Genomic DNA, 61,435 nt, shown 5'->3' on the forward strand with positions numbered 1-61,435 from the left:
ATCTGGGACGCAGGCCCAGCTCAAAATGCGAACTCCCTGTCACATTGGGTCTAAACCTTGGCATTATTTATAAGCAGAGGTGCAGGGTTTGCTTTGTCTCCTTGAGAATTTTCCTCTTCATGCATTTTGTCAGCAAAACTGGAGCAGCATAGTCAGCCACAGAGGTGCAAGGGATGGCACGGTGCCACGGCTGCCTCACCCCTGCATCCAGGTCTCCACGTGCTGAGGTGTGGGAGCAGCTTTCCCAGCGTGAGCAGCCCCCCCAAACCCCACAGGCACAGATGATCTCATGCATTGCTATCTGCAGGGCCCAGCTCTCCATCTGGCACTATTTGATGCTACCCTGGCACGCGTAGCATGGACTCAGTGTCCTTTTTTCTGTCAGTATCTTCTAACTTGCACTTAGAAACAGGCCAGTGAGTGTTTGTGGTTATAGTTCCAACTGCTTCCAAGGCAGCCAGGCCTATTTTAAGACAAGGACACAGACACACAGGGATCAGATTTTTAAAGCACTGAAGCACCTGAAAGTGCAGAGAGACACCTAGCTGTTTCCCATTGCTCTTAGTGCAAAATTACCAGTCGCAGCCTGATGAATTTAATCCCAGCACCTCCGTACTTGAAAAATAGGAAGATCAAACTTGTCAGCTACAGAAAGGATACGGTGCCTTTCGTTTCACTATTGTGCCGACAGCTTATAGGCCTCAAACCAGCCACAAAAAGCATGGTAAGCATGTACTGAGCTGTCATCTCACACATCTCTTACAGAAAGAAGCAAAGAGGTTGTGGGGGTAGCAGGTCCTTTCCATCCCCAGCACACCCACCCAGCTGGTGAAGAAACACGTGAGGAAATGTGCCCACATAGAATATGCTGTGATTACTCACACTCAGAAGGGTGAAATGCCGACACGTTCAGGCCCTAGATCCGTCAGTGTTTATTTTTATGGCGTAACCAATCATTTTGTATAATTTTGGTTAAGAAAATTGTCACTTTCTGGTGAAGAATACATAAACCAAGACTCACATGAGGGCAAATTTTTGCAGACAACCAGTAAATGCTTGAAAATTACACAGGCAATGGGACTGCAGCCGTCATGGCAATTAGATGCTATCAGATATGAGCAAGACAAACCAGCAGATCATTTTATTAGCCTGGGAGAGATGGTCAAGCTCCTAAGGCTTTCATTACCATTTCCTTTGGTGATTATGATGATAATTTTACTATTAGATTCAAATTCCTCCCGATGTTTTTATCTCAAGAGTCCAACTGGCTTTACAATGAGATAGCTTTTTAAGTCCTCTCTCCAGGAGTGAGTTGTACACAAAGCTGTTGCTGCACAGAGTCATTTTTACTTTCAGATCCATCTGTCCATTGCTATTTGGATGTACTTGTCCTGATAGAGGCTCCAGTCACATCAGTACTTGCTGGGTCTCTTACAAAGGGAACTAAGGAACAAGCCTCAGCTTCACCAAAATCAACACTCTGAGGGCCACAGGTATAAGCCCACTCTTAGGAGATGGACACAGTGCTGTGGAAATCCTCAGAGCATCCCACTCAGCTCATAAGTCTCTGGATACCCTTCCACAAAGAAAGCACGGAGTCAGAGCTGCCACTCAGCATGCAGGATCTGTGAAGCCCTGTCCAAAGCAGAGCTGCTTCCCTTGAAGATTTGGCAGAGTTATCTTCAATAGCCTGGTACAGGAGGCCACACACCCAGGAAGGACGCAGAGCAGCATCCCTGCAATGCCAGATATTGGGGTGCACACCCCCCTAGGTTCCCTAGCCAAAGAGGATCACAGGATGAAGCACTGTGAGTCTACACATGCAGCCAGAAAATAAGTTCTCTCATCCCTCTCTCTCCAGTACTGCAAGTGTCCCTAAAAGGGGAGCAGCATTTCTCTGCAGGTGTTCACTGGAAACAGCACATAAATATTTCAAATGCTGATGCATAGGCATCACTCCAAAGCCATAAGCAAAGTGGAAGGCAGAGAGCTTCAGTTCAAGCCTTCGGACACCAGGTATTCTCCTCCCCCCCCCTGTATGATTTTACAGGCTGAGGAGCAATGCTGGCTGAAATCGCTGCTGACAGCTTTTAACTCAAACAGTTCAGGATGAAGTCAGTCTCGGAAGTGCCAGTGATGCTGTCTGGAGGAGACCTCTTGGATTTCCAGGCAGTAATTAATACTTAACTTTCTGCTCCAACACGGCAGCTGTGCCATGGGGTCAGCAGGAATCACTGTGTTGGTAAAAAATAATTGCACTGCATGTTCAGCCCCGAGCTGAGCACCCTGCAATAACAGGGGAAGATTTCCTGGCCTCCTGCAAAGGCCCTCAGGTGAGGGAGGCCTTGCCAGGGACATGGAAGAGCCCTATCCCCACTACAGCACCAAGAGAAAGACAAGAGGAGATGGGCAGTGAGAAAGACATCCAGCCCGACATTGCCATACCTGCTGAGAGCAGTGGGGCTGGAAGCTTCCCTGCAGCAGCTCTGCCGAAATACAGCTGCCCTCCGCGGCTTAATCAAACGGTTAATCGCCTGCATGAGCCTTATCTCGCATTTGAATGTGTCTGGCTCCAGTTTTGGGGAAGGTCCCTTCTGTGCTGGGGTTTTCTCCCCGGGGAGGCATTGTCATGCGGGGCTGTGCTGCCTACCCCGCGGGGCTGGAGCGGAGTCACCACCAGACACAGGTAAACACCCCGGCTCAATCTGAATGGCAGGGCTGTCAAAGTGGCCTCCAAAAACAAAACCAAAACAAAATAAGAAAAAGAAAACAACGAGGAAAAAAAAAAGAAAAGAAAAGGAAAAAAGGCTCAAAAGCTCTGTCGTGTTTGTTTTAGTCCCCCCTTTGCTCTCCCCCGTTGCCCAGGACAGAACGGGAGCAGCGTTCCCTGTCCCCAGCCCTGGCTCCAGCCAGAGTCCGGCTCTGGCCCCTAAGCTGATAATTGCAGCCCCTCCACTGGCACAGGGCGGCTCTCATGCCATTTTGACCCAAACTATGTCTTCTTTCTGTATATTTTTAATTAGCCTCAAGAATGCAGCAAAGCCAGCGTGAGATCCTTTCATTCCCCTTTGTTTAATATCTGTTATTATGACATTAAGTGTGGGTTTTTGTTGTGGTGGAGAGTTAAACATCCCCCTCGGTCCCGCCGCTGTAGCCATGGGTTTGCAACGGTTTTGTGTACATTAAAGTGGTCATTTTCGGATTAGCTCTTTCTTTCCCTTTGATGCATATGAAACGCTTCGCCAGTTACTCGGAGAATGCATTTTGCCTCTTTTGTTGCCCTCCTCACAACCAATGGCAGCAAGAGGACGAAAGCCCCCTGGCTCTCTCTTTAAATCATAAAGGAATTTCCAAATGGTTTAAAGCTTTACTTGCCACTTCTGTCTGGAGTTTCCTGACCAAAAATAGACCGCGGTTGTTTTCAAGGGGGCGGGCAGGGCAACCCGCGCCTGGGTCTGGGGCAGCGGCACCTCTCGCCGCTTCTCCCTGGGATGCTCCTGCTGCACGGGTGGGAGCCAGTGTTTTGAGATATCAAAGAAATCGGAGATGCTGGTTTTGTTGTTGTTCTTTTTTTTTTTTTTTCTCCCACCTCCTCTTCCTTTTTTTTTTTTAATATTTTATTATTATTATTCTTTTTGGTCTTTCTTTCCCCTTTTTGTTTTATCACTTCACGGGACGAAGGTCTGACCAAACTGCCACATCGCACGTACCCCTCCCTCACAGCACGCAACGCCCGGTGATCCCTCTCCATCCGTGCTCTGATTCCGTGGGACGCCCGCTGCTGCCCTCAGAGCTCCCTCCAGCCCTCCCCATCGCGACCGTTCGTATCACTACAACCAATCCTAAAGGCCCCCGATTAAAAGAAATCGAGCCCGACGGAAAATAAATAAACCCACCCGCACCGTTCCCCTCTCATCCTGGGAAGCATCCTAAATACTGATGGGGGCCAAAGAAGGGGGTTCTGGCGTCAGCACCGCCCCGTGATGGCACAGTGTGCCCTAACGGGGGGGTCGAAGCCCCTCCGGTGACAGTGCTGCAGATCCAGGGCGTAGGGAACAGGGCACGGGCATATCTCGCCCGTATTTCTCACCCACTGGGATTGTTTCACCTAAGGAAGCGCTTTCTTTCTTTCTTTCTTTCTTCCTTTCCTTCTTTCTTTCCTCTTTAATTAATTAATTAATATTATTATTCCGGCTCTGACACGTGCCTCCATCAGCGAGAGACGCCCTAATTGAACAGCCAACAGCCTGCAGCCGAACGGCGCTACGGAAACCCGATGTGAGGATCATTCGGAGGTTCCGAAGCGCTGAGTCAGCGGCGGAGCCCATCTCTGCTGCTCGGATGCGTTTGTAACTCCCGCTGCTGAATTTCGCTTACTGTTATACCGATTGGATCGTGTAATTATTGTTTGTTTTCCAAAAATGTAATTACTTCTTTTTTTCCCCCTCTTTGTTTCCTTCGCGGCGTTCAATCTGCCGCACGCCTGAATAAAGCAGCAGTTTGGAGGGAGGGTGGAGGGGAAAATGGGGGGGGAAAAGAACCACCTAACGGAAAGAGAGGAGGTTTCAGTCTTTGGCCAAAGATGTTGTCTCTCGGGCACCCCTCGCACCGATGGTTTAATACAGATACCGGAACAAAGCCTTGGGAGCAAGACCTAACTAGGGGCTACTGGGCAGCCTCAGGTTTGGGGGGGATGCTTCTCCTCTCCCTGCAGACACGAAAGCGAATTAATAATTATAACAATATCAATGATTACGCCGCTGAAGGTGAAGGGAAGGCGGCCCCCAGGACCCCTACGAAGCCGCACTGCCCGCGGCCCCCAGACGCGACGCGGTGGAGACGGGCGGATCCTTCCCAGACCCCCGGGGGCTGCGTGTCCGCACCCACCGCCGCCGCTCGGCCGCTGCCAGGGAGCTGGGGGGACGAGAGGGGGGGAGGGATGATGCCGCCCTCCCTTACGAGAGCCCCGTTTACCTCTCGGCTAACGAAGGGTCCTGAAAGGGTGACGAGCAGTTCCCCCCAGCCCCCCTCCTTATAAATTACACCTGCTTGAGGCAGAGAGGGTAAGCACAGCTCTCACCGGCCCGGCAGCAGCGGAGGGGATGCTATGCAAAGGAGGGATCCCGCCCCTGGCCCTGAGGGGGTCCCGACCCGGCCCCAGCCCCGGTGCGTGGCAAACAATGCTCTGCAGCCAGCGCGTGTGCGAGAGGAGTAATTGTGCTCCGGCGCTTAAATAAATCATTGATGGGTGAAATTACACATGCTCACTTAAAACGTAATGTGATTAAGAGATTAGGGGATCGCGGTTAATGCGGTGCCTCGCAGCTTCTGGACCCGCTTCCCCACACCGGGAATCCCGCGGCCCCATCGGGCTTCGTACGCCGGGACGGCCCCTCGGGGCCGGACGAAGAGAACCCCCCTCTTCCTCCCCCCGGTCCACCGTCTGTGGGAGGATGAGCTTTGGAATAAGTAACTTCGAGGCTGTTTTGTTCGGGGGAAATACAAAAACAGAAAGTTAAATGGAGCTGGGGGCAACAGGGGTGCTGCGCCCGCTGATTGCCCCTGCTCCGATAGCGGCCCCATATCCTCGCACATGGGTAAGTCCTTTATCGAGAGGCGGCATGAGCGCTGCCGGGGGCGATGGGTAGCCCCGAGGAAGGAGCCGGGATGGCGAGCGGGACCCTATCGCCGGGCTGCATAATAACCCCGGGCGCGCACAGCTGCGCCGTGACCCTTTTGTGATGGAGTCGATAGCGCTCTCGTGAAATAATGTCCTCCTTTTGGGTGTGAAATTACCATGTTTATTAATTGAGCCAGACAGGAGGTTTACCTTTTTCTTTCCGAGCCGTGGAAATCTGTGATTCAGGGCGAATGGTTCCCTCTCCCCATCTCCCCTCAAGCTGCGATGCCCGGGGGCTGAGCGCAGGACCAGCTGCGGGTTCTGGAGGGGCTGGCGGCGAGTTTAGGGAAGTTCACACTCTCCTTCCCCCCCCCCCCCCTCCACACACACACATACACACTTTTTTTTTTTTTTTTTGGTGTTGCAATTAGGCTTGTCACGAGCTTGGCGCAGCATGTGTTTCTGGGCCAATAATACTTGTATTTAACCTAATTAAAGCCGACCTTTTAGAAGATCTGAAATATAAACACGCCTCCCCCCCCCCCCCCCCCAACACCTCCCTTTCCTACTCCGTTGTAGCAGTTTAACATCTGAATCTCTGGGCTGGAACACACAACCTTTCACCGAAGCGCGAAGGGAGGGAGGCGGGGGGGAAGAAGCGAAGTCGCAAAAAAACCTGCGGACGAAGCGGAGGGGACCGGCTTTGCCCGAGCACCCGCGACAAGCGGTCAGGTAGGCAGCACCCGCACCCCCTTCCTCAACCTCCTCCTTCTTCCCCGGAGGTGGGCAGGATCGGCCCTGCTCCCGAGGGACGGCGTGGATCCCTGCGCGCTGTGTTGCGCCGCGATTTTCAGCGCGACTCCGCCGGGCGCAGCCTCCCGTGGGCGGGTTTGGGACCGCCTCTGAACGCCGGGCGCAGCCGGACGGGCCCGGAGAGTGCCTCCTCCGCTTCCCAGCCCGGGGGGGTGGGCCGGGGCCAAGCCCCTCGAGTGAATCCTCAACGTGTGTACGTGGTACGGCGTTTTACGCCCATCAAGTGCGACCTGAGCAAGCTTATTTTCAGCGAAAACCCACCATCGCAAAATTGTAGAGTTTTATTTTTTCCCTTTCGATTATTGGCCAATTTATACACTTCTCTTTTCTTTTTATTTCAGAGCAAAGCTGAATATACTATTTTTTTTTTAAACTGGGTAATCAAAATTGTCCTGGGATTTTTTTTTTTTTCCCGCTGAATGACATTACAAAGAATTTTGTTAAAGAAAGCCAGACTAATTGCTGCCAGAAGAGTCTTTTCATAGAAAAGTCTGGTTTTCATAAGGCAGTTTCTGTGGGTGTTGCGGTTAAATCTAAACCTAGTGGAGAGAGGTTTTGTTGTTTTTTTTTTTTTCTTTTAATTCTTTTTAAGGCGATTTTTCTCAGCAGCGAGTAAGACTCAAGCTGTAGCAAAACCACTCCGAGACGCACGGGGCAGCCCCAGCCGCCGGCGGGCATCTCCCCGCGGAGGTCCTCTTGGACTGCTCACCTGCGCTGCTCCGCGGAGCGGACGTTTCGCTGGTGGGGCCGGGCCAGCACCCCCGAGCATCCCGCCCGCGTTAGGGAAAACCATACCGACCCCATAACACATCACAGGCAGCTGCGCGAAAGCAAGAGGCGGAACACGAGCTGGATGGTCCCACAAAGATTTAAAAACCGCGCGGATTTTTCTCTCGTTTTTGTTTTTCTGTTTTATTTATTTACATATTTATGTAGTTGTTTTGGGTTTTTCTTCTTCAGTTTTTTTTTTATTATCTTCTTTTATTTTTTTTTTCTTTCACTCAAGGCTCCAAGGAGGAATTTTCAATCCCCTTCTCAACACCCACGGCCCCATCGCCTGAAGGCGAAGGCATGAAAATAAAGAAATAAACGACCGGGCTGGTGCCACTAAAGCCCAGGGGATGTTGCCGTTGCCCCGGTCTCCCCCTACCCCTGGAAGGCCAGAGCCGGCTGGGGAGGTCTCGGCCATCCCTCCCTTCTCTCCGTCCCGTCTGGTCTGGGCTCTCTCTGCCGGGGAAAAGGGGAAAGCCCAGGTGAAGGGAACGCGACATGCCACGAAGGTGGCAGAAACTAATCACCAGCAGCGCGGAGACCCCGGGGGCGGGGGGTGGAGAGGGGAGGGGAGGGTAGGAGAGGAGAGAAGAAGAGAGGAATCACACACAGCTCCTGGCTGCAGGGGGACTCCCTGAACGGCACCAGGGGGGAAAGATTAACCAGACTGTCCATTTTTTAAATACATTTCTCTCTTTTTCTTTTTCTCCTCTATTTTTTTATCTCTTCTTCTTTTCCCTTTTCTCTTTATTTTTTATCCCCCTCTTTCGTTTTTCCTTTTTCTTTTCTTTCTTCCTTTTTATTTCTCCCTTTATTTTCTTCTTCTTTTTCCTTTTCCTTCATTTTTCCCTTTCCAGCACAAGGAAATCCCCCATCCCGCTGCCCACACGCCGAGGACGAGCCCCTTCCCGGGGGGGTTGGGGCAGCTCGGCAGGGCCCGACCCTCTTCTCCTCTCGGCGGAGCGGGGATATGATAAAAGGAGACAGGGCTCTGAAAGGATTTGATTGAGATGGCGTGTGCCAAGCTGATGGGAGCCAGCGAGGGACAAAGCGCCGAGGAGCCATGGACACTCGAGCAATTATTCCTCCACGCTGAAGGTGGATTAGTGCAATGGAAAGAAGCATATGTTCGGCCTGGGGCGACACTCCCCCTGGCTGGGTTTAGAGAATGAGAGCGGAGAAAGAGGCTGAACCTGGAATATCAACTATCCGGGAGACAGCCCACCCCCCCCCCCTCTCCTCCCCGGATCCCAGCCTCTCCAGAAGTCCCGGGGTTGGATGGCGAGATAAATATGCACGGCTCCAGAGATCAGCAAGCACCCATACATACACGCATGGGCACACAGAAAGGTGGGAAACCCCCACGGGTGTGACAAAGGGAGCACAAACAGGACCATCTACAAGGGGTCCTACTGGACCCGCTCTGCTGGAAGTCCATTCCCCTCACTGGAAACTTTCTGAAGGTGGCTGTGGTGAGGGATGGAATTGTCCCTGTCCCCTTGCACCAGGCCCAGCCTGGGAGATGAATGGCAAACACCTCAGCTCCCCTTTTCTTCCTGATCCTACACTGCATCCAGTGGGCACCCAGCAAGGTGAGGAAGATACACCGTGGGTTGCTGGGAGAGAGGGAGGGAGAAAGAAAAAGGCCGCTCTCCCCATCCTCCTGGGAGCTCCTAAATAATGCCCCAAGTATTTCACTTCCACTTCTTTATCCACAGGCAGAGCTAACACAGGGGCTGGCAGCATGAGGGCAGAAGGCTCTGCAGGATGGACAAGCTGGTAGGGACATAACCAAAACCATTGCGTGGAAGACATACACATCCCTGAGAGTGCAATGGCACAGAGTGCAACGGCTCCCGCCAGAAAGAAAAAAAACAGCTCCACTCAGAGCCCCTGCATCTGCTTTCAATAGTCAGTTACAAAAGGAATTAACCACACCACAGGCAACAACAGCAGTGGGGCTCAAGAGTATCTCTGGATGGGAAAGATCTCCATGCTGTCCGTGTCCTATGGAAGCTGGGATTTCAATGCAAGCACTTCACACTCAGCTGCCCTTCACCTTCCTGCTCCTCAAACGAGGCTATTCCTTTCGATTCAGGATGTGCTTCCCCAGTTTATCTTCATTCACCTGCACCAATGAGCTGTGTGGCTACAAACAGACCAGGGAGCTTGCTGGAACCTTGGAGCCCTGGTTCTGAGAGGGTACCCACGTGCTTGCCATACAGGGCAGTGATGATTTTGGTGCTGGTCCCTGCCCTGTAGGAACTAGGATGTGAAGGAAAGCCAAACTGGAGACCAGTGTGTCCTTCCCACTCCACCAGAAAGCTCTTGGTTGCTTCAGCCTGATTCAGCCACCTTGTTTTGCTCAGTGAATGTGCTCCAACCATTCTACCTGAGAGATGAGAAACGTTGACCCTTTAGTTTGAGCCACCAAAGATGACCTCTGCATCATGGAGACATGACTGCACAGATGGTAACAGGGAATAAAGGCCACTGATCTGTCACCTTCATACCTATAGCACCAGGCACCAAAACGGAGGATTAACAGTGCGAGGACACTAATCTTTCCTTCTGCTACAAACTGTACTACGGTTCACCCTTCCCAAAGCATTGCTTTCTTAGCCTGCTCAAGAAAGTCTAGAAACTTCAATCAGAAAAAGAGAAATAAGACTGATTTAGTCGTCTCTACTAGTAAACAGTCATGAAAGACTTTCAACATTTTCCTGTTTCCTATTGCTTGTTTTAAATTAACAGTTTTAGAGAGTTTGGGGTTATTCAGCTAAATGCTGTGAACGGAAAGGTTGCACCCTGTGCAGAATAAATGACCTAAGAACCAGGCTTGGTTGTTTCCTTTTTTTCTCCATCCCAGAGATAAAAAAAAAAAAAAAAAAAAAAAAAGGAACACGTTTTAGTAATCCCCGCTCATTTTCACGGCCATTCGTGCACCTGTAACTCAAATAATGAAGCCATTTGTTATTTATATTGCACTTTCCCCTCCATTCTAGATTTCTAATGATCTGACCCTGTTTTATGGCCCCGACAAAGCCTGAAACTGGTGCGGACTTCCAATAATTGAACAAAATAGGGAAAAATCTTTAATTGGAATGAAGCAGATGTTAGCTTCATGCAGTCCTCTAACTTGATTATTCTTTGGACATGTTAGACAAGCATTAGTGATTGATAATGAGGCTAATTAACCCCTTTCCTTTCCAAAACAGCAAACCAACGCCAGCGGGATTCTGCAAACAACACACCCAATGTACTGCATATATCACTATCTGTTTAGAGTGGATTAGAGTCACAACCACACCACCCAAAATCTTCTCCTGCTGACACCGAGCAGGCTCCAAATACTCCCTAAGAGTTCCCAGCACTGGCAGGGCAGCAGCATAGCCACCTAGGAAAGGCACATGGGACAGAACCAGACGCACAGTGCATTTTGCAAACTCCCAACCTTTCATGCTCAGCTCTGGAGTTGTTTCCATCCCATTGCCTTCGCTGGCTGGGATGGGCTCGATGCTGCTCCCAGTCAGAGCGACGTTTGTTATTTCAGCTACACTCCTGGAACGTGAGGGCTGGCACTCTGGGAACCCAGGCTGGGCTGAGGCACGCACGTGGTGAGGAGGGAAAGGGAAGCGCACACACCGGGATTTAAATGCCAGGCAGGAGATGAGCCAACAAACAAGGAGCTGATCTGATTACGCAGTCAAATTTATCAAGGACAATAAAGAAATCGCTTTCAAATGTAAGGGTTTGGATAAATGAATACTCCTAGCAAGTGAATAAAATGTATTCAATTAACTAAAAACCTTGTGCACTTCTGAACTGAAGTGGAATCGACTGTAATTGATTTATTTGAAACCAGAGGTTAAGGACTGAATTAGCTAAGTACAACTGGGTATTTCAAGCCACTGACTTCTCAAATGTCAAATCCCTTCTATTTTAAATATTATTTCAGCTGCGGGGCATTGCTGTCCTGATGGCTGTTCCACCAGTTAAATCTCAAATTATATTAATATTCGATTTTTGGAAGGTGGGGTAAATTACGGTACAAAGAGGAGGGCTGTCCTTGTTCACGGCGAACGAGCGCCGAGCTGCCGTTAGGTTCACGTGCAGAAATCAGCACAGCGTGGCAGCCCCGGTCTAACGTTCAGCCACTCACCCTCATTTCAGCCAATCTGGAGGAGAAAACAACAGCAGATTTCTGTTGGTGTCTAAAAGCCTGCTCTAGAGTTTGAGTGCTGTGTGTTGAGCACAGCGAACGCATCTGAAGAACGGTGAAGAAACTAGCACGTTTTAGCAACCGTGCCTCGGTCACGGCAGAAGAGGCTGAGTCTGATTTCCACCCTCGCCTGCAAAGTCCTTCCTCAGAAATAATAGCCAGAAAGAAATCTATGCAAGGTCATTTCATTTCTGTTTTCTGGTGGCTTGCAAATGCAGCAGAAGGAAGCTTGAAATGCGCTCTTCTAGCATAAAGTAGCTAATTATATCTTTAAAACATTATTTATTATGACCTTATAATGTTCTAGCATAAGACCGCTTTATACATCGCCCAGTATAAAACGATTATATTGGGTACAGGTTTCAAAAAGTAACAAGCATCTGTAAATCCAGATATGAATGAATGGTATATAATAAGATTGTTTTCGTTTAAAAATGAGTATTTATGTGTTGCCGTGGAAAGAGCAGCAATGTATTGCTGTTTATGAATGCTATTGTGCCTGAGGTTAGGATCCCACACACAATCTGAGATGCAGCCAAGAAAAACAGCCCTGATAGACAATGCTTCACTTCACCTGCTACAATACTGTGCATTTCATTTATGTCAAGAATATGTACAGTTAGGGTTCATTCACCTCATTATTTTGTTACATCTACTTTACAGTTAACCAGTCTCTCTTGGAAACAATAAATAACTGTTTTTAAAACAATTGCGGCTTTGCATTCAAAAGATGCACTTTCAATTTATAAGAAAAAATATTCACCGTTTTTATAAACTGGCTGGCTCTCGGAAATAGAATTTAGACGCCACCAACTCTCTTTCTGCTTGGCAAGATTGATTTTACACTGCCTTCCTTAAGTAGATTACCAAAGCAAAATGAAACATCTTGGGCTTTATCTAACGTTTTGCTTCACCAGCCCTACCAAACGTCAAAATATATGAGCAAATGTTAATTCTCTTTGCAGTTTTACTGTAAACACCTCCCTCTTAGCCTCCATGATTTCTGCCTGAGAGAAAAGGGGAAAAAAAGAGAAAAAAAAAAAAGAAAAAAGAAGAAGAAAAAAAAAGGAGAGCAAGACGGGGGGGAGAGAGAGAGAGAGAGAGGCAGAGATGGGAAAGAGAAAGAGAAAAATCAGCCTCCACCACCAAAATATCATCATCACTTCAAGGAGACCATCTCTTTAAAAAGCCTTTACAATCTTAACTGCATTAGTCCCTTTCCCTGTGATATAACATAATCCAGTACAATCCTGACTTCACCTACCCCCTGGGCCAAAGAAAATAGATTCAAAGTCTGAATTCTCCCACGTTTGTACAACCCATCTACAAGACATACGCTCCGTTTTTTATTAGTAGCATTTTTAAAGCAAACTTCCCTGTTTTACAACCACAAGCAGAAACTTCAGATAAAACCCGCAGCTCCTCACAAACGGAGGCAGCCATCTCAAAATGTCAATCTGCACCTTCCACTCAAACACAGACCATCCATCAGGAAGTATCTGTCTCATGCAGGATCTCACTGAAGTTCACGACCACGAGGTGATGTAGGCGCAAACTATGGAGCTTTTCATTTCCTCCAGGGGGAGGGAGCACCCAGTGCCGATTCACCAGCACACTTCTTTTTCCTTCGAAACACCTAATTTTCCGTATTTGCTTAGCAGTAATTCTTCTAACAACGTTTTTTCCTGAGATGTGACAATATTTCCTTTTCTCTCCACTCTCCTTTAGGACAAATCCACGTACAAAATTTTATAGGCTTTATAATTCTGTACGCTGCGGATAAACATAAATAAAAACCTAGAGGTCAACATAAATAAAATAAAACTTTATTATTTTTTCTTTTTTTTTTTTAAATAAAATTATGTTTTGGTTAAAGAAAAGATAGCGTGTCATTTTGTTAGTAGTACAGACAATTCTTTATCCAAAAGAATACATTGTGCTTTATTGTGTCGTTTGTCTGAATACAGACTCGGTGGAATATCTAAATGATACCCTGCTCTGAACTCCAAGTTGAAAGTAAGTTTTTATTATACTTGAGGGAAACAATGGGTTCAGCTGCTTATTGCAAGGAGCAATTGTCAAGGGAGAGTTAAACTCAATTACTGTAACCATACTGAATAAAAAATACTGCCAAGAACAAAAATACGCCTGGGTAAAGACAGCCACTGAATAAAAAAATCGACATAAAGCGTATCAAATATTTATTTATCTGGGCAACAAAGGACTATGATACATTGACAGGCATGGAAACTACTGCCGGCACAACTCAATACAATACAACTATAACTGCTTCCAATATGGCCAGTGGAAATTCAGGATACCAGGTGGTCCTGGATGTGTGAAGTTCTTTGGTAAAAAAAAAAAAAAAAGAAAAAAGAAAAGAAAAAAGAAAAAAGAAGAAAAAAAAACAAAAACAAAAGAAATGGAGGAAGGAAAAAGAGAGAGAGAGAGAGAGAGAGAAAGGGGAAAAAAGAAAAGCTAAATCTTGTTTTAAAAGACAGTATTAATTTATTGCTCTGATGGTGCTTCGGGGAAAGGGACAGTGGATGAAAATAACTTCTTTCATTTTTCACAACATATAAGGGTTGTAAAACCACTAACATGTTTAAAAATCTTGCCAGGGTCCAACATCACTTTATTTTTTCTTTGATGAGAAACTAAATGTCATACTAATTATATATAAAAATCCATGTTTTTTTTTATTTGTTCAGCTGCTTCATTGTCGCCTTTAACATGCTACAACAGGGCTAAAAATGATGAATCCCAGAGAAAAACCCCCAAAAAACCTCTGATATCTAAATAAGTACCATGAACCACATGATGAACTAAGAGGGGAAGATTTAAAACCCACTAAACAAGAGGTAAACGAGATCACCAGATAAATAAAAAAAGGCTTAAAACAGACTCACCGTATTTACAATTCCCATTAAATTACACATAAATAAATATATACATACATGAACACTGATTCCCTTATATAATAACCGTGAATCATGTTGCAATAGAAAGTTCAAGTTGGTCTCTTTACCTTTGTCAGGAAAAAGTTCTACAACTGAAGATATGACATGGAACTGCTTGTGTTTTGTGTTCAAGTTTATTCACAATACTGATAAAACGTCATCAGTCCTTTTTGCCTTTCGTTTGCACGCTGTTGCTGCTGCTGTCGCACTTCTCTTGCTTTTTTTCTTTTTTAATATGGCTACAATCTTAACTGAAGTTTATGTAAGGGAAGGTGGTGATTCAGTCCAGTGAAGCTCATAGAATTTTTTTTAAGTATTTCTTTTTTTAGGTTTTTTTTTTGTAGTTTTTTAATATATTTTTAGAAAAAAGTCCTTTTTTTGTTTGTTTTTTGTTTTTTTTTTTCTCCTTTTGTTTTATTAAAAAAAAAAAAAAGTTCACAAACTCGAGACAGAACTTTTACTTTTTGCTGGCTCCGTCCCCCGGTTTTCTGTTCTCTTAGGCTCCAAACTGGGGTAGCAAAACGATGGTGGTGGCAGCAGGGAGAGGGGGAACGAGTTAAAAGGGAACAAATGGAGATGTGGATGCCGGGAAGGGGTGCGGGGAGAGGGCAGAGCAGTCCCGCAGAGTCAGAGAACAGGATTGGCAGAAGGATGCTCATTCTGTTGCAGTAGCCTGGGGTGCTGGGTGCAGGGCAGAGGGAGGAGGGAGATGAATGGACTGATGGGCTGCGAGGGGGGAAGGGAGAGGAGTTGGGGGGGGATCCTCACTTTCGGTGCTTCTCCTCTTTGTCGCCGCTTTTGGTGCTGTTGTCTGTGTGGCTGTTGGGGTTGTTGCTGAGGTACATTTTGTCCATGGCCTTGAGCGCCTCAGTGAGATAGTTCTGCAGGGCGGTGACGGCAGCACATACCGCCGGGCTCCCGAAGCCGTGCGAGATGAGGTTGAAGTGGGTCAGGCAGCTCTGAATGCCCGGCTCCAAAATGGGGTTGGGCCGCGAGTTCCCCAGGGGAGATCGGTCCTGAGCCAGCAGGTCGGTGAACTCTTTACAGATCTGTCTATAGCACAAATGGAGCAGAGACACGGAGAGGGAGGGCAGGAGGGGAAGAGAGAGGGAGAGAAATGAACCATCGCTGTCAGCAGCAAAGCCCGTGCACGCTCCCTCCTAGGTTACACAAGCCCGCAGATGAAGGGGCCGCTGCCCCCAAGTGCACACTCGCACACGCTCTCCACCGCTTCCTCTCCTCTACACAACATTCCCCCATTCTCACACTTGTGGGCACGCACACGCCTCTTCCCTTTGCCTTGCACACGTGCACAACTGCGCGCACGCATCGTGCCCCAGCCTGCACAGACAAAAAGCAAGCACGCACACCAGAGCAGCTCCCGCCCACCCCACCGATCCCCATCTTGCACCCCCTCACCTACTCCCTGCAAACATACATCCCTTCCCTGATGGATTTTGGAACGGAATCAATACGCAGCTTAAAGTTCCCCCGCAATGTAGAATGGAGGAGATGGGCCGCAATATCCAGAGAGGATTTCGGGGATTTATTCACGTTTTGGAAGACCCTTATTTGGAGAGAGCCTCGGGCCTCTTCCTTCACGAGGCTAAAACACACCCGCGTGTGGGGAGGAAAGAGTGAAGGCAGAGAGGGGAATCGAGGCTTTAAATTAGGGTGTTCCGAAACACTTATACATGTACATCTCTATCTCCAAATCCAAAGGGACCTTTCCACAGAGGGGAAGGCTGACGCTAACGAGGCTCTGGAAATTTCCTTCCAGGGAGGTGAGAAGGGAGGATACAAGGGCACGGTGCAGAAGTTAGGTGACACCACCCGCCCACCGCACAAAGGGCTGGGGAAATAACACACCTTACAGCAAGGGCTTAGAGGCACGCTGAAACAGTTTGGATGCTGAAAGCCACGTTAATGTCTTCCAGCCATAAACTGGCTCCCATCTTCTGCCTGCGCCCTGTGGCACTGTGCCCTTTCGTGACACCTCCACTGGTAATTAAGGGCCACTAAACAACCCTTTTAATTTCCAGCAAACATATCAAAACAATCATTTTCCTTTCACGCGCCACCTGGAAGTCTAGCCAGCCCCACCAATGACAAACTCTGCTAGTATTTTAACTGTGTACAGATTGGCATTTAAAATACATTTTTAATATCCCTACATTCACGAAGTAGCTGAGATCCTTAGGTAGAAAGAACTGCTGCAGATCTTAATGAAAGGAAATCAGTTTAATGTGCCGGTTTTATTTTATTGTCAACGGGAAACTTTACCCATTCTACCTCAATTGATAAGCTAAGTGAAAGGACCTGGAATATTTTCTTGCTTTGAGTAACTACCACTTTTTCTTTAACCAAACATCCATCTACAACTTCCACAACTCACTCTCAAGCATGCAGATGGACTGGATGGAAACCAAGCTGAGTTATGCAGACCTCCCAGAGCAGGAAGGGACATACAAGCCCCCACAAAATGCAGCACCAGGAACCACCAGCTACGTGGCAAACATTTGCAAATAAAAGCTCCAAACCCGGGTCTGTCGCCCTCCCCTCATAACTGAACCACATGCTAGGAAAGTAAATGTCTTACTTTGTTGCTAGAAGCATGTTTTTTCTTGTGACTTGCTCGTTTGGATCGGAATGTTGTCGGTTGAGAAATTCAGCTACTGCTTTGGCAGGAAATTCTGTCTCACAAACGTACCCAAAATCTCTAGCTAGATGCACTGCTTCCCCTGCAAAGGGAGAGGAGGGAGGGGATGGGGAGGGAAACACACAGCTCATCAGTACACACAGCACAGAGGCAAAAATCCATCAAAAAACCAAACCAAAACAAAACAAAAAAAACCCCCACGACTTTCTACTTGGGCTTTACTTCTAAAAGACAGGGACTGGTATCTTTCTATCTCTGCAAAAAGGTACAGTAAGAAATGCTAATCCCATTTTATCATGTAGGAGATGCCTTTTGCTTCAGTCCAGGGCAATGCAAATGTGTATTTTCATGACAATCATTACAAGAGAAAATCTCACATTCAATTTTTTTTTTCCGAGTTTCCATTGACTAGCAGATCTTAGACAAACAGGCTCCGTGCACCTAAAATGTGTGCTTCCATTTACATAGCCACGTGTATTCGCAGCCATTTATACACAGCTCATTCAAAGCTATTTACTCCAGAAATATTTGTTTGCCTCAACCACGTCTCTATATTCTTTTGCAATGCATCAATGATTAATATTGATCATAATTACTCCTAGAGCTCTTCTAAATAAAACGCATTAAACAGCTAAGTGTTTAAAATTTAACTTGATCGCATATAATTATATGTTCCCCCCCAAACGATTAACCATGAGAATTTTAGGGTCATTCCGCTGAGTCTGTCTGTTTTGTTGATTTTCAAATCTTTGGTTTTAATTTCCTGAACCAGTTGGTTTTTACTGCAGGGCTTCCTGCCATTAGCTCTAGCTCCGGAAGAACGCATGCGCCAATTAGAGCTTCAAAGCCTCAGTCCAGTGAGCTTGTTTCCATAAAATGGAGCGGATCATAAACAATAACAGTACTCCAGAAAATGCTACAGGACTCAAAGCCCGAATGGTGTTTACACTATCATCCCCCCAAAACCAGACACCGCTGCTAAGCGAAATGGAGGGAGATCGGGCCTGTGTTTTGCTTTTTGTTTTCATAAAAATCACTCTTTTAAAGCAATTGTATGCCAACGACAAACAGAACAATAGATTACAATCAAACGCTCTCCATATTCATTAACATCCCCCAAATTATTAGGCATCTACCAAAGCCAGACTTTTCCGAAGTTTTCCCCTTGCAATTTGTTACTATGGTGTGTTGACGCAATGGCGCAGCCTTATTAAAAACATGAAGACACAGTGATTTCCACGTGGCATAAACAGTGTGCAGCTACCTAACCTGAATGTTGCAAAAAATTAAGTCTGGCAGCTCTTCTTTCCCCATCCCTTTGAACACGAAACGTCTCCAGCAGAAAGCAAAGTGACAACAAAACAAAGCTACCAATTCCCTCCTGCACAACCAAACTTAACGCGAACCTGCACAGCTCGGGCTGAGGTTAAAAGCACTCTGAAGGCCGAGCTGGCCCAAGACATTGTGAAACCCACGAGCGGAGAGAAAGGGGGAGGATTTATTTTCTGGGCGTGGGTTCACTTTGCACCAGTCAGTATGACAAAGTAACCGCTTCAAAACTAAACTATAGCAAAGGCTCAGGCTTCCCACCTCCGAGTTCTGAAAGTACAGGGCACTTGAAGGTGCTAAAAGCAAGTAGTGGGCTCTCTGGACAGACCGAAGTGGAAGGGAATGATATAATGAAGGGAACACATGTTCTGAAAATGAGAACCAAAAGGGAGGGGGGTGCAACTCGGAGGCTTTCAGGACACCATTAATTCATGGCTTGGGTCAAGGATTCCCAAATTAATTCAGGAAGTAATGGTCACGCATTTCTCCAATGCAGATGTCAGAAAACTTAAATGATTTACTGTTATGTGGCTGGGGGCAGGGGGAGATGAATCCCAAAGCAGCTGCAGTTTTTTGACATTTCAGTTGCCCACTGATGGGAGGGCGGCAGCACCCTGCAACTTTCAGCTCTGTGAAATGCTGAGTTGGCAAGATTCATTTTAAGTTTAGGTTAAAACAAAAGGAAGAGCTGCACAGCCAACTGTCTTGTCCCGACCGACCACAAGAACACCATTCCAATTTCAAACAGATAGCACCAACTCAGAAAAAAAAAAATTACAAAAATTAAAAATTAACAAGCCAAGACTCTGAGCCTTGTCCCACTGTTCAGCACCACAGGCAGGGCTGAGGCACTTACCCTCCACCAGCGAGGTGAGCAAGGTGACATTAGCAGCTTTGCGTCTCCCAGCCGGCAGGTTCAACCCTATTTTGTCCAGCTTCTCTCGGAGGGACCGCCCACCATTTTTGGATTTTGCCCTGTGCCACAACAGAAAGCAGTTAGAGGAGGGACGACAGGGGCTGTGGAGCACCCTGACACGCCATAATGTCAACAGAGGAACACTGAAGGGAGATTTTTTGGAGGAAAACTGAGTCTAAAGATGGAGCTGTGCAGTGACTGAGGTGACAGCTGCTCCAGCAGCACCACGGCTTGGAGGGGACACGTCGCAGGGCGGCTGCATTATTCCATTGATAAGACAAGGGGTGATGGCCTCAAGTTGCACCAGGGGAAGCTCAGGTTGGATATTAAGAAAAATTTCTTCTCAGAAAGAAGCGGTGAGGCACTGGCACAGGCTGCACAGGGAGGTGGTGGAGGCACCGTCCCTCGGAGGTGCCCGAGAACCGTGTGCATGTGGCACATGGTTAGTGGGCATGGTGGGGACAGCAGACCGCATTATCTTAGCGGTCTTCCCAACCTGAATGATTCCAGGATTCTATTCTGCAATTCTATCATTATCGAGCAGGCTGACGTGAAAGTCCGGGAGCTGCTGTTATCGCACTGAGCTCTGCGTGGCAGAGGTGGCACGCGGAGGATGGAAGTTTGGCTAATTAACTCTGGATTTTACACCCTGCCCGAGCGCTCTTGAATCGTCTGGATTAGATTACAGCCCAACGGCCCCCACAGGGCAAAGTGACGCCAACCTCTGCACCCGCGGCTGCCACCACCACGAGGGCACAGGGTCGTCGGACTGCAGGCGCGCTTCCCTGCCCCGACGGCCGCCGCCACCGCCCGCCCGCCCGCCTCCCCGCCTTCCCCCGCCCCTCACCTCCGCAGCACTCCGCCCAGCAGGGAGGCGTTGAGGCACTCGGGCGGCGAGAGGCGTCGCTGCACTTCCGCCACCGTGACCTTGTACTTGGAGGTGGAGCTGAGCAGCGAGAGGCGGCCCGGCACCGAGCAGAAGACCTCGTTGGGGTTCACCACCCCGCCGAAGAGCGCGTCCTTGTTGATGGGGATGGAGGAGACGGCGTTGTTGTTAGACTTGGAGAGGGACACGGGGCCTGCAGGGAGGGAGGAGCGGGAGGTGAGGGTGAGCCCCGTGGGGAGGGGAGGAGCGGGGGGCAGAGCGGGCAGCCCGGCCCGGAGTGAAAATAATACAGTCATTAAAAAAAAAAAAGGAAAAGAAAAAAAAAAGGAGGGGAAAAGAAGCCAAAAACAAAGAAAAAAGAAAAGAAAAAGAAAAGAAAGAAAGAAAGAAAAAAAGAAGAAATAATAATAATAATAATTTTAAAAAGAAAAAAAACAACGAAAAAATGACACCAAAACACAGCGGCCGGCCCCGGCTCGAGAGTTGGGAGAGCGAGGCGGAGGGCCCGGGGTTGGGGATGGATGGCTTGTGACATTAATAGCTCGGGGAGGGCTAATGGATATACACCGGGAGTTAAACGAACTCTGGAGATTACTAATAAAAGAGCCAATTATCATGTCGGCTCGGAAAGAGCATCTCTTCAGATTTATCCCTCGCGCGTCTAATTTGACGTGACAAAGGCTTCGCGGGAGGGGAGGGGAACGGGGCTCTGGGCCGCCCGCTACCCCCGTGCCCGTCCGCCCGTCCGGGCGCTGCAGGGCGCTCAGCTTCGCACGAAGACAACCAGATACCCCCGCCCCCCAGCAGCCCGGACGACCACCGCCGCGATTGAAGCACGGAACCGCGAGAGGAGGAGCGCTCCTCCGGAGCCCACGAAAACCCGAAGAACGAAGGAGGAAGGGCATTTTCTCCCTCCGGTTTAGAGACAACGATTTCACACCGCCGCGCGGCCCCGTGCTTCGGGCAAAACGCGAAACCGAGCCACTTCCCAACGCACCGCAGCACCGGAGATAATTTTGCAGCCCCGCAGCTCTCGGGCAGCTGTACGAGCAGTGCCCTCCGCCCTCTGCCCTCCCAACCCCGACCCGCAGCGCCCGCTCTCGCCGCTCACCTTTCTTAATGACGGTCTGATCCGGGATGTTGATGCCGGGATCTTCTACGTGCTGCAACACAACGAGAGGCGGCGGTCAGCGAGCACAGCGGGCACCGAGAGCCGTCCCACAGCCCCGGGCCCCGTATCCATCCCTCCCTCCCTCGCTCCCTCCCTCCCTTCCGCCTCTCCGCCGCGGGCGAGGCACAAAGGAGCGGCCGCAGCCGGGCACACGGGGCCGCTCCGACGGGGCGAGCTGCGCACCCCCGGGCGGGCTCCCCCCATTGTCTGCCCGCAGATGGGGTTCGCTCTCAACGTGCCGAGGAAGCCAAACGGAATGGTATTTTTGGGGGGGTCTTTTTTGTTGTTGTATTTTTTTTGTTGTTTTTTTTTTTTTACTAAATCCGAAAGAAGTGACAGGCGATATAATGCCTGGCTGTGTTTACAAATTAACACCAGCGCTGCTGAGATAGAAGGTTTCGCAATCGTTACAAAACGCAGGCATTACCATTTAAAAAACTATTACTTCCTCCTCTAGTCTTTGTCCAACAATAATACTGATCCTAACATTTTCCATTCTGCCTTGGATTTATGCTCCCGTTAATTGTGCCTGATCTCAATGATTCCGGGTGGATGGTACTAAGTTGCTTTATTACAGGTTTTATTATACTCCGTGCTCTCATTTGTAACTTGCCTAAAGTGCTTCTGGATTTAAGTATAATTAAATTGAGAAATGTTCAGAAATGACTACTGCCACAGTTCTCGTGTTTTAACTATATGGGGAAATATGATCCCTTTATGCATGCACCCTAAACCCATAAAGTCAATGCAGTGTGGCATAATACTTTTATTTGTGTTATTTCTGCACGTATTCCGTACAGGGAGGACTGTTAAGTTTAAAATCCCACCGAGATATTTATGATTAAATAATTTTCACCGTCTCCTCGATTTTCCTAAATCTCCACCGGTCCCTTTTGTTAAAACTGAACTGTGGTAGTAACAGAAAAATCCACAACCGACCCAAAGCTCCGTATTTTTTTTCCTCGCACAACGAGATGGATACTCTCAGCGGATACATTCCCCTATTTCTGTGCCTTCCAGCACGCACCCTGCCCATTCCGTTTTTACAGAGAGGAAAAAAAAAAAACAGAAAAAAAAAAAAACAAACGAGGGCCGGGCTGGGTAAGGATTTAAAACAGATGGCACTCAGCTCTCACAAACTACGGCAGCGCCGTTAATTCGTGGGTCTTTCAGAGGCGAACGGAGCGATTTGTACTGAAATCTCTGCAGGGCACAGCGCGACAGAGCGCGGTCGGGAGCGGAGGGGGAATGGAGGAGTACGCTTTGGTCACGTTCCTGCAGCAGTTAGGGGCTCACCGGCAACAAATTGGTTTGTTCCCACTGTTGCCTCCGCGTTATTTTGTATCGGGTTAAAAGAACCGGCTTGTTTCTAACGGATCCCAACCTCTCACTAAGCCCTCCGCTCTGGGAAGCGTTCGTCTTTATCACAAAAGTGCAGAACACGAGCAGCAATATTCTGCGGCTAATTCAGCCGGAGGAGGGCTGCCGTAAATTCACCGTTTTCCACGGGCGTAATTTTCAGAAGATTTCCAAACTCCCCCCCCAAAAATAGGTACGTTCGTCTGAGCATTATCCTTGCAACACGAAACTGTGCTCGTTAAGCTGTCAGCGAATATATTGTTGTAAGATTTGATCCCGTAATTTGGGATGGCATTTCGGCAGAAATCACATCCAGACACCACAGCTCCCTCCTCCCCGCAGCCTCAGCCCCTCCGCACGGGCTCTGCGAGCTTTCCTACATTTATCGCCGCGTTCTCGTTCTGATTGCGGGGAGGACCCCGGCAGAGGAACTTCGCTCACGTTCCCATCGCGTTGCATAAGGCAATCTCCCGCGGAACAATGGCCCGGCTGCTCCGTCACGACAGCCGTGTGTAATGCCATGCTTCATTAGAAACCATTTTTTAAATCCGGACTTAGTGATAACAAAATTGGATTCCCCCCAAATAACGCATTGCCCGATGGGCTCCACGCATTTAATTTAATAGAAGTGCAGCAGGTCTGGCTGGGATTTGATAACCCATAGGTATAGCCAATGGTCTGTGGGGTCATCCATCCCTCTGTGCTGCTGCTGGAAGAACATGGCAGCAGCTCCACACACCTCTCCTCCGATACTTGTCCATTAATTCCTTCGGAGAAGGGATCTCCCTGCGTCCCCTCACAACTTGAGATGCCATCATCCCGTAATCGTGGGGAACCGACTTCTCCTCCTTAGGCCACTTTCCCCCACCTTATTTTTTACCCCTTTCCCCGTGCGTTTCTCATGGAGAACGCTCGCTGAGACCCCGTGCCAACGAGAGCTCCCCAGACGCACGGCCCTGTGGCCACAGTAAACATTCTCCCAATCGCAACGTCTCATTGTCACCGAGAAGGAAAGATATTGTTAACGCTGACACTCATTTGATTTATCCCTATTTCAGCGGGCGCACCACACGAGCCCATTGTTCTGGGCAGGGGGGCTCGGCCTTCCTCCCTTCCTCCCTCCCCTTCCATTACATTTCGGGGGCCCCTCCCTCGCCCCGTGTCCCCCCCGGGGCCGCGGCCCGGCGCTGCTTACCGGCACGTCCTCGATGGCGTGAGGGATGGAGTGCAGCGGCAGGTCGGCCAGCCCCGCGCCCAGCCCGTGCGGGCCGTGCAGCAGGTCGTCGTGCCGCCGGTAGTCGCGGCGGGGGTCCAACCCCCCCAGCTGGTGGGGCAGCCCCCGGTGCGCGTGCAGCAAGCCCGGCTCCTGGCTCTGCCTCTGGCCCGGCCACGCCGGGTGCTGGGGCTGCGGCTGGGTGTGCAGGGAGTTGAGGCTGTAGGGGTCGTTGACGTGGGAGTAGGGGTCCTGAGACTGAGGATAGATGGGCTGGTACGGGGGGGGGAAGTAGGGCGGCTGGAAGTCGGCGTTGGGGGTGTGCGAGAGCGGCGGGGCGCTGCTATACGGGGACTGCCCCACGGCCCCCAGCTGGGGCAGCCGCGCCGTCCCGTTGCTGGCACTGTCGTGGCGCTCCTGGGGGGGGGGGGGGGGTGCGGGGGGGGGCACGGGGTGGGGGTACGGGGGAGGAGGGGAGGGGAGAGAGGGGGAGAAAAGAAAAACAAAAGATGAAATCAAAACCCGTGCTCCTCAGAATCGCCCTCCTCGTTTTCCCCACCGAGCAGCTCCTCGCTCGGAGGGAGAGACGGAGGTCCGTCTGCCCCTTCGGCAGCATTAACGGGGCTCGGACCATCGCCCCAGCGGTGGCGGAGTCATAACAGCGATAACCACAATAACGGGACCGTTCCGAACAATTCACTCAACGCCGCGGCGGCGCTCCGTGCGCTCCCGCCCGGCCGTGCCCCCGCAGCGGGCACTGAGGGAATCCTTACGCGGGGCCCTATGGAACCATAATCCGAAACCGTAACCCAAAGCGCCTTCCCGGCCCCGGCGCACCTCGGCCGGGGACCGCCGCCGCCACATCCCGAAGAAAACGCGGGGGAACCGAGCGAACTGCCATCTTGGTGAGGGGGCACCGCTGCCCCTGCCCGCAACTTTGCACAACGATTCGGGGCGAAGGCGCGGCCCCAGAGTCTCCTCCGGGCCCCGCTCCGACGCGGGAGAGGAGGACAAGGAAGGGATCGGGAGGAGAGAGACAGAATCCTCAGAGAGGCGGAGGGGATGGAGAAAAACCCCGCGGGCAGGTGCGGGGCGACGGGAGCGGGGTGGCGGCTCAGGAGAGCGGCAGAGCAAAAATAAAAGGAAAAAGGGAAAGAAAAATAAAATAAAATAAAAGGAAAATGGGACAAAATAAAGGAAAGAAAAAAAGGGGGAGGGTAAGGAGAAAAAAAAATAAAAGGAAAATCAAGGGAAAAAAGAAAGGAAAAAAAAAACAACAACAACACAACCAAAGCAACCTCCCCCCCACCTTCCCCCAGATAACCAAAGGAAAAAAAAAAACCACAAACGAGAGCGAGGAGGGCGAAGCCGAAAGCGAAGCACCAGAACGCAGGGGCACAGCCGCCGCAAACCCGGCCGCCGCCAACAATAGCAGCGCCCCGCGCCCCGACCCCGGCGGAGAGAAAGGCGAAGCCACTCACCATAGCCGAAAAACTGTGCACTAACATCTGCGAGGCGTCGGGGGCTGCGCGGCGGGGAGAGAGGCGCGGGGCGGCCGCGGAGGGGCGCGGAGCGGCGCGGAGGGACGCGGCCGGAGCCCGGCGCTAGGCGCGGGGGGCAGCAGCGGGGCGCCGGGGCTGCTCCTGCTCCGCGCCCGCGCCGCCGGAATCCATCAGAACGCGCAGCGCCCGCCGCTGCCCTTCATCGGGTGCTGCAGAGGATCTGCTATCCTGGCGCGGGGCGAGAGGCAAAGTTGGTCGATTTTTTGTTTGTTGGTTTGTTTGTTTGTTTGCGCTTTTTTTTTTCCTTTTTTTTTTTTTTTTTTGTCTTTTTCTTTGTTTTCCTTTTTTTTTTTTTTTTTTTTTTTTTTTTAGTATGTGCGTTCGTTTCTCAATCCTTTTTTCTCGCTCAGTCTCTGTCTCGTTCTCCTCTCCCCCGAGCTCCGCCGCTCCGCTCGGGCTCCTCACGCCCGCTCCTCCGCCGCCTTCCCGGAGCCTCCTAGCAGCGGATATTCATGACTATTAATATTACACGAATACTTAATAAGGGAAGAATGGCCGCAAATCGAGCGTGAAGCGCGAAGGCAACTCAAGGCAGAGCCCGTTCTAAATGACGTCCATTGAATGAGGAATCGGTGTATCTAATCAGCGCCGGGGAGAGAGGGAGAGAGAGGGAGAGAGAGACAAAAAGGAGGGAGGGAGGGAGCGCGGCGCGCAGGGGGGACATGCCGCCGCGTCTGGCGAATCACAGGGAAGGGGCCACATTTTAAAAGGTTGCGGGGCATGCAAAAGTGAAAGAGAAAGAGAGCGGAGAGAGGCAGAGGGTGGGAGCCGGGAGGGGTGCGGCGGAGGTGGGAGAGCCGTGCGGCGGGGGGAGGGTGGGGGGGGGTGGGGAAGGGGGGAGCGCGGGATCCCCTTTCCTTCTCTCCTTCCCTCCCTCCTCTTCCTCCCTCCCTCCTCGCCCCCGGCCCCGGGCGCACCTCGGGCTGCGGCTGCTGAGCGAAGCCGGGCTCGAAGGCGGCGGCGGAGAAGAGCGGCCGCTCCCGGCTCCCGCCGCCCTCCGCCCCGCCGCCCTCGCGCGGGGGGGGCTCCGCCGCCGCCGCCCCGTCCATGCCCCGCCGAGGGGTCCCCGCTCCGCTGTCGCCGCCGCGTCCTGGAAAGTTCTCCTCCTCCTCCTCTTCCTCCCGCACCTCGAGCCCCGCCAGCATCCGCCGCCCCCCACTCGGAGGAGCCGGGAAAAGAGGAGGGAAGGAAGGGACGAAGAGAGGAAGGAGGGCGGGCGGGACGCGGGGGGAGAAGGAGAGAGCCGGGCACGGCGAGCGCTCCTCCGTCCGGCCCAGACACGCCGGGCCCCGCGCAACCCGTCCGACTGGCTGCGCGACTCCGGCACCGCCCTCCGCGCCGCTCCTCTGCCCCTATCCCGGCCCCGGCTCCGCACTGCGCCGGGCCTCGATGGGACGAAATCAGCGCCCGCGGGGGCTGGGGCCGAAGACCCGACGGCAGCGGCACGCACGCGGCGCTGACCCACAACAGCGGCCTGGGGCGGGGAAGAGGTGAAGCTCTCGCCGTGCCTTCGGCCGAGAGACGGAGTAATTATAATAGTAATAATAAAACAAAAAATCTCCCTGACACCCCATTGCCAGACATCGGATATCCGACAGCTCGGCCCAGCGCCGAGCAGCGGCTGCGTCCCAGCTCTCGGTGCGGGACTGAAGCACCGCATCCTTCGGTCCTCGGCGGTTCCTCGGACCCTGCCCTACGCCGCGGCATCGCCCGGCGCCGGCTCGGCCCCAAAGAAGTACATTCGTTCTCACAGTGCAGTCCTTTTATTGATCCGCGCCGCACGGAGAACTTTTGTGGAAGGTGGGAGCGTGGCTTTCGCTGGGGATTTTCATGGGCTGCCCTCTTCGTTCTCTTCTTCTCTTTTTTCTCAGACCAAAAGACACTCAGAGCACGGGCGCACACACACGGGTCTGCCCTCCGACCCTAATTGTTGGGATTTAATTTTCCGAGCGGTCCGTATACGACTGCTCAAAGGCCCTGAGAACGGGGAGGTTGCGCCCAGAAACGCATTCGGGGCACGGCCGCACCGGAGGGGGGGGATTTCAGCGGCGGTCCTGAGCCGCTCCGCACCCTTTGTCTCCTCGCCCTTCCATCCATCCATCCATCCATCCATCCATTCTTCCTGCCATCCATCCATTTATCCGTCCGTCCATCCATCCGCGCGGATGCGCTCAGCATCCCACAGAGCCGCAAGCACAGAGCTCTCCCTACGGCCGGGACCACTCCGGCTCTCGTTCCTCTGTCGTTCCCCGGAGGTTCCCAGCGGCCCCGGCCCCTCTCGGCCGCGCCCGGCGCGGGGGCACAACTCCTCCTCAACGAAATCCGCGGATCGGTGGATGCTGCGCGGCCCCGCTCGCGGCGAAGGCCCCCGGGGCAGTGCCCGGCCCGGGCGGGCGCTTACCTCGCACTCCTCATACTTGATGTTATCCGTCAGCTTCCAAAGCATTTTCATGGGTCGGCGGGAGAGGGTCCGATCCCCCCGGCGCGGTGCTGCGGAGAGCGGCGGAGCTGTGCAGAGCCGCTCTGCACTGAGCGCTCGGAGATCTCCCTCTAATGGCAGAAACTTTTCCTTTTTGCAGCGCTTTACCCGCAGCCGGAGCGCCTCATTAGCATAGCGACCGCGGCCCAATTGCTCGCCGGCTCCGACCCGCGCCCGCCGCAGGTACGGGGCCGCGGGGCCGGAGCTGTGCCCGTGTGCGCCCACCGCGGGGGGGGAAGGGGCCGTGCTCCCGTCCGCGCCCCCCAGGCGCGAGGCGTCCTCTGCGCTTTTTCCCCCATTTTCTCCCCAAAAACCAAGGAGACGGGAAGCGACGTGCGGCCGTTCTCCGCCTGCGGAGGTGACTCCTGCCCTCGGGGTTCGATGTCACCTTTTATTTTTGGACGGATTATCGAAAAGCCGCGTTCTTTTGCGAACTCTTCTCTTCCCTTCCGGCCCCGGTGGCTGTCGCTCTCCAAAATCCAGCCCCAAACCCTACACACCGCTCCCGGACAGAACGGCGAGGCAAAAGCACGGACAGCCAAAAAAAAAAAAAACAAAAAAAAAACACCGCTTCTGCGAGCGCTACAGTGACACCACCGGACTTTGGCTGTCCCTTACACGGAACGCTCCGTCGGCCCCGCACCGCTCTCCCTCCTCCGGGGCCCCACTTTTCCCCTCCCCAGTCCCATTCATTTCACTCCCCGAGGCGTCATCCGAGCAGACGCGGAGCCCCGGGGTACCCCCAGCGCCCAAACCCGCACCCCGGGGCTCCCCCCGCTATGTGCCGCCCGGGGCACATCTGGGGCAGAGAGTGTCTAAGTGGGGCTACGCGCGAGCTGGGTTAGTACAAAAGTAATATGTAAGTATACACACAGACGTATATATCCTATTTAGACCGCTTCTACTCGCCGACCCGATAAAAGGACGCCAATTTCAACTGTAAAAGTGATTAAAAATATATTTGTGCTCACTTTTTTCTTTTCTTTTCTTTCTTTCTTTTTTTTTTTTTTTCTTGCAGTAAAGAATGAAGCAGCGCGGAGAGAGAGATCGGAAAAGTCGGGGGCAGCGCAGGCACCGAACCCACCCTCTTTGCCCCCCTCCCCCACGCGAGGTCGGATCACGCGTGGGAGCGCCCCGGTCCGTCCCGTCCCTCGATACCCACTCTCGTCCCACGTCCCAACCCGACAGTAAAAGGGGGCAGCCCCCGTTACCTGCCAGTCCCCCATCTTGGCGAGGACGGACATGGCGCTGCGGGCTGCGGCTCCCGCCGCTCACGGGCTGCGGGGAGCGGCACCGCCGGGTGAGTCCTCCCTCCCCTCACCTGCACCGCGCTCACCTGGGCCAGGAGGGGCCGGTAGCTCCTGCCCGCGCCTGCGCGCTGCCTCCCGCTGCTCCCCCCATCCCCCCAACCCGTCTCCCACCCGTGGATTTTTTTTTTTCTTCCCTTTCCCCGCGAGGATTCAGGTCTGATTTCACGCCCCGAGGGAGAGGGGAGAAGATTTCCTCGTCCTTACACGTAGTTAAAATGTGACTTTCTTTTTTTTCTTTCTTTTTCGCGCACCGCCAAAGTGTATCCGTGGGTGGGGACAACCGTCGGACCCATCCCTCCGCTTCTTTAGCCCCGGCCCCGCGGTGCGGTGTCTTCCTCGGCCGCCCCGCAGCAGAGCCGGTGAGCGGAGCTCCCCGGGATGGAGCAGGAGCCGGGCGGGCAGCGGGGCCGCAGGGAGCCTCTTCAAAAGGCACGAGTGGCTCTTCTTTTTTCTTTTTCTTCTTTTGTTTTCTTTTCCTTTTTTTTTTCTTCTCTTCCCCCCTCCCCCTCCTTTTTTACTATTTTTTTCCCTCCTTTTCCGCTTATTTTTATTTTATTTTTGCTGCTTCCCATGGGGATCCCTCTCGGATGCGCACCGCCCTCCCCTTCTTTGCCTCCCCCATCCCATCCCGCCCCGTTCTGTTCCCAGCAGAAAGCGCTCAGCTCCGTTCCGAGACTCCATCTCAGGGGCCGCATCCTTTCACCGAAATGCGATGCGCGGTGCTGTGCTCTGGAGCTGTCCCTGCTCGAGCAGAGAGCGGAGCAGAAGGAAAGAGGAGAAACTAGCCGGGCATTAAAAAATAATATCAATAAAGGCATAAAGAGGGAAAAACAAGAGAAGGAAAAAATAAAGTAAAATTGAATAAAAAGAAAACAACCACCAAAACAACAACAACAAAAATCCCACCAAACCCGGGAGCCTCTGTGTGCATCCGGTGGTGCGAAGGAAAGGGGAGAAAGGATGGAGAGAAGAACCCTGCCGTCTCCACCTGCGGCCGTTCCCGGCTGTCAGCTCCGCCGGAGCTTCTTCCGAGAGCGGCTGTTACACTATGTGCAGTGCCGGCAGTGTGGGACCCACGCGTGGGGCAGCGGCTGAACAGGGAGAGAGGAGAGAGTCGAAGAGGAGGAGGATGAAGATGCGCTGTCGGGGGTTAGTGGGTGGGAAATCTGAGTACATCTCTTTAGCTTCGGTGTCAAATGAAGGGCGTTTGAGGTGTGAGTGAAATTAAACTTTTTGGAAGTGAGATGAAAACTCTTTGGGAGAAAAGAACTATTGTTTTGTGTTGGTTTGTTTGCTCCGCACGTGGGTCCCGTCTGCCTCTTAATTCTTATTTGCCGAACCGACCACCCCAAAACAACCAAGCAAGCGAAACCGGGATGCGAAGCGGAGTGAAAATGGAGCGCAGGGTTGAAGCCGGGCTCACGCTGAGAACCGCCGCAGTCGCGCTGCTGAGGACGGCCGAGTGCACCGCATCGAGGCGGGGACACACTCCGGCCCCGCATCACCGTCCCAGCCCGGGCTACCTAGAGAACGAACTTCTGAAGAGAGCGTCCCGATGAGCAATAAATCTATTCTAAAGCCACCGAGAGTTTTTGATGCCAGTAGAAATCCGGCTGTAATTTCTTGGAACCGGGTAACTTGTTGAGGTTTCGCTGTTATGCATTTTATTTGCTAACCACGAAGAAACGCCACAGCTCTCTAAGAGAGGTGCTGCACTTGAAGTTCGGGCATAGAAACTGCAGTGTAGATCGTTACAACTGCTCACACGTCCTCTGAAATGGCTTTTGCACCTGAACTGCAGGCAGCTGGTTGGCCATCGAGCTCATGGCTGCAGTAGTACTGACGGTGCCACTGAAAAATAACTCCCCCCTTCCCCAAAAAAGGAAAAAAAGTTTTAACTTTTAAAATTCAGCTCTGATTTTTCATCAAGGGTTTGAAAAAAATCAGAAGGCGGTACAACAACCTCTATGGGGTGTTGTGCTTGGACTGAGATTTCAAAGCCCACACTAAGATATGCTATAAAACCTCAGACAGCCCTTCTCCCCCAGGGATATTTATCTTACACGTTTAATTGCTCAGTAAAACGAATTCTGAATGTGCTTGTATGGGGAGGATTTGGATTGGTGAATTCAGCACATCCGCTGCTCTGCAGCAGCTCAGTGGGACTCTACACCAACATCCCTGGGACTTGGGATTTTTTGTGTGGTCCTGTGAGGAAGCAGCAGTCACACTCAATGGTCCTTGTGGGTCTCTTCCAGCTCAGGATAGTCTGTGATTCTGTAACTGTAGGGAAGCAGAGGCTGTGCCTGGCTGCGGCTGCTCATCCTTCTGCTGAGCAGTGACACACGGGCAGGAGCAGCTCTCCCCATACTGCTATGCCCTGGCTACACATGAACGTTCAAGAAGGAAAACAAAAGGGAGTTGTTTAAGGATAGGCCAAATCCCTGCTCTGTGTGAAGCAGAAGGGGGTTCCTTCGTCTTACTCTGGTACCGCATTGACGTGGCCATTTTTCTAACGACTTCCCTCACAACAACAATCTGCAACAAACCCTAAGAGACGCAGTGCTATTAGTTTATCTGCCTTGCAGATAAGTGAAGGGGAAGATGAATAACTTCCCCAAGACATGGTAGCTGGTTTGGTGTAGATCTAGGAAAGGAAACCATACAGCCATTCCAAACTGACCAGGATTTGTTCCTCCCATTGCCAGAAAAGTGATATCCCATGAGCAGCAGCAGGTGGCCAGCACCCCTGCAAGAGATCCCTTCCATTCATTGCCTGACAGTGCTTCTACATACCCAGCCCTGGGCACCAGCACACGAAGCTCCCAGCTTCCCCCTCCCATGACACATTGGTGCTGCGTGCCCCCCAAGGTGGCACGGTGCGTTGGAAGTGGAATTTCATTCTTTAGCGCATTGAATAAATCACCCTAACAATTCCAAGACGTATTTATGAAACAAAGCCTGGCATTCAGTGTGGCAGACTTTAAATAAAATCTACTTTGATATATCTAAGCTAACATGAGAACTGCTGTCTGCAAGGCATATATCTTAATGCGTCAAATAATTACAAAAGGGCCTATTACTGGAAAATGGCTGTTGGAGGCTCTGATGTCCATAACAATATTAATCTGCAGAAAACACTCTCAGTGACTTTTTCAACAAGGACCTTCCAAGGCTGGAGCTTTTAATCCAGACCAGCTTGCGTGCAGCTGCAGTGCATTCAGCCTTTACCATCAGGTCTCGCCATTGTCCCAGCACATGCCTACACCCCACGACACTCCATGGCATTAAAGCACTGCTGCGTGGCTGGAGCGACTTGTCACTAAGATGTATCACTTGGCAGAGAGCAAAACAAAACAGAGAACAGAGTGCGGTCTATATCATGGCTCTGGTTTGCTCGGCTCCGTTATGCTTTTTGGTGTCTTACACCAGCTCACTGCCGAGCCCCCACGCCGAGCTCTCCTTTCCTGAGGCTCTGGCGCCCCGGTGTGTTAGGGTTTTGGAGGATTCAGTAGCAGAACTCAGCGCTGGGAACACTACACTTGGCCGCGGGAGATCTTTATTGAGGACAGGCTGGACATGATGGGCAACAGTCTGACAGCACACCCTACCCCCCTCCTTCAGAACCAGCACTGTCCTCTTGCAACTTCACCCAGAGCTTTGGTGACAAAGAGACTCGTGTTTTAAAGCACTACTTAGAATGATAGCTTTGTTTGAGTTGGAAGGGACCTTTAAAGAGCATCCAGTCCAACTCCTCTGCAATGAACAGGGACACCTACAGCTATATCAGGTTGCTCAGAACCTTGTCCAGTCTACCCTGAATGTCTCCGGGGGCAGGGCATCTACCACCTCTCTGGGCACCTTGTTCCAGTGCTTTACCACCCTTATGGTAAAAAAAATCTTCCTTATGGTAAAAAAACCTTCTTCATTATATCCTGTCTAAATCTCCCCTTGTTTAGTTTGGAACCATTTTCCCTTAGCCTGTCACAGCAGACTCCACTAAAGAGTCTGTCCCCTTCTTTTCTATAGCCCTGCTTTAGATACAGAAAGGCTGCTCTCAGGTCTCCCCAGAGCCTTTTCTTCTCCACGCTGAACAGCCCCAGCTCTCTCAGCCTGTCAATGTAGGAAGGTTTTCCATCCCTTGCATCACTTTTTTAGTCCTCCTCTGGATGTGATCCAACAGGTCCACGCCTCTCCTGTACTGAGGACTCCACATCAGGACACAGTACTCCAGGTGAGGTCTCACCAGCAAAGAAAAGAGGGGCAGGATTGCCTTCCTCAACCTCCTGGCCACACTTCTTTTGACGCAGCCCATGATATGGCTGGCTTTCTTGGTTCATGAGGGTTATCATAATCTTTTCTGCCATCCTTGTATCTCCCAGTATACATTAAGTACAGATTTGAGACTGAATAAAGGAAGTAGGAATAAAGCATTACTATGATCTTACACTCTTGCGGGGTCAGATTCACATAGTGGATGGACATTTCTTCACCTGTAGAAGATGCCTATCTGGATCTCTCCATCAATGATTGCAACATAAACCCCAGTGTTTTTCAAGGGTAAAGGCAGAGGTGGATGAAAATCAGCTAAAAAATAAAGAAAATTCTGACTGTCAGTATTTTCTGTAATGTCCCATATAATTATCGGTGGTGGGGTACTAGCACAGCTGCCCAGAGAAGCTGTGGGTGCCCCATCACTGGAGGCGTTCAAGGCCAGACTGGGTGAGACCCTGGGCAGCCTGAGCCGGTGGGTGGCTGCCCTGCCCACAGCAGGGGGGTTGAAACTGTGTGGGTTTTAATGTCCATTCCAACCCAAACCATCCTGCGATTATTTATCCCTTATCTTAAAGATAATTTGGACACAAAAGAATGAAGAGAATGGCCTCAGGACACAGGTGGGCCAGCTGGACACAGAGGAGGGAGACTTGAGTTCTGCTGAGATTTACTCTACTGGAGCTCCCGGTATCAGTGGGCTCTGCAGAACAGAGTCCTCTAAGCCTTTGCTTTCCTGCTGTCCAGCTGCTGGCACTTGCTTCTAACCATGCAGGGGATGTGAGTGTCTGAGGGGCACAGTGTTTGTCTGCAACTATTCAGAAAACACATACACTTTGCAAAGTGACACTGGAAAAACACAGCATGCAAACACAGGCAGGTTATTGCTTGCCCTACAGTCAGCATCGCCTGCTTTGCACTTAACCTCGCTAACCTGGAACAGCCCTCCCTGACACCTGCCTTGCCCTTCCCTGCCATTAGGCAGATGGCCCAGCTGTAGGACACGTAGCCCTGCCCTGCCTATGTGTATGGGTGGGTGTTGGTGCTGCCTTTGTTTCCCACCTGGGGTGTTTAGCACTCCTTTCACCAGCTCTTCTATGGCAGCCTCCCTTGTCACGGCACATCTGGTTCCTAAGACCAAGGGGGAGCCATCCCAAAAGGTACTTCTCACCCACCCCTGGCTTCTTCTGCTTTCATAGTATGAATGATATCAAGTTGCCTCCCCCTGTGAGGCACATTACTAAAGTCAAACAGATTACAAATAACCCTGGAGTGGAAAGGGAGGGTGTCACCTAGCTCAGGGGCCTTGCCTAACTCCATGCTCCCAGGGTAGGGACCTAGGCACTTGCCCAGCTACCCACTTCACCACTGGCTATGGATATGGGCAGGTCTTAACCCTTCCTCTTGCAGTGTGCTGTGGGTTATATTTCAAAATAGCTGCTGCTTGCTTAATCCCCTGCCAGACCCGTGGAGGAGCCTGAACTTGGCTAACAGTCCTGTGCTCGTGTGGAGCCTCCCTAGGAGAATGTTTCACCATGAGCTTGGGAACCTCACTCTCAGCTGGTCCTGGTGGGACAACTGATGTGACAAAGTCCCAATCTCACCACAGTAAGGGTCTTCTGCTTGCCTCCATTTGGTGCTCTCCCTTGTCAGTGGGAAAACAGCTTTAGTGTTATTATTATTTCATTTCAGAAGGCAAGAGTTGATTGCAAAAGCTGGTGGTTTATCCTGTGGGCGAGTGTTGACCAAACTCAACGCTGAGATTTTAAGCCCCAACTTCCTATGTTAGCAGGCGATGCATTGGCTTGACCCAGTTTATAGGTAGTTGATTGAGCACAAGAACTTAGAACAGGAATGAAAAATCATCCCATAAATGGGATCAGCCCATGGGATCACAAAATCAGCCCCACAGTGAATGGCCTCCTCTGCTGAGTTACAGCACAACAAAGCCCACTTTGAGGACTGAAATGGAGACACACGGCTGGGTAAGAGCAGCATTATTAGGATTATTATCGAGGGCTGGATCAGGCCCAATATACATGCAATTATTCAGCACCTTTAAGCTACAATTAGGTGTGACAGAAGCAGCCTAAGTGGCTGATAGCAGAGTGTTTGGTCCTTCTAGCCACACAGCTCCCTACATGCAGGCAGGGCTAAGGGCACGGACAGATGGCCAAGGTGCAGCTCGCTGTGCTGGTTGGAGGGATTTCTATCTCAATCCACTCACTCCAAAGAGGTCCTATCAGAAGAGGTTTCGTTCCCAAGTTCCACTTGCTCCGGGGTGAAGCTCAGCACCTCAGGCTGTGGTTTTACACCAGAGTTCAGTGGCAATAGCAGCCTTAGGGGATTCACACCCCATTCTCCAGTCCCATGCTTTGTTTTTTCTTTTTTTTTTTTTTTTTACTTCTTTTTGTGAAGACCTCCTGGATGGATTTGCTTTGGGAAGAAATGAGGGGGAAAAAAGAATGCAGCCCCTTGCCTTAAGCAGATACATCCCCAAATGTGTTTCCAGTCTGGCCCACCCATTCCCATCAGGAGCTCCTCCTGCATTTAAAGTGAAATATAAACATGCATATTTCTGCCATTCGGCCCTCTAAACCCGGGGGTCCCGAGAAATCATCGCGCGTGTGAATGGGCACACTCGGCCTTCGCGCGTTTCCCGTCGGCTTTAAAATCGCATCGGTGTTGCAAGCTTAAAACACTGCGATGGGGAGCGCTCCCCGCGGGCTGGGCATCGCCCCTCCGGGCTCACGTTTCATCCCGCGGCTGCGAACAGTGCCGATGCTCGAGCCAACATTGCCATCCAGCGGCACCGCCGACAAATGACACCGGAGAAGCTCGGCAGCGCCCGGCAGGTGTCCTGCGTCTGTTCAGTCGCTACGGGCTGTGGTAACGCAGGATGCACTGCATCACTCAGCCCAAACTAGCGCAGCTGCATCCAGTACACTACTTGCCAACAGCTCGCAGCTGTACAGTAGATAATATATATTGTACTGGAAATAGCGTAGCCAGCAGGAGCAGGGAGGTGATCGTCGTGCTGTACTCAGCTCTGGTTAGGTTGCACCTCAGATGCTGTGTTCTGTGTTGGGCCCCTCACTACAAGAAAGACATTGAAGCCCTGGAGCATGTCCAGTCCTCTTGCCTTTCACTGACACTGGTGGGAAGACTGGAGCACAAGGCTTATGAAAAGCGACTGAGGGAACCGGGATTGCTCAGTCTGGAGAAGAGGAGGCTCAGGGGAGAGCTCATTGCTCTCTGAAGGCAGGTGGTGGTGACATGTGGGGCTGGTGTCTTCTCCAAGGTAACTGCTGATAAGACAAGAGGTAATGGCCACAAGCTGCACCAGGGGTGGTTCAGGTTGGACATTAGGAATTTTTTTTTCTCAGAAAGAGTGGTGAGGCACTGGAATGGGCTGCCCATGGTGGAGACATGTCCCTGGAGACATTAAAAAAAAGGGTAGATGTGGCACTGAAGGACACAGTTAGTGGGCATGGTCAGGATGAACTGGCAATTGGACTAGATGGCCTTAGTGGTCTTTCCAAATGTCATGATTTTATGATCCTAACAGAAAAATGTAGGCCTTCTTTTCTAGAAAACAGAATATGTTGATTTGGTCTCGGCTTTGGGACATATCCATCATCTGCTAGATCTTTGCGCCTTGGCCATGCTGCCACTTCTTGTCTGCTTCTCAAATTCAGCAGGGTTCCTCTCCCAGCCCAAAGGAGCCAGTGACAGTCATTCTGCATGGTTGTAACTTGGGAGAGAAATCAGCTCAGTTTCAAGTGTTTGCATAAGAAGAGTCAAAAGGACTGATTTCTTCCTGCCAAAGCTGAGAGGACAGCAGTGAAGTTACTCTGCTTCCTCTGAAAGGCATCTGTATGGGAACAGCAGGCCTGGTTGGAGGATCAGACCAAAACCCTACCCACCTTTGCGTAGGAAGGAGGACATCAACAGAGATGATGCACCTTTAGACCCAGTCTAACAGCGCGTAAAACACCACACATTTAATGCTTACACACAGTGGCATCGCTAGAGCTCAGTCCCCAAGCAGGCTGGATATTAAATTGATCAAAGTGGTAATGAAATTGGGAATTACTCCATCTCAGCTGACACAAGGCAGGTGACCTTATTAAAAAATATGCCAGTGTATTTAATGGGGTAGGGCAGTTTCTTGGGGAATTAATGATTAATGTGGCTATAACTTTGGAGATCTCATAGCTAATGCCCCTGGAAAAGAATTCTCTCTTCCACTATAACATGGCCTGGCTGAAATTCTTGGGATGGGACAGTCTGAATGCGGGTGCACAGATTCAGCTGTCCCATGCAGGTGCTGGAAGCTGTGGCCTATGGAAAAGCAAGAGAGAAGGATGAGCAAACCCAGCACATTTCCTCTCACTCTTCCAGCCTTCAACCACTTGCAGTACAGGGTCTTCCTGTGATGAATGTGCTTGCTGTATATTCAGGAGCAGTCCTATCTCTTATCAATATGCCCAACTACTTCTTCAGTGCACCTACGAGTAGAGGCAGCTTGGTGAAATTTGTAGAATCATTAAGGTTGGGAAGACCACTGAGCTTATCTAGAACAACCACCAACACATCCCTCATCATGCCCACTAACCATGTCCATCAGTGCTACATCTATCCTTTCCTTAAATACCTCCAGGGACAGTGACTCCACCACCTCAGCGGTGGAGGTTCCAGTGCCTCACTACTCTTTCAGAGAAGAAATTTTTCCCAATATCCAACCTGAACCTTATCATCCAAAATCCAGGAAGAAAACTAACTCCAGTGTAGTATTAGAAAGCAACATTCCTTTGTTTCTCACAATACATATTGGGCAACTTGATAAATAAACATGCTCTCTGAGTTCAGGTTCTACATTTAAACAGTTAAGAACTACATATGCAGTACATTTGCATACATATTCATTCTTTTCTGTTGATATATGCTAATGTCCCTCTGGGCCTGCATGGTAACATCTAGGGTGGTCATACACCCACTTACTTTATCCCCATTTTTATCCAGCATCAGCTTCATCACAGAGACATGGCTGACATTTAACTGTTTTTCTCCCATTTTGCAAACTCCCAGGTGCAAGACTCTAGACTTGCTCTTGTTAAACCTCTTCTGGTTTCTCTGTGCCCAGCTCTCCAGCCTGTCCATGTCTCACTGAATGGCAGCAAAGCCTTCTGGCATGTCAGCCATTCCTCCCAGCTTTGTATCATCAGCAAACTTGCTGAGGGTGGACTCTATCCCCTCATCAAGGTCACTGATGAAGATGTTGAGTAGGCACCAAGATGTTCACCCAGTACCAACCCCAGAGGAACACTCATTGGTTCCTTTTGCTAAACTAATAAATTGGTCCTTAAACTAATATACTGATCCCTACTGCCAAACAAACCAGCCTGTATCAGCCTCACCTGGCACAACTTGAGACCATTACCTCTTATTCTATTAGGAGAAAAACATCTCTGCTACTTGCTGTAGGCTTGGGAAAAAAAAAAGGCCTTTCTGCACATTCTTTGCGAATAAAAAGGAGAATAGCAAAAGCTATTCCAAACATAGCATAAGGGTTCAGGCAGAGGAGCATTAGGAATGTGGACAACAGGCAGGAAACTGTACGCAAGAGAAATTATGTCAAAGTAGAACAGGAGAAAGGCAGTAGGAGAGTTGTGAGACAGTGAAGTAGAGTTACATGTTAAATGGGATCCAGGTATGCTACCAAAAAAAGATCCAAGAAATTGCCATTAAATAACTCATCACAAGACTAAAAACCCATGTTGGGGTTCCAGCTGCCAGGTGTGTATGGCAAGTGGCAAACCCAACAAGAAAACCCTGTTCTGGGAAGGATACTTTAGCTGTAAGGGACCAGACAAGAGGAGTCTGGCTGCAGAGGCTGAGAATCATAAAACTGTAGAATGGTTTGGGTTGGAAGGGATCTTTAAGAAGCTAAGGAATGTGATGTTGTGCAAAACCGGAGGTTTCTGCTAGTCCTCTAACTTTCTGATAACCTGCAGTGACCCAATACAGGGAGACCAGATTGTCTCAGCTTCAGTAATACCATCAGGAACTACTTTGGACCTCACGGGGCCTAGCAATTGCAGTCACTAACCCTCCCATAAGAGGGCCATAAAATGATTGCGTAAGTGGCAGAATAAGGGACAAAATGAGCACTAGCCTCCACCCAAAGCAAGGGCAAACAGAAAGGTACTTGGGAATGTGAAGCATTGGGAGTCAGTGGCTTTGGCTCAGTGCTGTTTTGGGTAAAAGACAGCAGATCTAGCAGAGAATTGGGAAAGTGGCATAGGAATGGATGTGAAATCTTGATAAAGAGCCTGAAGTGGGACTGGTTCTGAAGAGGGTGACACTGGTTAGTTGGTGTGGATGGCAAAGACAATGGAAGTGGGAAAAAGAAGATTGTCTTCAGGTCAGATGCTATTTGAAACACAAGTCTGGGGCTTACGCAGTGTGAGATCACCAGCAAACCACCAGCACAGACTGCTTTTCCCAGATTCTTGGTTATACAAAGAGGAGACCTTGGCATACAGTAAAGCCTCTGAAGGGGAAAAGAGGCAATGGAAACTTATAAACCCAGGACAAGTGTTAAGAAAGAGGTGCTTAGGTGCAACAAAAGCAGCTGTTTTCACTTCTGGTAAGACAACAGCAGTTGTGTGACACAGGCCAACTTCCTCCACAGTTTGACAGCCAGTCTTTGTCGCTGGGCATGGAAACATTTGACACTTGTGGGTGGTTCATCATGACTCACCAAGAAGTCGAAAGGTTCTAGCAGCCATAGGTGTCTCCTGCCCAGAAATGGAGTGGGTTCAGAAGCCCAAGAAACGTTCCCAAAAATTCCACCCCTCAAAGCTTACCCTTCAGCTACAGAAAACTTGAGGCTTCTGAAACAGACACACATAAGTAAGGGCTTGTGCAGGAACTGGCAGAGTAAGAAGATAGAACAGGCATCAAACTGTTTTGTGTGAAAAGATATAAGAGGTGGAACACATGTCAAAAAATAAACCGCCACAGATTTATTATATAAATATCATACAAGCGCTTTCTCCTTCCTGAGTGCTCCTGGACTATTCAGAGCTTACCAAAGCTGCAATGTAATGGTAATTAGAAGAGGTGACAAGCATATTTCTAAATGATGACAGAGTTCTTTTTTCGTAGAGTTACTGGGCATGGTAGGATCTCCAGGACAGCTACAGCCAACCTAAATGATACAGTAACAGGGACAGTCAGAGGAAATAGAGCAGGAAAGGAGCTAGAAAATCACAAGGTCTAGGCCAGTATGACCTGTAAGGCAGCTGAAAAAGCTATGCCCAACCTGCTCCTCAAAACCATCAAAAGAATATTCCAGCCTCTTCAGACCATCTAATCTACAGTCACCTGTTTAGCACTACAAAGCTTCCCCAGTGTCTGACCTTAAAGTCTACTGATGCGATCTATACTGATTAGCTCTCCTATCCACAGAGAATGGGGAGAATAACAGAATCATTTGAGTTGGAAGGGACCTTGAAGGGTCACCTAGTCCAACTCTGCTGCAACAAACAGGGACACCTACAGCTACATCAAGTTGCTCAGAGCCCCAGTAAACCTGACCTTTAACATCTTCAGGGACAGGGCATCCAGCAGCTCTCTGGGCAACCTGTTCCAGTGCCTCACCACCCTTATGTTAAAATAACTTCTTCCTTATATCCTGTCTAAATCTCCCCTCTTTTAATCTGAAACCATTTTCCATTGTCCTGTCACAACACACTCCACTGAAGAGTCTGTCCCCTTCTTTTCTATAGCCCTTCTTTAGATACTCCGTTTCATAATTGCATCAGGCTTTGCTTCTGACTTTTTTTTCTTTCTTTTTTATTATGTATGTATGTGTATATATATATATATAAACTTTCTAGATTTTCTTATTTTTTTTCCCACTAGATAACTATATATTATTTCAGTCATTCATCACAGGTGTTTTGCAGATCCTCGTGGACTTTCTGCTCGTTTCACACCCAGCAACAAGTTGCAGAGCCAGAGCTATGAGCCACGCAGGCAGCAGGTTGAGTGGCAGTGCTTTGCAGAGCAGCTCGCTCACAGCCTGCAGGTGGAGTCGTGCTCTTCCCGTGACTGTTGAGGCGCCTGAACTGAGGTCAGACTCAGTTCGCACAGACAACTGAGGCTTGACAGTGTGCATGGGAGAATTAATTTTCCCCCAGTAACCCAGGCCTGTGACTGACTTTGGATCATATCCGTAAGTGCTCAGTAGAAGACAAAATCAGAAAGCCCCAGTGGCCAGGCTTGATCTCACAGAGGTTCATCTTTGTAAAGTTAGCAAACAACCAAACATTTGCAAAATACATTGTAAGCCACCTTTGGGCACTCCTCCAGCGCAAATAATATCTGCATGAGTACATCTGTGCTCTGCAGTACACTGTGAAGTACATTAATCTGCATTAAGGAACAGCCTTATCTCCATGCCTTGTCTCTACCAGTATTACCTACAGAATGCAGTTGTATTTAACAAAAGAACACCAATTTCTCCATCACAGCTAGCCTGTCCCCCATTGGAACATGTTTAATTACGACTTGGTTTTTCTGCACAGGAAGATAGATGAGCAAGGAGGAGGACGCAGTGCTGCTGCTCCTGAGCAGCCGGTGAGGGGTAGTTTTTCACACAGGTAAAAACAGGTCCCTGATGGAACTTAATTGGAAAAGGGAGCAGAAAAGCACTCTGCTTTGGAGCAATTGTGTGTTTTGAGAACTGTGCTTTGCTGGAAACCAGAGAGCTTTGCACGCTTCTGCTTTCTTTATATTGAAAAGCCTGCTGCAAACTCAGGCCAAAAACAAAGTTCCCAAAACGTCAGAGGCTCTCTCTGTGTTTAAGCCTGGGAGCACAGCAAGATGATATCAGATGCGACAGCATGCTGTCTGGCCTTTGCTGTTTGTGTAGACAGATGTGTTCATGGGCTGTGTGTGATTAGATTGATAGTTTTAGTGAACCATGTGATCTGAGCTAGCATTTCCCTTGATGTGTCACTTCATCTCTCCTCCCACTCTCTGCAAGCGCTGCAGCGATGTGACTGTCCGGTGTCAGCCCTGTGCCTGCCTGGGAGCTCCTTTTCAGGTAGGTCTGCGTTTTCTTCTCTTTGAACAGCCATATTATTGCTGGCTGGCATGGGTGGGAATGCCTGGGACTGCTCTGAACTGCAGAGAAGGGAGAGCAGAAGAGGACAGATGGAAAGAAACTCCAACTACTCTGCTGCACTCCTCGTGTCCTGTGTCACACTGTAGATACACACCTTCTAGCTCAGGCTCAGTGTCTGTCCTAACAATAGAATAGGAAATGCCAAGGAGCCCCAAACAGATGTAAAATACGTAATGTTGTCACTAATAACCAGGGCCAAATAGGAGTTTGCAACCACGATGTGCAAAGCCCATGTACCTTGCTTTTTAATTTGCTGGCAGATTAGCTGAAACCAATTACCAATATTGATTAAGCCAGAAGCAGTTTACTAAGTGCTAACTATATTCCTAGGATAAAAACTCTTGTTGACTGGAAAGGTTTGTTCCCATTTATCTCTAGGGAAGTCATTGCAATAGCTAATCTTACTGTTGAGTGTGTTTCCTCTGTGTGAACTGTACTAAAATCTTCTCTAACTCTGCAATGAGAATGGCCATAATAAAGGTCCAGGGAATGATAAAAAGAAGCTGCACTGCAGATCTCATCCAGCAACAGATTTAGTTCTACCAGCACAGACTCCTCCTACACAGCCTCAGTGGAAAAGCATGGTAAAGTTGATCTCTTCTGCCCAGTAACTCTGTTTTAGCATTCAAAATATGTCAAGGTCAAATACAACCCACGCCAAGAGAAACCATAGATATCATGAGGTCTCTGGCTGCCGTGTTGCTCTCTCTCTGGTATTTGCGTTAATGCCAACAGATTTACGTTTATGAGGTTTGGCTGCTCCTTGCATATGAACTTTGCATGAACACATCAGTAGTTTTTCCACTGTGGTTGCTCGTGTGGGTTGTATGCTCTACTTTGTTTCCTTCTTCCCTGTGTTAATGAACATGTGTCTGATTTCTGCCTATAACCCAAGATGTAACTATTATTTCAGAGGAATCTTCATAAGGTAGAACCAGCTAAAAGTAAAAATGAAACAAACAAAGCAAAAACAAGACAAAACAAATACTTTTGATAGCCTGGATTTCTACAATATTTATTTGCATGTATGTTTTCAGATTTTTAAATAATCATCATGCTGAAGCATCAAGGTGCCATGATTAAGTAGCATCAGGCATGGTACCAAGGCTGGTTAGTACCAAATGATCATGGTTAGTCTTCTTTGCTGAAAGGCAAGAAAAAGATTAGTTCACTCCTATGACAAGCAGGTCTATCTCTTCTTTTTTTCCGTGTAGCTTATTTGTTTGCTGCAGACCATAATAGTAGTGTGAAATTCAACATCTAGGAGTGAACATGTCTATATTCTTAGACACATACACACACGCATATATATGTAAGTTTACACGTATACATATATATACATAGTTCTTCCTCTTTTAGAAGCACGTGGGCTGAGTTGGCAGAATCCAAATACTTTGCAGGATCACAACATTTGATATTTTGGAAAAGTTGCCTGAGCTCTCTGCCCTAAACTGAGACATCCCCAAGGAAATCCTTACTCCCACAGGATGATTGACAACTTCTCCCAGTTTGTAATACTAAGGTATCTGTGTGTGTTCATTCCTATAACAAATTATTAGAAAGTAGCAGTATTTTGAAGCATTCTGGGCAGGTCTGTGCACCCCAGGTCAGCATTCACTAGTTACTGAGGTGAGACGTGATTTTTCTTCATGGTGATATTTGCTGTACATTTCCTTGTTAGAGCTGGACAATGATGTTAGCTCAGTGCTTACCTCTTTGAATCCTCTCTTAACAAGATGTACTGTTGGGCTGTGATGGCATTTTCCAGTTGACTTCGTGGCAGTGCCTGGCAGTTCTCCATTATTGCCTTGGACTTTACACACCTCCATTCCAGCCCCTTGGCTCCATCACAGCAGTCCTCCTTCTTCCAACAAAAGATGTTGGTGTTGGTGAAGATGACTGCACCGGAAGAAGCCCATCATGACCATGGCTGCTCCTACTCATACTTGTTGACTCCCCAGTGAGATGTTGCTCTTGAAGAATCTGCTGCCTGCCATCCCTGGGCAAGCTTCACTTCAAGTTCTGTCCAATGTCCTGCCTTAGTGAACCTTTTGAGGGACATTCTGGGCACAAGTCCTCACAAGTATCTTCTGTGCTCCTCTCATTACAGCTTATGCGGTACCTGATGGGGCTGAAGCCACTGCAGTTTTCAGTAGCTTTGAACTGAGTGTTTGGGGTCAGGATGGGAGGAAAGAGCCCCAAAGGGCACCAAGAAGAATCTACCAGTGCTTGAGATAGCCTGTCTGCGTGAGTTGGATGGTATTTCCACCTTTGCATTGTAGCACATTGTATTGACCAATCAAAGCATTTATTGGTGCAATCTCAGACAATGTGACATTGTTGCAGTGTTATTTGATGTTGCTTCAAAATGACATGATGTTGGAAAAAGCTTAAATCCCCCTAGATGTTCTGTTATATGTCAGGAGATCAACATTAACAGACTCACAGTTGGAAAAGAGAGTTATCAATCACTTCACCTCAGGCTGAGCCATATCACAGTCTCTCAGTGCACGAGCACAGCATTGTACCTGATGCATGCATGGCTCTTAGAAACAAGAATATCTTCCTAGGAATCCTATGGTTAGCTTAAATAGTTTCAATAGTAGGTTCTCCCAGCCTGATTCCTTGTGATGTGTGTAAGCCAGGAGCTCAAAACAAATCATCCATGACACAGAAAAAAAATGTGCAGGTTTCAAATTTACAAATGAAGAAGAATATTGTTTTAGTATTGTCCTGATAAAATTCTACACAGAGGCAAAAAGCTTCTACTTTATGCAAACAAGTGTTGGTAGGCGTACATGGTAGCATGGTGTGCTGCACAAACCTTTCATAATTTTCAAGCAGCAGTGATTGATGAATCTTGGATAGAAAAAAGTTCATGTAAATAAAAAAAAATCAGTTATGCAAGAAGTACGTGTGAGTTTTTTTCTGTCATATTGCACACATAGGTGTTTCATGGGCATCTAATTCTTTAAAGGAGGGAGGAGAGGGGGAAATTAAGAGCAAAGCCACAAATTGTATTCAGAGATAACAAAGAATGTGGAAGTGAATGCCAAGTCAGTAATTATGTAATATATCTGTTTAATTTTTAGGGTGCTGTGGAGGAATGTCTATCAACAAGATGTCCTCTACTTATAGCACTCCCACAGAACTAGATAAAATTAAGGTGGATTTTATGCACTGACCTGATGCATGCGTTCTCCAGCAGGAACCATAAACAGAGAGTGAAATGAGCCCTTTGGAGTGTCTGATCTGATCTTGTAGGGTTTCACGTGAGACTTTTTTTTCCAAGCAATGATGAGTGTACTCAGATATTGCTTCTTTGCTGTCCTGATCCTCAGTGGTTCCCTTCCATTTGTTTTCTATGCCATTAATAGATGTGCACAAAAATCTCTCAGGAGGCTCAAGTTCTCAGTGAGTTCAACTTTAGTAGAAGACTGTAAAGCACTTATTGAAGATGAAGTGTCCTTTCTGAAGGAAAATGCTTTAAAAACATCCTTTGGAAAATTCAATTGCACTGAGTACATCACACAGAATCGCTATATCACCCGGGTGCTGTCAGCTGAGGAGGCGGCCTTCCCCCTGGCTTACATCATCACCCTGCACAAGGAGTTTGAGACCTTTGAGCGGCTCTTCAGGGCAATCTACATGCCCCAAAATGTCTACTGCATCCACGTGGATGGCAAGGCACCAGCAGCCTTGCAGCGAGCGGTGCGGCGCCTGGTGGGCTGCTTCCCCAATGCCTTCCTCGCCTCCCACACAGAGCGGGTGGTCTATGGCGGTGTGTCCCGCCTGCGGGCTGACCTGCACTGCATGCGGGACCTGCTGGCCTCGGCCGTGCCCTGGCGCTACCTGCTCAATGCCTGCGGGCAGGACTTCCCCTTGAAGACCAACCGGGAGATCATCCAGCATCTGAAAACCTACAAAGGGAAGAACATCACCCCTGGAGTACTGCCACCAGCACACATCACCGCACGCACGAAGTATGTGCACCAGGAGCAATTATATTCTTTCTTTTCCTTTATGCTGCCGACATTCGTGCACAAGGCTCCCCCGCCACACAACCTGACCATTTACTTTGGTTCCGCGTACATTGCGGTCACCAGGCCCTTCGTGGAGTTCGTGCTGCAGGACCTGCGTGCCATTGATTTGCTGGCGTGGTCTGAGGACACCTACAGCCCTGATGAGCACTTCTGGGTGACACTCAACAGGATCCCAGGTGAGTACAGCTTTTGTTTCTTTTTCTGAAGATAGATGCCTACATTCATCGGTTTGCACACAACGTACATGTGTACTTCAGGCTGACTTTTAATTAAGTCTCTATCATTGAATAGAATCCTAGAATTACCCTACCAGTTTCTGGAAACAGTACAGAAAGGAACAGGCAAACCCAGCTGATCCACACGTGGCTCTGAGGTTGGTATCACTGACACAGTTTTGGATTTCTCCATCATGAGATGACCTACACAACACCAGGACTGCTGGTGCCTGATGGGATACACCTTTCTCAGAGGGGGGAAAAGGATTTCTGCACAGGAATTAACAGGGCTGATTGATAGAGCTTTGAACTAGGTTTGAAGGGGGAAAGAGAGAAAACCAGACTTCTCAATAATAAGCTATGAGATGGCATGCCAAAATTTGAGAGACTGCATGCTAGTGAGATCCTTCAGTCTGCTCTTGATGTGCTGGGTAAAAGGAAAGAAATCTGAAATGTTTCTACACCAATGCACAGAGCATGAGGAATAAACAAGAGGAACCAGAAGGCTTGGCTCAGTCCCAGAGTCATGATATCATTGGCATTATCAAAATCTGGTGGGCACAGCCCTGTAACTTGTATGTCATGATGGACAGCACTGAGCCCTTCAGCAGGGACAGGCAGGGTAGGTGATGCTGGGAGTGGCTGTGTGTGAGGGGAGGGGCTGGGCTGCACTGAGCTTGTAGCTGGTATTTGCATGGTTGGGAGCCTCTGAGCAAATAAAGCAGATATCACTGTGGGAGTCTGTTATAGGCCATGCAGCCAAGATGATGACTGATGAATAATTCATTAAGGACCTATGATATACTTCTAGATCAACCACCCTTGACCTTTTGGGTGACTTCAACATGCCAGGTGCAAGTGGGAGTTCTGCACTGCTAATACATAGAGGTCCAAGAGATACCTAAAACGTCTTAATGATAACATATTAATCTGCCTTTTTTTTTTACTAAGAGTGAGCTCTAAATCTTCATTGCCCCTAAAAGAGGAAATTTCTTCCTGCTTCCTGCTCATCATTTCTTTCTCCCTTCTGTGCCAGGAGCCTTGAAAGTTTAACCTACTAGCCCTGAGGGAAAGCAATGTACTTTCTTTCTGAGTGGGTGAGTTGAACAGACTTGGAAGAATCCATTCAGCACTGAAGTCAGAGCAAGAATAGAAGGGAGAAACACAGAGACATGGGCAAAAAGCAGAGGAAAATAGGAAGGAAGGGAGAAGAGGAAGCCAGACCTTCCTCTTGAAATGATAGTAAGCCTGGCTGAAAGCACTTTCTGCAGTGCTGCCCATATGTATGGTGTGGGATTTGGCGTGCCTCCTTACACACAGCACAGAATCACAGAATTGTGGGGGTTGGAAGGGACCTCCAGAGATCACTGAGTCCAACCCCCCGCCAAAGCAGCTCCCTAGCCCAGGTTGCACAGGTAGGCGTCCAGGTGGGCCTGGAACATCTCCAGAGAAGGAGACTCCACCACCTCTCTGTGCAGCTGTGCCAGTGCTCCGTCACTGCACTGGGAAGAAGTTCCCACACACATTTGTGCAGAACTTCCTATGCTTCTGTTTATGACCATTTCCCCTCATCCTATCACCACACACTGCAGAGAAGAGTCCAGCCTCGTCCCTTTGCCTCCCTCTCCTTAGATATTTATAGATCTGGATCATATCCCCTCTGAGTCTTCTTTTTCCAATGCTGAACAGACCGAGGTCTCTTGGCCTTTCCTCATAAGAGAAGCGCTCCACACCCTTTATCATCTTTTTGGCCCTCCATTGGACTCTTTAGAGGAGATCTCTGCTCTTTCACTCCTCTTCAGCCTTACATGAGAAAACATACAAACAAAACTTATGAATTTAAAGATCAGCCGCTCTTGAAAGAAAAGTGCCTGATAAGAAAGCCTTTGCTTCTAGATCTTTGCTCAAAACAGGCAGACTGACAGCTGTCCTGGAAGGCCCAACACTGGGACCTCCCTTAGTCATGTTCATCCTTCCACAGAGTTGGTGAACGGTCACCTGGTATAAGGAGAGCTGGGGGGGTTGCAGAGAAAATGCCAGGCCAGAATTGCTTTTATTCCTCGTTTCTGCAACAAACTTGCTGCTGTGAGTACGTGTCCCAGAAAGGGGAAGAAAAAAAGAAACTCTCCCTATGTCACTTCTGCTCGTATGTCAGTGGTAGGAATATAATGAAAAGGATGGATAGTTTTATTAGCAAGTAGTGTCTTAAACCACTCTCAGATTTCACAAGTAAGTCTATACCATCCTGATGGCAAGATTTCATCTGGGAGCTGAATAGTGGACAGAAAAATAAGGACAGTTGGCATACAGTATGCCTCAGGTAATGGCAGGCATGTGGCAGGTAATGCTGTGAGTCAAGCTAAGGGCTCACTTAAGGCAGATGGGAGTTCTCTTTCTGCAAGCAAGCAGCCATACAAAAATTTAAAAACCAGGAATTGGCTAATGAGATTGATTAACTTGTTAGCAATACTGTCCAGAATTTTCTGTTATTTTTCTTGTCTCATACCTACAACCAAGGGATGTGAACAAGATGTTCCTTGAGAGCCGTCAGATCTCATTTGGCTCTGGAATTACTGCTGCAGATAAACTGAAGTGAAATTTCAGCAAAGAGACCTACTTTGTTGCTGCGGTTTGTTGTTGTTTCCATCCCTCTCCCCATACATAATTTACCCTTCTCACTACAGCAACTTAAACATTCAAAACTACTTTGGCAACTCTCAATTCCTCTATTGTTTTTAGAGAGAATGACCTTCTTAGCAGTGTGTGCATCATAGTAATGTACCATTGTGGTTGAGTTTTGCCTCCCAGAACTGTTACTTTCCTTTGTGAATGCCCATCCTTCAAAAGACAGAAGTAGACAGAAAGGCAGAAGCTTTCTGTATGATTCTAGTTAGCAATGCTAGTTGAATAAGTGATGTTCTCTAGAAGGAAGTATTTTGTACCTATGTCTGCAGCATTACTCATATAACTAACACTTGTTCTTTTATTTGTATTCTCCATTCTTTCAACGAGGTTTCCTGTTTGAGCAAACACTTCTTGTAGAAACAAAGTACTAAAAAAAAAAAAAAGGGGGGGGGGGGGGGGATTTTCCTGTAACTGTTATCGAGTCCGCAAAGCTGTTGCGATCTCATAATCAAAACCTTTGTTTAAAACCTGAGTTTTAATTCCCTTCTCAGCAAGTTCTGAGGTCTGCTTTAAAGCTTAACGATCTTGACTTTATTTTAAAACCCACCCTTGCCAACCAAATACACTGTTCTAGAACCCAGGTGGAACTACTAGGACAGACTCAGAGCTTCTTCTGACTCAGAGCTGCTAACTGGCGTTAGCAGCCCAGCCCCTCAGGCGTAGAACCTGCTGCTTAGCAGCAGCTCCACCCCAGAGGCCCCGGGCCTGCACCAGGCAGCCATGCAGAGACGTCGCCTGCCAGTGGCTCTGACGGTGGCTGTGCTACTGTTGGGTGCTGCCATGCTGCTCAGGCACCATGGAGGGAGCAGGGCAGGAGGTGGTGGTTCTGCTGAGGGCATGACACTGGAGCAAGTGTGCGGCAAGTTTCTGGCCCGGCAGGCTCCCAGGCTGCAGGATGGGTTGCTGCAGCCTGCGCCTAGAGACTCCTCCTGCAGTGAGTACATGAACTACAGCCGGTACATCACCCGGGTGCTGTCAGCTGAGGAGGCGGCCTTCCCCCTGGCTTACATCATCACCCTGCACAAGGAGTTTGAGACCTTTGAGCGGCTCTTCAGGGCAATCTACATGCCCCAAAATGTCTACTGCATCCACGTGGATGGCAAGGCACCAGCAGCCTTGCAGCGAGCGGTGCGGCGCCTGGTGGGCTGCTTCCCCAATGCCTTCCTCGCCTCCCACACAGAGCGGGTGGTCTATGGCGGTGTGTCCCGCCTGCGGGCTGACCTGCACTGCATGCGGGACCTGCTGGCCTCGGCCGTGCCCTGGCGCTACCTGCTCAATGCCTGCGGGCAGGACTTCCCCTTGAAGACCAACCGGGAGATCATCCAGCATCTGAAAACCTACAAAGGGAAGAACATCACCCCTGGAGTGCTGCCACCAGCACACATCACCGCACGCACCCACTTCATGCACCGGGAGCAGGGTGGGAGCAATGTCTCAGGGCTGGTCACCCCCCAGGTGCGCAAGGCTCCTCCTCCTCATAACCTGACCATCTACTTTGGTTCTGCGTACATTGCGGTCACCCGGCCCTTTGTAAAGTTTGTGCTGGAGGATCCACGTGCCATCGATTTGCTGGTGTGGTCTGAGGACACCTACAGCCCCGATGAGCATTTCTGGGTGACGCTCAACAGGATCCCAGGTACGCTGTGAGGTCCCATCGAGCATCTTGGGATGGTTTTGGTACTAATCTCACTAAAACAGTCTGACAGCACAAACTTGCCATTGCAGAGAGCCAGCTGATTTTGGTGGTCACCACAGCTCTCTTCACCATGGAGGTATTTCTCAGTGATGTTCACCACAAGGTTGTCATCACTCCTGCAGTTTTATACAGCAGATCACCCTGACGGGTGACAGCCTGTGTTAGCAACAATAATGACAAACCAAGGAAGACATACTGAGCAACTGTGAATTTGTATTCCTGAATATTTCTCCGCTTGGCCACACTGTCTTCTGGTGGGAATAGCATCTATAAGTGGGCAGTGTGGTGAGTCCAGAGAAGTGATGTGCTTTTCTGCTCAGCAGCAGTAACCCTGTCTGGCTAAGGCACAGGACTGAAATAGGCTTAGGTTATAGCAGGCTTCATTGATGTCTGAGCTCTGTTAAGATCTTCCTGATGTCCTTGAAGAATGGAAATGGCCAGTCCATGTCTTGAGGAATTACTCTGTTTTGCCATATTGTCTCTTTAGTCCCATGTGTATTTGCATGTAATATCTTGTGAATTTTCAGATCCAACTTACAGTACAGGGATTGTTCACCTTTGGTCATAGAAGAGAGGGTGTGTATTCACCCATAAATGCATATCTCACTTAAAGCCTTGAGTGTTTCTTGACTTTCTTGATAATACCTTGTAGTGGTGCAAGAAAGAAAGGGAATGGACTCCATCTTAGAGCCAGCGCATGCATACTGACTCTCATTGGGATTTAAATTGCAAAAAGAAAAAAAGAGAAAAGGAAAATCTTAGCTGAGAAGCATATTTTGTTGTGTCCTGTGGTTGAGGTCAATGTTCAAAACCAGAATGTGTTTTTCCTGCCTTCAAACCTGTGTCTTTGAGGGAAATGAGCTCAGCACAGTGCTATGCACACAGGAGATGCTGCTCAGGGTGGAGAAGCATGCTTTGCCTCCCTAGTGGTGTTTTGCAACCACCAGAACTGCACCAGTGGGTTGTGAAGACAGCCACAATTGACTGAAAAAATGGGTCAGCCCCTTCAGTACCTTCAATTTCATTCCTTCCCTTAGTGCATGCTTGAAATTCACTTTTTTTGCTGCAGGTACTTGCAAATTCCTGTCACATACATGTGTGATCCAAGCCGCGTGAGGTGAGAGCTGAATAAAAGTAGAGTGAAGAGCTCACACCTTAGTTTATATTAATGCTTACCATCAGCATAACTCTGCAGACAAACTGGTTTATAAAAAAGGTCCCAAGAACAACTTCTGAATATGAAATCAATTGGTAAAGGTTTAGCAAATATATCAAGGAAAATGCAGTAAACCCTTTTTTTTTTTTTTTTAGTGCTGAGCTACGTTGTTCCTTACTCTTTAATTAGCATACAAAAATGCCTAGTTTACTTAATTTGAGAGCTGGAGAATAATGTGAAGTCAGTAGTTTTGCATTCCTAGAAGGCAGTGCCTCCCATTGTGTTTGTGGATGTCCTGAGGTTGTTCCTGATTTGTAAGTCATCTTTCTACTTTCCCATAGTGTCAGCATTTTCCAAGGTTCATCCTCACACCATGCTTACTGACAGCCCCTGTGAAGAGGTTTCTAATTTGGAATTACAATACATGTCCCAGACCATTTGAAGAGCACGTACCCTGCCATCACTGTCTCTTTTTGTCTTTTATAAAGTGTTGTCTTTATTTTAATGCTTTCTGCAAAAGAATAACATGTGGATGCCCCATCCCAGGAGTTGCTCAAGGCAAGGCTGGATATGGCTCTGGGCAGCCTGGCCTAGTGGTTGGTTCATCAGTTCATTGGTTCATAGGTTCATTAGGTTGGAAAGGACCTACAAGATCATCTAGTCCAACCATCCTCCTATCACCATCCCTACCCACTGAACTACTAAATCAAATCCCTCAGCATCTCATCTAAACGCTTCTTGAACAGCGCTAGGGATGGTGCCTCAACCACCTCCCTAGGCAGGCCATTCCAGTGCCTGACCACTCTTTCAGAAAAAAAATGTTTCCTCAGGTCTAATCTAAATCTTCCCCGGACCAATTTTTGGTGACCCTGCCCACAGCGGGGGGATTGAAACCAGATGATCTTCCAGGTCCTTTTCAACCCAGGCCATCCTATGAAATGGAAATCTCATTTTGGCATGTTATTTTATTTGATAATGTTGACATTCTGGTTACAGCTGGCAGGTATGTGTGTTTATAGAAAACCACTGCAGTGGTTCTGCTGTTGGATCAAGCAGTCTGTTTGCATCTGATAAAGAAGCCATGATAGCAGTTGCCAACAGCTCTCCTTAATTACAAGGAACATTCTACCTGTACCTTATGAGGAACACGCTATCGTTAAAAACCCAGAATAGAGGAAGCAAAGTGAAATAAAAACCAAAAACTGATGCTTAACTTTTCTCCTATCAAATCTTTCTCAAACAGAATAACAACAAAAACCCCACTGACATTATACAGTGCCTTTGGGTTCACTTTTGTCCTTCATGGTGCTCTCTTCAAGCTCACAGGTAAAACAGTTGTTAGGTTGCAGAAACTGTGAGGATACTGTGCTTATTGCCATTGGGGAAGGAAACAAAAAAACCCAGAAACTTCCTGTACTTTCCTGTTTAATTTTCACAGAACATCAACACTGGGGTGATGAGCCTTTCAGTTTCCATTTCAGCACTGTGGCTTCTTAAATGTTCTCCTGTTGCTATCTTAAATTGTGCTTTACAGAGCCACTAGCAAATCACCTCTGTTAGGATGGCAATTAACTAGTTAAAAGGAACCATCTAGTTTAATTCACAATTCAAATGACACTATGAAAGTCAGAAAGAGGGCTAATTGCTCTTAAAGAAGGAGGTCAGAAGTGGCGATTAAAATGTCTGTTTTATTTCTCTTAAAATTGCATTTGATGAGCATGGGTCCTATATTTCCAAAACAAGGCTGTTCTGTGTTTTGTTCAAGCTCTAAAAGGCTTGCTGTGAACTGAGGAAACTTGCCTTGCTTGTGGTATATGGAGTCAGCAGAAATGATGGTTAATAATGCAAAAATCATTATAGATAATTCCATAAAAAGCTTCAGGGTTCCTTCTCTGCCATTCAAACAATTGCTTCCTTAAAAAGGAAAATAGGAGGACATAGGAATAAAAGTCTGTGAGCATCCATATTAAAAAAAAAAAAATGGAAAAAAAAGCACTTGAAACAGTTTAGCAGTTCAGTTTAACTGTTGCTTTAGTTACACAGTTAAATTAATTGCAGCTTATAGATAACCAGAGGTTATTAGTCTTTATGAATGATAATAACATTACTGCTACCTAAGAGGCTCCCAGGGGAGGGAGCTGCAGCTTGCAGCTGCCTCATGGTGCATGGGGAGCACCCGAGGTGATGCAAATCGTATCCTTCCTGACCAGTACTACCAGTCAGTGCTGTTACTTGTTCTGCATCTGTGAAAGCTCTTGAGTTGTAAGTACTCCTCAGTTATAACGCTGAACTCTTTGCACTCGAGCAAGTTACTCTATTCCTCTTGTAGTGGAAATGCTAAGTCATGGCTTGAACCAGTGATTGAGCACATGGTGGGGAGGCAGGGCCAACCCAGGGGAGCACAGGGGCATGCAATACACCTGAGTGACCAGACGGGTGTGGAGCCAGGATCTACCCCTTCCCAGACCTCATTTAAAGGTTGGCAATAGAGGCAAGGGTGTACTGCTGGTGATTCCTGCATGTCTGATGTCTTTTGAAGTTAAGCAGTTTCTCTCCCTTATTTCTGTGGCTGTTGTGTTTGAACAAACCTTCCCTTGCTGCAGCCTATGACCTTGCTGCCCTGTTGTCATTGCTGTGCTTTCCATTGCATTACACCCATTTTCAGCCTCATTAAGAGAACACAAAAACAGCAACTGTTTTCTTTTGTACCTGCTGGCATGCTTCTGGCTCCCCTGGATATTGCCTCTTCTGCCATTTGATAACTCAGGTGCAACACTATGGTCATTACTCACTGGGCAGTGCAGAGTACAATACGTTGAGCTTTTTTTTCCTCAACTGGGCAAATAAATTATAGCCAGGTGTTTGTGTTACAGTGAGAAGCTGGTGCTTTTCCAACTTTTCTTAGTGAAGTGGTTTGTACACTGGCAAGTTTCTGTTGCTGACCTTTGTATGATACTGCAGTGCAGACCAGGTGCAGAGGTTTTCCTAGCTGTTACTATCCAGCCAGCTCTTGTGTTCAGAGGTAAAGGTTTTCTCCCATGGCAGTGGTCTGTTTGTTACAGCCTGGGATTGAAGGTACTGAAATTCCCGTAACTTGCAGCTGTTGCCTACATGTTGCCTATGTGTTGTATGTCTACTCTTCAGCAAATACCATACTCTGAGTGCTTAGTATTTCCCCCTTAATCACTTACGTTGGATGTTATAAAGGACTTAACACAAAGATTCTTGAAGTACCTACCACAACTTTGTATTCTGTTACGTGTCAGTGGCCTGGTGCTCAAACAGCACTAGGAGGGCAGTACTGGTTCTGAAGGTGACCTGCCTGCTCTTTATGCATGCAGGATCATACTGAGGATGTTGCAGCGAAGGAGTTTTGTTTCTCAGGTGGTTATATATGTCCCTGTGTTGTCATCTTGGTCACGGTATGAAAGCTGCTTTCAGTGAGGAAACTTTGCAACAAACAGAAGCCAGGTGTTGATTGATGCGTACAACTTTGCATTTAATCCCAGTTCCATGGAGAGAGATCCTAGGGAGCAGATATAAAACCAAACACACAGACGTTCAGAAGATTGATGACATTGTTTTCTGTTACTTAACTGCAGGTGTCCCTGGGTCTATGCCCAATGCATCATGGGAGGGTGACCTGAAAGCAGTGAAGTGGATTGATATGGAAGACATCCATGGAGGTTGTCATGGTAATGTATACGTTCTTCCTCATTTCTTCTTCCTGTTCCTCTGGTGAAAAACATTTGACTTTTTTCTGTAGCCTCTAATCATAATGCAAGTCAGCCCTTAGACAGAGATAAGGCACTGGAAGATTTTCCTTTCACCTTAGCTTGTGAATGACAGTAGCTGCATAAAGTAAGCATCAAGAAAGCTGGAACAGTTACTACTTCATCAGGAACTTTCATAGAGTACACCCTCTTTGGAAAGGAGGGTATTTGGCAATGCTTAAAGCTCACAAGAGTTAGCTGACTGATTTCTTGTTGGGGAATCACGTTGTGTGTGGGAGGGAATAGCCCATGTATAGTTGCAACTCCCTGTGTGGAGACACAGAACCACTGGTGCCTGCTGGTGCCACAGTGGTAAGGAATTTTAGGAGCTGCAAGCTGACAATTTTTGAATGCTGAGGTTCTCCTGTTTCATATTGCTTCATGACATAACATTAGTGAGTTATAATCTCTATGGCATGCTCAATTTGTTTTGGTTACTGATTTGTATTTCATATGATGCTACTACTCCCATAAAAAAATGAGAGGAAAATGGAATACAAACTTTATTTCATGAACTTTTAATCCATTGTTTGTGTTGAGGATTTCACAGCATCATGACTGCACCAGAATAAGTGACATTGCACCAGTGTCAACCTGAATTATTTAGTGGAAAATCTTGCCTAAGTGAAAGGATCAGTTCCTCTTCACTGACAGCAAAATGGGGAAATTCCTTCTGTGTCTTGCTCTTGTCTTAGAGTCTCAAGTAATTAAACTTCTTTTCTGGTATACTCAAGAATTATCCTTATTATTTGTTCACACGTAACTTTCTTCATGTCATTCTGTTGTTCATGCTTATTCACACTGTGTGTCTAGCAAGCCTTCTAGGATGTCATGTAGATTATTTATAGTGGCTTTGCAGATAAAACGTATCCAAATAAAGTTTTGGATCCTTAAGCATGCCTGTGGAAAGAAAACCGCGTTCTGACATTTCTTTTTTTATTTCTTTTTAATTTGGCAGGCCATTATGTCAGAGGCATTTGTGTATATGGAACAGGTGACCTCAAGTGGCTTTTTAACTCCACTTGTATGTTTGCAAATAAGTTTGAGCTCAGAACATACCCGCTGACTGTGGAATGCCTGGAGCTGAGACATCGACAGAGAACCCTGGCACAGAGTGAGGTTCAGGTGGAACCAAACTGGTATTTCTAGGTAGTGAAAACCTGGGATATGTCAACAGAAGTGGTCAGAATTACAGCAAATATATATATATCTGATTTCTGCCTTGCTGGAGGCACACATTTACCCAACAGGTTTCTTTATGATGCGTGGCTCAGATCAGCTTGTCTCACTGTTTGCAGGTTTAACTTTTCACTTCATGTTCAGAGGCCAAACTGAGAGAGATCTCAAAAGAAGCAGAAGGGCACAGCTCCTTTTGCAGTTTCCCTGTTTGCATGTTTGCTGTTTTAATGTTGTCCAGCCCTCACTTTTGTCTTGCGACACCGATATTGCTATCTGTTTCTATTAAAATGTTTACAGAATTATTGGACGTTCCTGGGAGTTCTTACACGCCAAAGACAAGCAAAACACGTGGAGTGGTTAATACACATACTTAACATTGAGGTTTACGGTTTCACAGCCTTGTTTTTGCTTCCCAATAACGGCCGATAGAGGGAGGCTGAGCAGATATTCCTTCCCAAGTCTCCCTCACCCTGCAGCACGCAGTCTCAACAGGTTAGACATGGTGAAGAGAAAAATCAGCGCTCAGCAATATTTCAGCGTAGCTGTAACTATTATCTTCTGCTGGCTATCAGTCGTTGTGTCCTAAAACAACGAAGCAAAGTTGAACGGTTCTTCCTGTAGGGATGACAGGCTGTGTTTACGAGGTGTTTTAGAAGCAATGTTGGATGACTCGTCCAGCAGTGCTGGGGCAGCACGAGCTGGGTGTGCTGTGCTCGAGCGAGGCTGCCTCACGAGCGGCGGGATTACACACACGCAAGCGGACCACCGTCCTCTGGCGGCGGCCGGAAGTCGGCGGAGGCGCCGCTCCGCCCCGCGGCACTCCGGGAAGCGCGGCCGCAAGGTCAGGGCGGGCCGCTCGTCTGCTGCCCGGGGCGCTGCACATGGAGTACGACTGGGTCGGCTTCGGGTACGCGGCGCTGGTGGCCTCCGGGGGCATCATCGGCTACGCCAGGGCAGGTAGGGCTACAGTCAGTGCTGCTGTGTGTGTGAGTGTGGTGGGAAGGGCCGGAGCGTGGGGTTTTGCCCTTTAAAAGGGTTGGCTGGCTGCCCGCGTCGGGATAGGGTGCTGCATGGTGTCTTGCTGAGCGCAGAATGAATGCGGGTTGTGATTGATATCGTGACTGATATTGTTTTCTTTCTCTAAGGCAGCGTGCCGTCTCTCGCTGCCGGCCTTCTCTTTGGTGGCCTGGCGGGGCTGGGTGCCTACCAGCAGTCCAAAGACCCGAAGAACGTGTGGCTTTCTCTTGGTAAGTGCTTGGCACCCGAGCGTTAAACCTGACCACTGCGGGAGTAAGTCTCAAATCTACAAAGGAAAGGAGGGAACGAACTGTTCTCTATTGTTTGTCCCAGCTTTATTGCGTACAGTAGTTACTGGATATTAGATAATCCTTTGAAGAATTGCTCTCACCTTTGGGCACTAGGTTAGCCTCTTACAGCTCTATAACCACGTCAAAGTGTTATTATCATTCAGATGTTATAGGGGCTTAAGGCAATTGACAAACAACAGGACTTTATCATGCATTGCACTGAAGGGCTTTGTGGGATCTGCAAGTCCTGCAGAGGACTGAACTGTGTGGTTAGTAAAAAATGAGGTGCAACATGCAGCTCAACGTGAAGCACAGCTTCTGTTTGTGCACCCTCTCTTCCAGTGTGGTGTGTGGTGGGAATGGTTGTGCATCTCCTGCACTAGGTTTTAGGCAACATAGTGAGAGTAAGTTAAGCTGCTTCTGTACTTCCTGACTTTTGGACGTAGGTGATGTGGGCCTCTTGAACACAGTATGGTATCATAACCCTAGTGTAATTCCTTATTTGTCTTAGTCTATTTTATAAGGGCAGGTAGTGCAGAACAAGGGGAAATGGTTTTAAGCTGTAAGAGAGTAGACTTAGATTAGACATTAGGAAGAGATTCTTTACTGTGGAGGCAGTGAGACACTGGAACAGGCTGCCCAGTGAGGTTGTGGATGCTTCCACCCTGGAGGCATTCAAGGCCAGGCTGGATGGGGCTTTGAGCAGCCTGCTCCAGTGGGAGGTGTCCCTGCCTGTAGTAGGAGATTCAAATGAGATGGTCTTAAAGGTCCCTTCCAACTCAAACCATTCTACTATCATTGTTCTGTGACTATTTCTCTCCAACCTCCTGTGATTTGCAGTTGTGACTCCAGCTGAGATTTAGATTGCTCAAACTACATCAAATAGGAAATGTAGTAATATTTGGCTCCCACATAGTGATCTTTTCCACCACCCTATCTTTCTGTCAGTTTTTAGGCTATATGTATTCCAGAAAATAATCCTTATTGTGCAAATAAGCAGAAATCGAGGGAGTGCTAGTGATTTGCACAGAGCAGTAGAGGTTATGGGGTGATTAGGTGGTGTTCTTAGCTCATTAGATCTACTCGTAACAAACAGTGGAGCAGGCTTACCAGAACTGCCACAAAGCTTACAACTGCTCTGCTGTTTCACCAAAATAAGTAAAATATTTGCTTTTGTGGGGAGGAGGGACACATAGGGCTGTTGGCACTGAGAAGTGTGTAACGGCATCGTAGTGCTGCACTGGCACTTCAGACCCGCTTCCCTGAAACCATTCTGACTGAGCTTCTCTTTTATCAGTGGCATCTGGAACCTTGTCTGCTGTCATGGGGATGAGATTTTACAACTCCAGAAAAGCAATGCCTGGGCTCATTGCTGGTGCCAGGTAGTCACATCTTCTCTTCTTGTCCGTATTTTGAATAAGTGTTTTATTTAACTTATACACAGATTATATTGTGTTCAAGAAACGTGTAGATGTTGTACTGAGGGATGTGGTTTAGTGGGAAATATGGGTGGCAGGTGGACAGTTGGACTGGATGATCTTGGAGGTCTTTTCCAACCTTGGTAATCCTGTGATAATGTTTGTTACCTGCTAAGTTCTGTGAAAAATGAAATCTTCTGTTGTAGCCTAGCTAAGTTAGTCATGTCAGTGTTTCCTTCTGTGTTGTTCTTTGGGAATTCTCCCCTTCCCTCTCTTTTGATTTTTCTGTCTTTCTTTCTTTTAACAAATATTCTGTTCAACAGTTTACTGATGGTTGGACGACTTGGGTTGCAGATCATGGAAAAGCCACTTGAGCCATAAGTATACACGAAGCCACTTGAAGATACATGATTAAGAAGCCTGAAAATGCCACTGCCTGAATGCACTATACAAAAAATGTAACCGACACTGCTGTCTGTGCACTGTTCATATCCTTATGCGTATGGGTTATGTCTTTAAATGAGAGAAATTGAGAGCCCTTGTTCTATCTTCCAAGGTGGTATTTGTCTCAACAGCTGCACTGTGAAGCAGGAAAATGAGTGTAGTATTAGTTCAGCTTTGACCCTGCAGTTTACTGTATGCAAAGACCTCTTGGCACTTGTGTGCAGGCAGCTGCAGGAATGAAGCTTAAACATACATCTGGACTTGTCCTTCTAAATTCAACAGACTGCTGAAACAACGGGACAGAAGTTGGACTAGATGATCTCGGAGGTCTTTTCTAACAGACGTGATTCTAAATTGCCAATTAATAATTAGTATTTCCTATAACAAATGTGCTTTTTCTGTCCCCTTTCCCCTCCCACCTTATCTGGTCATCACATTTGTTGATCTGCTAGCACTGCAGTAGTACCTTGGCCTAAAAACACACTCACAGAGCAGGGGGTTGAGTTTCTACTGTGATGCAATGAAAGTAAACCTGCTGTGTGAAATTATTTATAAGTGCCCAACTAAATGTAATTAATGTCACTTTTACAGGCTGTTCTTTGTAAGAGAAATCACAAATGCATTTCATTAGGTAATGCTGAGTTGTAGTCATAGCACTTGCATTTAACAGCAATTAAAGTGTTAATTTAAATAAATCTACTGAGAAGTTATTATTTCAAACTTGCATTCTGCACAAGTATTTTTATTTTTTTATTTTTAATAATTCATATGGACTGAT

General features: G+C 48.5%; 3 protein-coding genes across 6 annotated transcripts; 2 read left to right on the forward strand and 1 right to left on the reverse strand.

Moving 5' to 3' along the window:
* Positions 1-13,230: 13,230 nt before the first annotated feature.
* Positions 13,231-29,275, reverse strand: TFAP2A (transcription factor AP-2 alpha). Of its 4 annotated transcripts, none has more exons than XM_065752326.1 (7): positions 29,172-29,275; positions 23,902-24,336; positions 21,288-21,339; positions 20,138-20,369; positions 19,231-19,349; positions 16,986-17,127; positions 13,231-15,439 (listed from the first exon to the last, which is right to left on the reverse strand). In XM_065752326.1, the coding sequence occupies exons 1-7, from the start codon at positions 29,202-29,204 to the stop codon at positions 15,151-15,153; spliced, it is 1,302 nt and encodes a 433-aa protein (XP_065608398.1). In that variant the 5' UTR covers positions 29,205-29,275; the 3' UTR covers positions 13,231-15,150. The 4 variants fall into 4 exon arrangements, with proteins under 4 accessions (XP_065608398.1, XP_065608397.1, XP_065608399.1 ...); XM_065752325.1 differs by lacking the exon at positions 29,172-29,275 and adding an exon at positions 27,883-28,193; XM_065752327.1 differs by lacking the exon at positions 29,172-29,275 and adding an exon at positions 25,401-25,699.
* Positions 29,276-29,611: 336 nt separating this feature from the next.
* LOC136058685 (transmembrane protein 14C-like) lies at positions 29,612-60,681 on the forward strand. Its single transcript, XM_065752343.1, has 5 exons — positions 29,612-29,615; positions 58,366-58,445; positions 58,634-58,735; positions 60,093-60,177; positions 60,537-60,681. The coding sequence occupies exons 2-5, from the start codon at positions 58,370-58,372 to the stop codon at positions 60,592-60,594; spliced, it is 321 nt and encodes a 106-aa protein (XP_065608415.1). The 5' UTR covers positions 29,612-29,615; positions 58,366-58,369; the 3' UTR covers positions 60,595-60,681.
* Positions 45,893-57,832, forward strand: GCNT2 (glucosaminyl (N-acetyl) transferase 2 (I blood group)). Its single transcript, XM_065752484.1, has 3 exons — positions 45,893-46,960; positions 56,139-56,231; positions 57,268-57,832. Exons 1-3 carry the CDS (start codon positions 46,036-46,038, stop codon positions 57,456-57,458), a joined length of 1,209 nt encoding a protein of 402 aa, XP_065608556.1. The 5' UTR covers positions 45,893-46,035; the 3' UTR covers positions 57,459-57,832.
* Positions 60,682-61,435: the final 754 nt, after the last annotated feature.

The sequence above is a fragment of the Cyrtonyx montezumae genome, unplaced genomic scaffold, assembly GCF_038088225.1.
Source record: "Cyrtonyx montezumae isolate F1298 unplaced genomic scaffold, pur_monq_1.0 scaffold_8, whole genome shotgun sequence".
Classification (NCBI taxonomy): Eukaryota; Metazoa; Chordata; class Aves; order Galliformes; family Odontophoridae; genus Cyrtonyx; species Cyrtonyx montezumae.

What these genes read in the sequence shown, in the direction of transcription:
- TFAP2A (XM_065752325.1), bottom strand. Translation starts at nt 27,933, where the DNA reads ATGAAAATGCTTTGGAAGCTGACGGATAACATCAAGTATGAGGAGTGC. An exon ending in ACGCCATCGAGGACGTGCCG is followed by an intron (nt 21,340 to 23,901) that starts GTAAGCAGCGCC and finishes GTTGTGTTGCAG; the next exon opens with CACGTAGAAGATCCCGGCAT. An exon ending in TCAGACCGTCATTAAGAAAG is followed by an intron (nt 20,370 to 21,287) that starts GTGAGCGGCGAG and finishes CCCTCCCTGCAG; the next exon opens with GCCCCGTGTCCCTCTCCAAG.
- GCNT2 (XM_065752484.1), top strand. Translation starts at nt 46,036, where the DNA reads ATGATGAGTGTACTCAGATATTGCTTCTTTGCTGTCCTGATCCTCAGT. An exon ending in GACACTCAACAGGATCCCAG is followed by an intron (nt 46,961 to 56,138) that starts GTGAGTACAGCT and finishes ACTTAACTGCAG; the next exon opens with GTGTCCCTGGGTCTATGCCC. An exon ending in CATCCATGGAGGTTGTCATG is followed by an intron (nt 56,232 to 57,267) that starts GTAATGTATACG and finishes TTAATTTGGCAG; the next exon opens with GCCATTATGTCAGAGGCATT.
- LOC136058685 (XM_065752343.1), top strand. Translation starts at nt 58,370, where the DNA reads ATGGAGTACGACTGGGTCGGCTTCGGGTACGCGGCGCTGGTGGCCTCC. An exon ending in CATCGGCTACGCCAGGGCAG is followed by an intron (nt 58,446 to 58,633) that starts GTAGGGCTACAG and finishes TCTTTCTCTAAG; the next exon opens with GCAGCGTGCCGTCTCTCGCT. An exon ending in GAACGTGTGGCTTTCTCTTG is followed by an intron (nt 58,736 to 60,092) that starts GTAAGTGCTTGG and finishes CTCTTTTATCAG; the next exon opens with TGGCATCTGGAACCTTGTCT.